General features: G+C 52.2%; 1 non-coding gene and 10 pseudogenes across 1 annotated transcript; all 11 read left to right on the top strand.

The window, feature by feature from the left end:
• Window positions 1-5,842: 5,842 nt before the first annotated feature.
• On the top strand, window positions 5,843-6,022 carry LOC144669709 (U2 spliceosomal RNA; annotated as a pseudogene).
• Window positions 6,023-10,905: 4,883 nt separating this feature from the next.
• LOC144669840 (U2 spliceosomal RNA) lies at window positions 10,906-11,080 on the top strand (annotated as a pseudogene).
• A 5,647-nt stretch (window positions 11,081-16,727) lies between these two features.
• On the top strand, window positions 16,728-16,901 carry LOC144669764 (U2 spliceosomal RNA; annotated as a pseudogene).
• A 5,638-nt stretch (window positions 16,902-22,539) lies between these two features.
• Window positions 22,540-22,715, top strand: LOC144669721 (U2 spliceosomal RNA; annotated as a pseudogene).
• A 5,317-nt stretch (window positions 22,716-28,032) lies between these two features.
• On the top strand, window positions 28,033-28,224 carry LOC144669796 (U2 spliceosomal RNA). The gene has a single exon (XR_013573746.1). It is a non-coding gene; the product is annotated as a U2 spliceosomal RNA (small nuclear RNA).
• Window positions 28,225-37,746: 9,522 nt separating this feature from the next.
• On the top strand, window positions 37,747-37,925 carry LOC144669700 (U2 spliceosomal RNA; annotated as a pseudogene).
• Window positions 37,926-46,965: 9,040 nt separating this feature from the next.
• Window positions 46,966-47,145, top strand: LOC144669711 (U2 spliceosomal RNA; annotated as a pseudogene).
• Window positions 47,146-52,487: 5,342 nt separating this feature from the next.
• On the top strand, window positions 52,488-52,668 carry LOC144669722 (U2 spliceosomal RNA; annotated as a pseudogene).
• Window positions 52,669-58,016: 5,348 nt separating this feature from the next.
• On the top strand, window positions 58,017-58,196 carry LOC144669779 (U2 spliceosomal RNA; annotated as a pseudogene).
• A 5,739-nt stretch (window positions 58,197-63,935) lies between these two features.
• Window positions 63,936-64,105, top strand: LOC144669803 (U2 spliceosomal RNA; annotated as a pseudogene).
• Window positions 64,106-69,452: 5,347 nt separating this feature from the next.
• LOC144669694 (U2 spliceosomal RNA) lies at window positions 69,453-69,630 on the top strand (annotated as a pseudogene).
• Window positions 69,631-70,916: the final 1,286 nt, after the last annotated feature.

Consider the following 70,916-nt stretch of genomic DNA (forward strand, 5'->3'; position numbering starts at 1 on the left):
TCAAAAGAACATAGACAAGTTGGTAGAGTGGGCAGATAGGTGGCAGATGAAGCTCAATGCGGAGAAGCGTGAGGGGATGCACTTTGGTACAAAGAACATGGAGAGACAATATAAAATAAGGGGTACAATTCTTAAGGACGTGGCGGAGCAGAGGGATCGGGGTGTTTATGTGCATAGGTCATTGAAGGTGGCAGGACAGTGGTGCGAGCAGTTAGTAAAGCATGCAGTATCCTGGGCTTTATTAAGAGGAGCATAGAGTACAAGAGTGGAGAGGTTATGCTGAGCTCATATAAGATGCTATTTAGCCCTCAGCTGGAGTATTGTGTCCAGCTCTGGGCACCACACTATAGAACGGATGTGAACACATTGGAGAGAGTGCAGAAGAGGTTTACAAATATGTCTCCGGGGTAAGAAACTTCAGTTACGAAGATAGATTGGAAACGTTGGGACTGTTCTCCTTGGAGAAGAGAAGGCTAAGAGGAGATTTGATAGAGGTGTTCAAAATCATGAGGGGGCTGGATAGAGTAGATAGGAAGAATCTGTTCCCGCTCTGAAAAGGATCGAGACCGAGAGAGCACAGGTTTAAAGTGATTTACAAAAGAAGCAAACGTGATGTGAGAAAAATCTTTTTCACACAGCGAGTGGTTCGAGTATGGAATGCACTGCCTGGAAGTGTGGTGGAGGCAGGTTCAATCGAGGCATTCAAGAGGATTATCACTAGATGATTATTTGAATAGAAACAATGTGCAAGGGTAAGGGGAAAAGGGAGGAGAATGGTGCTAAGTCATAATGCTCATTCGGAGAGCTGGTGTAAATATGATGGGCCAAATGGTCTCCTTCTGAACCCTAACAATTCTGTGATTCTGTGACATTATCTGATTGGTTTTCCTTGTGGGAACTTTTATGTTTTTCATTCTAATGGTTCAGTTTCTGCTGTGTTTCTCAACCAAGAGGCAATCATTTCTATTCCTGCTCGCTACTGGATGGTGCAAAATACTTCAATCAATTAAATATTTTTGAAGTGCTGATATCTGTTGTGATGCTGGAAATGTGTCAGTTAATTTACTCACAGCAAAGTCCCACATACAGAAATGACATCATGACAAATAATGTTTTCAGTAATGTTGGTTGAAGGAGAAATATTGGCCAGGAGACCAGGGAGAATTCGGCCACTCTTTCTTGCATAGTGCCATGGAATATTTTGCATCCAGTTATGATGTTAGCTGGAATATCTGCTCAATTCTCTGGGGTGATACTAGATCTCACACAACCCTCTTCCCACAGAAAAACAGCAGTTTAGAGGTCTACTAATGGAAGTCAAATTACTTTTGGTTATTTTAATGGACTATCTCTTTAAATCTATGAGCAGTGGGCAGCCCAGCTCCACAAGCTTTTCACACACAATCTGGAAACAGGCTTTTTATTGGGATGTGGGGAGCTGTGTAGCTGTTGGGATGAGGCTCTTTGTCAGAACACAGTACTCTCCAAACAAAGGGTCAAAGGGACTCGAAATGTTAGCTGTGTTTCTCTCTCCACAGATGCTGCTGGACCTGCTGAGCTTTTCCAGCATTTTTTGTTCTTGTTTCAGATTTCTATCTGCATCCAGCATCCATCAGCAGTATTTTGCATTTACTCTCTGATCAAATCATGAGTTGTCTGCAATTTTCCGTTTGAATGTCAGACCTGATCTGCAGGGTGTCTTTGTTTTCAATGTGTCTCACTTCTCACTTCCTTGCATGTCTGACCTATCCACATGTTCTTTGTTTTGCTAATGTCTTTAATTTCTTCAATGCTTCTTTCCATTGTTTCCATCTCACTCAACAATGCAGCAGTTTACATCACAGAAACGAGCTGAGATAATTTCACTTTGGGTACAATCGGGAAATTGCACGGGAAGAACACTTGAAATTGTGCAGGTTAGGTTAGGCTTCTGGCCACCAATTCATTTGGAAAATCATGAATGCAAAATCTCCCTGAACCAACGCAACAAGGCAGAATAATAAAAAGTAACTTTATTTTCTCTGTATTCCTTGATGCATTTGAATGGTAGGTGACAGATAATGTTTCAGTGATATATCTGAAACTGGTTTATTGTAATAAAATGAGAATTTGTAATCTGGGTGACCAGTTGTCCCTGAGTAAGCTGATTTAAAATGGCAGAAAAAAAATTATACTGAACCACGTAATTGTTTCATTGGGACACATCAGTAAGTTTCTTATTAAATTAAACAATTCTGATGCGACAAAAACTTTTAAAACATGCCGATGTCCACTACATGCTTTAACCTGGTCTTGCAGGGTATAGCAGAATGGTGCAACTCCCCTGTTTACGATGAGCAGATGTAACAGTCAACAGAACAATGTTTTTACAGCTGCCTGACCATGCTTTACATTTCTTCTGAAACTGCTCCTCATTAAGAGTTGCTTTTCTCACCTTCAATGTGCCATTTACATGTGGGTATTTGCGCTGAAGTTCAGCTCAGGGCCTTGCAATTTTTCTCCTGTGCAGCTAGGCCAGACACTGCCCCCTGTTGGATTTCTGTGCAACTGCAGGCACAACCACACTAAGGCAGTTGTCCACGTTAGAAAATAGGGTGACAGCACCTGTACCCCGCTTCACCCTGTTGGCTGCAGTTTCTTTTGCCTGTGCCAGCCTTCCTATCCTTTGTGCTGTACTCTCCTTCCCTCCACTTTCCTCAGCACAGCCTTAGTGAACCCAAGACCACGGCTCATTCTTCTAAACTCCAGAAAATATTGGCCACTCCATTCAATCTTTACTGAACCATTGTTGCATCCCTACTATGGAAAATATATCCTTCATTTGGTGAGGAGACCAAAACAATGGTACACAATACTCTGGGTATGATCTCGCCAAAGCTCCGTTTGTTGCAGCAAGAATTCATGTAAACACAAATAAGGATCCTCGGCTTTATAAATTGAGGCGTGGAGTCCAAAGGGAAGGAAGTTATGCCAAACCGTTATGATACACTGGTTAGGCTACAGCTGAAGGAACAGGAAGTGACGGAAGGTAAGAAATGCTTTATCTGATTGTGCTGTGCAGCAACACAAAGGTTGACAATTCTTCAGGTGTGAACCCTGGTGAGCACCACTGATCTTTTCCAACTATTAAACCACTGTCCAATAGCACAGAGTGAAATGTGCTCCTGTTACATTTTCCTGAAACTGAAGTCGGTTAAACACAGCAGCCCATGTTGAGCAATGTACATTGAGTTTGGCTGCTGGGTAGTGATGCAGCAATGATGTCATTAGCACAGTGACCTAAGACGCCCCAATGCTCAGGCCCAAGAATCCAGGCCCAAGTGTCACTCCGTGCTGAGATTCTACCTCTTCCCGGTGTTGGGAAGAATGGATATGGCTATGTTACCAGAGAACGCTCCATTCAGTTGGAACCTGCTGTATCACCTATCCCTTGTGGAACAGTTTATGCAGAAAAACCTGTTGACCACAAGTCCATCAGGCAGTGGGCTGCACATATTGTAATGTGGTCCTGCGGGAAAAGGAGATAGTGAATGCTGTCGGGTGGTTTCCTGAGCTGACTGTCAAAGTAATTTGGAAGAATGCCTCATCACCAAAACTTTCAAATTAGCATTAGGATGTAGCTTGGCTGATAGTGACAAAGGCCCTCCCCATCATGTGCATGACGGGTGTGGACACCTGCCTCATCAGCTTGGATCAGGAGAAGGCCTTTGACAGAATACCGCACACCTACATGGTGGAAGTGCTCTCCAAAATGGGGTTTGGGGAGGGAATTCGAAATTGGATCCAACTGCTCTACACTAACATCAGTAGCGCAGTCTCAATCAATGGGTGGGAATCAGATAGCTTTCCGATTAAATCTGGAGTCAGGCAGGGCTGTCCTCTCTCGCCTGTCCTTTTCGTGTGTTGCATAGAACCCTTTGCCGAGTCCATCAGGAAGGATCCGGGCATAAGAGGAGTGACGATCCCAGGCAGTGGAGGCACTCAGGTAAAAGCCTCCCTGTACATGGACGACGTCGCCGTCTTCTGCTCGGATCCGCTGTCGGTGCGCAGACTGATGCACGTCTGCGACCAGTTCGAACTGGCCTCGGGAGCCAAGGTAAATCGTGGGAAGAGCGAGGCCATGTTCTTTGGGAACTGGGCTGACCGATCCTTTGTCCCCTTCACTGTCAGGGCTGACGGCCTGAAGGTGCTGGGGATATGGTTCGGAGGGACCGGGGCATGCGTTAGAAACTGGAAGGAGCGAGTGGCTATGGTGAAAAGGAAACTGGGCATGTGGGAGCGACGCTCCCTCTCCATTGCGGGTAAGAACCTGGTCATCAGGTGTGAGGTACTCTCGCTGTTGCTGTACGTGGCGCAGGTCTGGCCCATTCCAGACTCCTGCGCGACGGCGATCACTCGAGCCATCTTCCGCTTTATCTGGAGGTCGAAAATGGATCGTGTCCGCAGGGACGCGATGTACAAGCCTCTAGATAAAGGGGGAAAAAACGTGCCCAACATCGCCCTCATACTGATGGCCACCTTTGTGTGTGGCTGCATCAAGCGGTGCGTAGACCCTCAGTACGCAAACACCAAGTGTCACTACGTGCTGAGGTTCTACCTGTCCCCGGTGTTGCGAAGGATGGGTCTGGCCACGCTGCCGCGGAACGCTCCAAGTAGTTGGACCGTGCCGTACCACCTGTCCCTGGTGGAAAAATTGATGCAGAAAAACACCTTTGACCACAAGTCCATCAGGCAGTGGTCAGCACGTAACGTCCTAGAGGCCCTGAGGGATAAGGAGAGGGTGGACCCTGTGGGATGGTTCCCCGAGCAGACTGTCAAAGTCATTTGGCAGAATGCCTCATCGCCAGAACTTTCCAACAAGCACCAAGACGTAGCTTGGCTGGTGGTGAGAAAGGCCCTCCCCGTCAGATCCTTCCTACACGCCAGGAGTCTCACCCCCTCTGCACGTTGCCCTCGAGGTGGCTGTGGTGGGGAAGAGACCGTTGTCCACCTCCTTGTGGATTGTGCCTTTGCAAAGAAAGTCTGGAGAGAGATGCAGTGGTTGCTGTCGAGGTTCATCCCGAGCAGTTCTGTGACACAGGACTCTGTGCTCTACGGGCTGTTCCCAGGGACACACACCGAGACAAACATCAACTGCAGCTGGAGGATCATCAACTCGGTGAAAGAGGCGCTTTGGTCTGCCCGAAACTTGTTGGTCTTCCAGCACAAAGAGTTGTCCCCGACCGATTGTTGCGGACTGGCACAATCCAAAGTCCAGGACTACGTGCTGAGGGACGCACTAAAGCTTGGGGCAGCTGCCGCAAAGGCGCAATGGGGAAGGGTCGCTGTCTAAGACCTTTCTACCACAGCGCACCGAGAGACTGGGAACTGTTTAGAGCCCCTCGGGCTGTACAGATCAAAATGAAAGGCTGTAAATGATTGTAATATTGTTTGTACTGATGCACCTGGTGATACATTTTGTAAAAGTTTAACCTGGATTGTACCCTTGTAATGTTGTTTTTGAAATGGTTTTGAATGTGATTGAAGATATTTTATGAATAAAGTATATTTTTACAAAAAAAAAAAAAAATCTGTTCTTATCAGTTTAGGCAGCTGCCGCAAAGGCGCAATGGGGAAGGGTCGCTGTCTAAGACCTTTCTACCACAGCGCACCGAGAGACTGGGAACTGTTTAGAGCCCCTCGGGCTGTACAGATCAAAATGAAAGGCTGTAAATGATTGTAATATTGTTTGTACTGATGCACCTGGTGATACATTTTGTAAAAGTTTAACCTGGATTGTACCCTTGTAATGTTGTTTTTGAAATGGTTTTGAATGTGATTGAAGATATTTTATGAATAAAGTATATTTTTACAAAAAAAAAAAAAAAAATCTGTTCTTATCAGTTTAATATCTGATACGTCCCTTATCTGGGGACCATATATTAAATTGATTTTTGGAGCAGGGAGATGGAATAGGGGCTTGCTCCGTCCACTCCACGCATCGACCCGGTATTGCAGTATCTCTGGGAATGGTGCACCACCCCTTTCCAGGGAATTTTCAATGCTAAAAATAGTTTTCTTACAAACATCTGCTTTCTTTACTTTTCAACATGCACATCTTTCAAAACACAACTTTCTTTCTTTCTCACTCACCCGCACCATCTACACACAAAAAACACGCACGCTCACCCAACGCTCACAGACACCACTCTCATCTCACAAACACTCTACCTCACTCATACAAAAACATCTTTCACTTGCAAATACACCTCTCAAACACTCTCTCAGCTGCACCTTTCGCCTCACAACATTTTCAACCAGCTCTCTGCTGCCGCTCCCGCCCGCTGCTGCTGCTGCTGCTGATACAGCAACAGTCAAAACTCACACCTCAAAGCTCACACACTTTACACAGCTACTCGGAAACGTCTACATCCACGTTCACACAATCCTTACACTGCACAAGGAGCCCATTCCGCCCGTCGTGACTGCACCAGCTCTCCCAATGAACATTTCACTTCGTGCCATTCTCCTGCCTTCTCCACGTAACCCAGCACATGCTTTCTTTTCAAATAATCATCTCATTCCCTCTTCAATTGAACCTGCCTCCGCCACGCTATCAGGCGGTGCATTCTAGACCCTGACCACTCGCTGCTCCTATCACTTTTGCTTCTTCTGCTAGTTACTTTAAACCTGTGCCCGCTCCTTCTCGATCCTTTCATCGGTGCAAGCAGTTTCTCCCTATCTACTCTCTCCAGATACCTCATGATTTTCAATACCTCTATCAAGTCTCCTCTCAGACTTCTTTTCCCCAAGGAATACAGTCCCAACTTCTCCAATCTTACTTCATAACTCAACTTCCTCGCCCCTGGAACCAAACTCGTAAACCTCTTCTGCACTCTCTCCAATGCCTTCACTACCTTCCTAAAATGCAAGTCAAAATGCAATCCATCAGAGTCAGCATGGCTTTATGAAGACTAAATCGTGTTTGACTAAATTGCTAGAGTTCTTTGAATATGTGACAAGCAAAGTGGATAATGGCGATCCTGTAGATGTAGTATGTCTGGACTTCCAGAAGGCATTTGATAAGGTGCCGCACAAAAGATTAATACACAAGATAAGATCACACGCAGCTAAGGGTAATATATTTGCTTGGATAGAGCTTTGGCTAACCAACAGAAAGCAGAGAGTCAGGATAAATGGGTCTTTTGTGGATGGCAAGCTGTAACTAGTGGGGTGCCACAGGGTTCGGTCCTTGGGCCCCAACTATTTACTTGGATTCAGGAGTAGAAGGTACCATAGCTAAATTTGCAGATGACACCAAAATAGGTGGGAAAGTAAGTTGCAGTGAAGAAATGAGAAATTTACAAATGGATATGGACAGGTTAGGTGAATGGGCCAAAATTTGGCAGATGGAGTTTAACGTGGATAAGTGAGGTTAACCAGTTCAGCTCCTACAGGCAATGGTCACGGTGGTGGTCCCACGGGCCATCGATCTGGTCGGGCGGAAACGACTCTCGTTCCTCCGGCCTGGGTATTCTGCTGCGGGGAGGCAACTTCACCGTCTCCGAGGTCAAGGAGGTGGTGGGCGGGCGACTCCTCGTAGCAGACGTAATGTACAAGAACGCTCCACTCCGGTTAATTAACGTGTATGGCCCGTCACAAGGAGCTGAGCGGCTGGAGGTTTTTCAGCAGCTCCCACTGCTGCTGGCGACCTCCAGGCCGGTCATTCTGGGCGGGGACTTCAACTGCATCATCGATGCGGCTGGACGATCCGGCAGGGCCGGAAGCAGATTGGACGCTACGTCCAGATCCCTGATGGAAACAGTTAAGGATGCCAAGCTGCACGACGTCTTCAGCAACCCTGCAGACGGAGCGCAGCGTAGATACACCTGGTCGCGGCCAGACGGGTCCATTCGTTCCAGGATAGACTTCCTCTTTGTGTCCCGTGCATTCACAGTCAGATCCACCGAGGTCAAGCCGGTGTTCTTCTCTGACCACTGCATCCTACTGGCGGACTGCCACTTGGAGAAGGACCTGAGGGTGGGCAGGGGGGCATGGAAGCTATTCGTGCAACTGCTGACCCCAGAGAACATTGAGGAGCTCAAGAGGGCTTATGAAGGTTGGAGAACCATGAAACCCCTCTTTGAGTCCCTGACACACTGGTGGGAAGCGATCAAGGGAAACACCAAGAGGTTTTTCATCCTCAAAAGCATCCAGAAAGCTAGAAAGGAAGAGAGGGAAATGTCCCGACTCCAGAAAAAGATGCACAATCTGCTCCGGCTGCAGTCGGTGGGGGTCGATGTCAAGGAAGAACTCCAAGAGGTGAAGAGCCAGCAAGCCTCGCACTTTGCCTCCAAGAACATCTTCCGTTCCAGAGTCCGCTCCGTGGAGCAGGATGAGACGTGCTCACGTTTCTTCTTCCAAAAGGAACAGAGAGAGAGCTCTGTGTTCAGCAGCCTGAATGAAGAAGACAGATCAGTAAAGTCAGCGCAGTCCGACATTTTGAGGATCAGCAAATCCTTTTATGCCGGATTTTATGACGTGAAGCCGACGGACAGCACGGCCTCCCAGTCCTCCTTGTCCTCTATCACGGAGGTCTTAGGCGACAGTACACGGGAGAGGCTGGACAAACCGCGAACTCCTGACGAACTGACTTAGGCCCTTGAGTCCTTCGAGAAGAGTAAATCTCGCCAGAAGCGACGGCTTGCCGGCGGAGTTGTATTGGGCTCTGTGGGACTGGATGGGCCCAGACCTGCTAGGGGTGTACGAGTGTATGCTCCTGGCCGGCAGTATGTCAGAATCCATGAGGAAAGGCATCATCACCCTCATGTACAAGCACAAGGAAGAAAGGGAGGAAATTAGAAATTGGCGACCCATTTCACTGTTGAATGTGGACTATAAGATTCTGTCCAAGGTCATCGCCAATCAGGTCAAATCCGCTCTGGAATTGGTGATTCACCCTGACCAGACCTGCTCTGTGCCAGGCAGGAAGATCTCTGACAGCCTGGCGCTGCTCAGGGATACGATTGCCTATGTACAGGACAGGGGTGTGGATACCTGCCTCATCAGCTTGGATCAGGAGAAGGCCTTTGACAGAATATCGCACACCTACATGGGGGATGTGCTCTCCAAAATGGGCTTTGGGGAGGGAATTCGAAATTGGATCCAACTGCTCTACACTAACATCAGTAGCGCAGTCTCAATCAATGGGTGGGAAACAGATAGCTTTCCGATCAAATCTGGAGTCAGGCAGGGCTGTCCTCTCTCGCCTGTCCTTTTCGTGTGCTGCATAGAACCCTTTGCCGAGTCCATCAGGAAGGATCCGGGCATAAGAGGAGTGACGATCCCAGGCAGTGGGGGCACTCAGGTAAAAGCCTCCCTGTACATGGACGACGTCGCCGTTTTCTGCTCGGATCCGCTGTCGGTGCGCAGACTGATGCACGTCTGCGACCAGTTCGAACTGGCCTCGGGAGCCAAGGTAAATCGTGGGAAGAGCGAGGCCATGTTCTTTGGGAACTGGGCTGACCGATCCTTTGTCCCCTTCACTGTCAGGGCTGACGGCCTGAAGGTGCTGGGGATATGGTTCGGAGGGACCGGGGCATGCGTTAGAAACTGGAAGGAGCGAGTGGCTATGGTGAAAAGGAAACTGGGTATGTGGGAGCGACGCTCCCTCTCCATTGCGGGTAAGAACCTGGTCATCAGATGTGAGGTACTCTCGCTGTTGCTGTACGTGGCGCAGGTCTGGCCCATTCCACACTCCTGCGCGATGGCGATCACTCGAGCCATCTTCCGCTTTATCTGGAGGTCGAAAATGGATCGTGTCTGCAGGGACGCGATGTACAAGCCTCTAGATAAAGGGGGAAAAAACGTGCCCAACATCGCCCTCATACTGATGGCCACCTTTGTGTGTGGCCGCATCAAGCGGTGCGTAGACCCTCAGTACGCAAACACCAAGTGTCACTACGTGCTGAGGTTCTACCTGTCCCCGGTGTTGCGAAGGATGGGTCTGGCCACGCTGCCGCGGAACGCTCCAAGTAGTTGGACCGTGCCGTACCACCTGTCCCTGGTGGAAAAATTTATGCAGAAAAACACCTTTGACCACAAGTCCATCAGGCAGTGGTCAGCACGTAACGTCCTAGAGGCCCTGAGGGAAAAGGAGAGGGTGGACCCTGTGGGATGGTTCCCCGAGCAGACTGTCAAAGTCATTTGGCAGAATGCCTCATCGCCAGAACTTTCCAACAAGCACCAAGACGTAGCTTGGCTGGTGGTGAGAAAGGCCCTCCCCGTCAGATCCTTCCTACACGCCAGGAGTCTCACCCCCTCTGCACGTTGCCCTCGAGGTGGCTGTGGTGGGGAAGAGACCGTTGTTCACCTCCTTGTGGATTGTGCCTTTGCAAAGAAAGTCTGGAGAGAGATGCAGTGGTTGCTGTCGAGGTTCATCCCGAGCAGTTCTGTGACACAGGACTCTGTGCTCTACGGGCTGTTCCCAGGGACACACACCGAGACAAACATCGACTGCAGCTGGAGGATCATCAACTCGGTGAAAGAGGCGCTTTGGTCTGCCCGAAACTTGTTGGTCTTCCAGCACAAAGAGTTGTCCCCGACCGATTGTTGCGGACTGGCACAATCCAAAGTCCAGGACTACGTGCTGAGGGACGCACTAAAGCTTGGGGCAGCTGCCGCAAAGGCGCAATGGGGAAGGGTCGCTGTCTAAGACCTTTCTACCACAGCGCACCGAGAGACTGGGAACTGTTTAGAGCCCCTCGGGCTGTACAGATCAAAATGAAAGGCTGTAAATGATTGTAATATTGTTTGTACTGATGCACCTGGTGATACATTTTGTAAAAGTTTAACCTGGATTGTACCCTTGTAATGTTGTTTTTGAAATGGTTTTGAATGTGATTGAAGATTTTTTATGAATAAAGTATATTTTTACAAAAAAAAAAAATCTATTCTTATCAGTTTAATATCTGATACGTCCCTTATCTGGGGACCATATATTAAATTGATTTTTGGAGCAGGGAGATGGAATAGGGGCTTGCTCCGTCCACTCCACGCATCGACCCGGTATTGCAGTATCTCTGGGAATGGTGCACCACCCCTTTCCAGGGGATTTTCAATGCTAAAAATAGTTTTCTTACAAACATCTGCTTTCTTTACTTTTCAACATGCACATCTTTCAAAACACAACTTTCTTTCTTTCTCATCGCTTCTCGGCCTTTTGGCTAACATCAAGTGTTGCAGGGGCGACACCATGGTCCTGCCATGGCAAGGTCGGGATGGAAGGGCGATAACCAATCGCAATCCAAATCTATACCGTGGGTTACCTATCACCGTCCGAGTCACGGTGAACCACAGCGAAGGAGGATCGCCTATGGATCGGGGCTTCTTCACCAGGAGGATCCTGTTGAAGGCGTGCGGCTTCCAAGCTACGGAGATCTTCACCCTGCACGACTCCCGCAAAGGTGGTTATTTCGATGTGACGTTCAAGCGAGTGGCAGACTGCGTCCGGCTCCTGAGGGTGTTCGAGGAGAAGAGAGACCTGCCGGAGATGAAGATCCTGACGGCGGAGCCGCACTTTTCTCTGCCGTTGCAACGGGAACGTGAGGTGATGGTGCATGTGTACAACCCCTTCGTCCCTGTCGCCGACGTGGTCACCTTCCTCACCAGGTACTTCGATAAGGTGGGGAGCGGCACCGAGATTCGAGACGACTTGGGGATCTGGACAGGCAAACGCCTGTTTAAGGTCACGCTAAAGACCGATGGTAAGGGAGCCATTTTCCACCCTCCCTCCAGTTTCGCTATCGGGGGAAACCGGGACTACCTGGTCTACGCTGGGCAACCCAAGCATTGTCGCTCATGCGGCAAGGCTGGTCATGTGGCGGCCAACTGCAGCGCCTCCCTCTGCAAGATCTGCAAACAGGAAGGGCACCAGACAAAAGACTGCAAACAGGCCAAGTGCTGCAACCTGTGTGGCGAGGCAAGTCACCTCTACAGGACCTGCCCCAAACGCTGCCGTACTTACGCACAGGCAGCCAAAGCCGACCAGGGGGAAGCAGAAGAAAGGTTCCGTGTCACTCCAACCACCAAGGCCCCCAGGGAGCTCAACGGGACAAAGGAGGACACAGAGAGAGACAAGGTGGAGAAAGAGATTGAGGCAACAGAGAGCCAATCAACAGCACTACCCCCTGTACCTCCCAGTCCTCAGGACAGCGAATCAATGGAGGAGGAGGCAGCAGTGGAAAAGCAGCAGGGGGAGTGGCGGACGGTGAAGAACAAGAAAAGTAAGAGGGAGCGAAGAAGAAGCAAAGGCGTTTCCCAGAGAAGCGGCAAGAGGCGTCTCCCATCCGACACGGATGACAAGGGCAGCAGCTCTTCGGATGATGAAGTGCCAGAGCGGCACCGACAGAAGAGGCGGCAAAGCTCCAGGGCGTTGGAGGACGAGACACCCGAGCTCCAGAAAATTGGAGACAACAAGGAGACCAGCGCACCCCAACTTTGCCTGCAACCTGAGGAGGCCAGTGCACCACAGCCCCTGGAATCTGGGAGCAGTGAGGCAATCATCATCGCACCCCAGCTCCAGGAAGCCGGGAACAGCAACACCCCAGAGGGGGTGAGTTTTGGAGAAGCTTCTCCAGCAAAGGTCATCTCAAAACCCGCTCTCTACGTGAACCTCCAGATGCCACCGGAGCAGAACACGGCCAAGGAGATCTACCTCAGCCCATCCAAAGTGAAGGAATTTGAGCTCACTACGGGTATGAAGGAGCAGACTAAAGGTCTGGGACTCTCAGAGACAGTGGGTTTGGTAGGAGAATAAATGCTTTAAAATGGGTTTAAAGATTGTATCCATAAATGTGCGTAGCATTAAATCTACTACGCGATGTGTTGCGACCTTGGACTACCTAGCCAAGGTCAAAGCTGACCTGTTGTTTCTGCAGGAGTGTGCGATACCGCACCTCAGCTCCTACAGGCAATGGTCACGATGGTGGTCCCACGGGCCATCGATCTGGTCGGGCGGAAACGACTCTCGTTCCTCCGGCCTGGGTATTCTGCTGCGGGGAGGCAACTTCACCGTCTCCGAGGTCAAGGAGGTGGTGGGCGGGCGACTCCTGGTAGCAGACGTAATGTACAAGAACGCTCCACTCCGGTTAATTAACGTGTATGGCCCGGCACAAGGGGCTGAGCGGCTGGAGGTTTTTCAGCAGCTCCCACTGCTGCTGGCGACCTCCAGGCCGGTCATTCTGGGCGGGGACTTCAACTGCATCATCGATGCGGCTGGACGATCCGGCAGGGCCGGAAGCAGATTGGACGCTACGTCCAGATCCCTGATGGAAACAGTTAAGGATGCCAAGCTGCACGACGTCTTCAGCAACCCTGCAGACGGAGCGGAGCGTAGATACACCTGGTCGCGGCCAGACGGGTCCATTCGTTCCAGGATAGACTTCCTGTTTGTGTCCCGTGCATTCACAGTCAGATCCACCGAGGTCAAGCCGGTGTTCTTCTCTGACCACTGCCTCCTACTGGCGGACTGCCACTTGGAGGAAGACCTGAGGGTGGGCAGGGGGGCATGGAAGCTAAATGTGCAACTGCTGACCCCAGAGAACATTGAGGAGCTCAAGAGGGATTACAAAGGTTGGAGAACCGTGAAACCCCTCTTTGAGTCCCTGACACACTGGTGGGAAGTGATCAAGGGAAGCATCAAGAGGTTTTTCATCCGCAAAGGCACCCAGAAAGCTAGAAAGGAACAGAGGGAAATGTCCCGACTCCAGGAAAAGATGCAGAATCTGCTCCGGCTGCAGTCGATGGGGGTGGATGGCAAGGAGGAGCTCCAAGAGGTGAAGGGCCAGCAAGCCTCGCACTTTGCCTCGGAGGCCTCCAAGATCATCTTCCGTTCCAGAGTCCGCTCCGTGGAGCAGGATGAGACGTGCTCACGTTTCTTCTTCCAAAAGGTACACAGAGAGCGCTCTGTGATCAGCAGCCTGAAGGAAGAAGACGGCTCAGTAAAGTCATCACGGTCCGACATTCTGAGGATCAGCAAATCCTTTTATGCCGGACTGTATGACGTGAAGCCCACGGACAGCACGGCCTCCCAGTCCTTCCTGTCCTCTATCACGGAGGTCTTAGACCACAGTACGCGGGAGAGCCTAGACAAACCGCTAACTCCTGACGAACTGACTAAGGCCCTCGAGTCCTTCGAGAAGAGTAAAACCCCCGGAAGCGACGGCCTGCCGGCGGAGTTGTATTCGGCTCTGTGGGACTTGATCGGCCCAGACCTGCTAGAAGTGTACGAGAGTATGCTCCTGGCCGGCAGCATGTCAGAATCCATGAGGAAAGGCATCATCACCCTCATCTACAAGCACAAGGGGGAAAGGGAGGAAATTAGAAATTGGCGACCCATTTCACTGTTGAATGTGGACTATAAGATTCTGTCCAAGGTCATCGCCAACCGGGTCAAATCCGCTCTGGAATTGGTGATTCACCCTGACCAGACCTGCTCTGTGCCAGGCAGGAAGATCTCTGACAGCCTGGCGCTGCTCAGGGATACGATTGCCTATGTACAGGACAGGGGTGTGGATACCTGCCTCATCAGCTTGGATCAGGAGAAGGCCTTTGACAGAATATCGCACACCTACATGGGGGATGTGCTCTCCAAAATGGGCTTTGGGGAGGGAATTCGAAATTGGATCCAACTGCTCTACACTAACATCAGTAGCGCAGTCTCAATCAATGGGTGGGAAACAGATAGCTTTCCGATTAAATCTGGAGTCAGGCAGGGCTGTCCTCTCTCGCCTGTCCTTTTCGTGTGCTGCATAGAACCCTTTGCCGAGTCCATCAGGAAGGATCCGGGCATAAGAGGAGTGACGATCCCAGGCAGTGGAGGCACTCAGGTAAAAGCCTCCCTGTACATGGACGACGTCGCCGTTTTCTGCTCGGATCCGCTGTCGGTGCGCAGACTGATGCACGTCTGCGACCAGTTCGAACTGGCCTCGGGAGCCAAGGTAAATCGTGGGAAGAGCGAGGCCATGTTCTTTGGGAACTGGGCTGACCGATCCTTTGTCCCCTTCACTGTCAGGGCTGACGGCCTGAAGGTGCTGGGGATATGGTTCGGAGGGACCGGGGCATGCGTTAGAAACTGGAAGGAGCGAGTGGCTATGGTGAAAAGGAAACTGGGCATGTGGGAGCGACGCTCCCTCTCCATTGCGGGTAAGAACCTGGTCATCAGGTGTGAGGTACTCTCGCTGTTGCTGTACGTGGCGCAGGTCTGGCCCATTCCAGACTCCTGCGCGATGGCGATCACTCGAGCCATCTTCCGCTTTATCTGGAGGTCGAAAATGGATCGTGTCCGCAGGGACGCGATGTACAAGCCTCTAGATAAAGGGGGAAAAAACGTGCCCAACATCGCCCTCATACTGATGGCCACCTTTGTGTGCGGCTGCATCAAGCGGTGCGTAGACCCTCAGTACGCAAACACCAAGTGTCACTACGTGCTGAGGTTCTACCTGTCCCCGGTGTTGCGAAGGATGGGTCTGGCCACGCTGCCGCGGAACGCTCCAAGTAGTTGGACCGTGCCGTACCACCTGTCCCTGGTGGAAAAATTTATGCAGAAAAACACCTTTGACCACAAGTCCATCAGGCAGTGGTCAGCACGTAACGTCCTAGAGGCCCTGAGGGATAAGGAGAGGGTGGACCCTGTGGGATGGTTCCCCGAGCAGACTGTCAAAGTCATTTGGCAGAATGCCTCATCGCCAGAACTTTCCAACAAGCACCAAGACGTAGCTTGGCTGGTGGTGAGAAAGGCCCTCCCCGTCAGATCCTTCCTACACGCCAGGAAGCTCACCCCCTCTGCACGTTGCCCTCGAGGTGGCTGTGGTGGGGAAGAGACCGTTGTCCACCTCCTTGTGGATTGTGCCTTAGCAAAGAAAGTCTGGAGAGAGATGCAGTGGTTGCTGTCGAGGTTCATCCCGAGCAGTTCTGTGACACAGGACTCTGTGCTCTACGGGCTGTTCCCAGGGACACACACCGAGACAAACATCAACTGCAGCTGGAGGATCATCAACTCGGTGAAAGAGGCGCTTTGGTCTGCCCGAAACTTGTTGGTCTTCCAGCACAAAGAGTTGTCCCCGACCGATTGTTGCGGACTGGCACAATCCAAAGTCCAGGACTACGTGCTGAGGGACGCACTACAGCTTGGGGCAGCTGCCGCAAAGGCGCAATGGGGAAGGGTCGCTGTCTAAGACCTTTCTACCACAGCGCACCGAGAGACTGGGAACTGTTTAGAGCCCCTCGGGCTGTACAGATCAAAATGAAAGGCTGTAAATGATTGTAATATTGTTTGTACTGATGCACCTGGTGATACATTTTGTAAAAGTTTAACCTGCATTGTACCCTTGTAATGTTGTTTTTGAAATGGTTTTGAATGCGATTGAAGATATTTTATGAATAAAGTATATTTTTACTCAAAAAAAAAAAAAAAATCTGTTCTTATCAGTTTAGGCAGCTGCCGCAAAGGCGCAATGGGGAAGGGTCGCTGTCTAAGACCTTTCTACCACAGCGCACCGAGAGACTGGGAACTGTTTGGAGCCCCTCGGGCTGTACAGATCAAAATGAAAGGCTGTAAATGATTGTAATATTGTTTGTACTGATGCACCTGGTGATACATTTTGTAAAAGTTTAACCTGGATTGTACCCTTGTAATGTTGTTTTTGAAATGGTTTGGAATGTGATTGAAGATATTTTATGAATAAAGTATATTTTTACAAAAAAAAAAATCTGTTCTTATCAGTTTAATATCTGATAAGTCCCTTATCTGGGGACCATATATTAAATTGATTTTTGGAGCAGGGAGATGGAATAGGGGCTTGCTCCGTCCACTCCACGCATCGACCCGGTATTGCAGTATCTCTGGGAATGGTGCACCACCCCTTTCCAGGGGATTTTCAATGCTAAAAATAGTTTTCTTACAAACATCTGCTTTCTTTACTTTTCAACATGCACATCTTTCAAAACACAACTTTCTTTCTTTCTCATCGCTTCTCGGCCTTTTGGCTAAGATCAAGTGTAGTGTTGCAGGGGCGACACCATGGTCCTGCCAAGGCAAGGTCGGGATGGAAGGGCGATAACCAATCGCAATCCAAATCCATACCGTGGGCTACCTATCACCGTCCGAGTCACGGTGAACCACAGCGAAGGAGGATCTCCTATGGATCGGGGCTTCTTCACCAGGAGGATCCTGTTGAAGGCGTGCGGCTTCCAAGCTACGGAGATCTTCACCCTGCACGACTCCCGCAAAGGCGGTTATTTTGACGTGACGTTCAAGCGGGTGGCAGACTGCGTCCGGCTCCTGAGGGTGTTCGAGGAGAAGAGAGACCTGCCGGAGATGAAGATCCTGACGGCGGAGCCGCACTTTTCTCTGCCGTTGCAACGGGAACGAGAGGTGATGGTGCATGTGTACAACCCCTTCGTCCCTGTCGCCGACGTGGTCACCTTCCTCACCAGGTACTTCGATAAGGTGGGGAGCGGCACTGAGATTCGAGACGACTTGGGGATCTGGACAGGCAAACGCCTGTTTAAGGTCACGCTAAAGACCGACGGTAAGGGAGCCATTTTCCACCCTCCCTCCAGTTTCGCCATCGGGGGAAACCGGGGCTACCTGGTCTACGCTGGGCAACCCAAGCATTGTCGCTCATGCGGCAAGGCTGGTCATGTGGCGGCCAACTGCAGCGCCTCCCTCTGCAAGATCTGCAAACAGGAAGGGCACCAGACAAAAGACTGCAAACAGGCCAAGTGCTGCAACCTGTGTGGCGAGGCAGGTCACCTCTACAGGACCTGCACCAAACGCTGCCGTACTTACGCACACGCAGCCAAAGCCGACCAGGGGGAAGCAGAAGAAATGTTTTGTGTCACTCCAACCACCAAGGCCCCCAGGGAGCTCAACGGGACAAAGGAGGACACAGAGAGAGACAAGGTGGAGAAAGAGATCGAGGCAACAGAGAGCCAATCAGCAGCACTACCCCCTGTACCTCCCAGTCCTCAGGACAGCGAATCAATGGAGGAGGAGGCAGCAGTGGAAAAGCAGCAGGGGGAGTGGCGGACGGTGAAGAACAAGAACAAGAAAAGTAAGAGGGAGCGAAGAAGAAGCAAAGGCGTTTCCCAGAGAAGCGGCAAGAGGCGTCTCCCATCCGACACGGACGACAAGGGCAGCAGCTCTTCGGATGATGAAGTGCCAGGGCGGCACCGACAGAAGAGGCGGCAAAGCTCCAGGGCGTTGGAGGACGAGACAACCGTGCTCCAGAAAATTGGAGACAACAAGGAGACCAGCGCACCCCAACTTTGCCTGCAACCTGAGGAGGCCAGTGCACCACAGCCCCTGGAATCTGGGAGCAGTGAGGCAATCATCGCACCCCAGCTCCAGGAAGCCGGGAACAGCAACACCCCAGAGGGGGTGAGTTTTGGAGAAGCTTCTTCAGCAAAGGTCATCTCAAAACCCGCTCTCTACGTGAACCTCCAGATGCCACAGGAGCAGAACACGGCCAAGGAGATCTACCTCAGCCCATCCAAAGTGAAGGAATTTGAGCTCACTACGGGTATGAAGGAGCAGACTAAAGGTCTGGGACTCTCAGAGACAGTGGGTTTGGTAGGAGAATAAATGCTTTAAAATGGGTTTAAAGATTGTATCCATAAATGTGCGTAGCATTAAATCTACTACGCGATGTGTTGCGACCTTGGACTACCTAGCCAAGGTCAAAGCTGACCTGTTGTTTCTGCAGGAGTGTGCGATACCGCACCTCAGCTCCTACAGGCAATGGTCACGATGGTGGTCCCACGGGCCATCGATCTGGTCGGGCGGAAACGACTCTCGTTCCTCCGGCCTGGGTATTCTGCTGCGGGGAGGCAACTTCACCGTCTCCGAGGTTAAGGAGGTGGTGGGCGGGCGACTCCTCGTACAAGAACGCTCCACTCCGGTTAATTAACGTGTATGGCCCGGCACAAGGGGCTGAGCGGCTGGAGGTTTTTCAGCAGCTCCCACTGCTGCTGGCGACCTCCAGGCCGGTCATTCTGGGCGGGGACTTCAACTGCATCATCGATACGGCTGGACGATCCTGCAGGGCCGGCAGCAGATTGGACGCTACGTCCAGATCCCTGATGGAAACAGTTAAGGATGCCAAGCTGCACGACGTCTTCAGCAACCCTGCAGACGGAGCGCAGCGTAGATACACCTGGTCGCGGCCAGACGGGTCCCTTCGTTCCAGGATAGACTTCCTCTTTGTGTCCCGTGCATTCACAGTCAGATCCACCGAGGTCAAGCCGGTGTTCTTCTCTGACCACTGCCTCCTACTGGCGGACTGCCACTTGGAGGAAGACCTGAGGGTGGGCAGGGGGGCATGGAAGCTAAATGTGCAACTGCTGACCCCAGAGAACATTGAGGAGCTCAAGAGGGATTACAAAGGTTGGAGAACCGTGAAACCCCTCTTTGAGTCCCTGACACACTGGTGGGAAGTGATCAAGGGAAGCATCAAGAGGTTTTTCATCCGCAAAGGCACCCAGAAAGCTAGAAAGGAACAGAGGGAAATGTCCCGACTCCAGGAAAAGATGCAGAATCTGCTCCGGCTGCAGTCGATGGGGGTCGATGTCAAGGAGGAGCTCCAAGAGGTGAAGGGCCAGCAAGCCTCGCACTTTGCCTCGGAGGCCTCCAAGATCATCTTCCGTTCCAGAGTCCGCTCCGTGGAGCAGGATGAGACGTGCTCACGTTTCTTCTTCCAAAAGGTACACAGAGAGCGCTCTGTGATCAGCAGCCTGAAGGAAGAAGACGGCTCAGTAAAGTCATCACGGTCCGACATTCTGAGGATCAGCAAATCCTTTTATGCCGGACTGTATGACGTGAAGCCCACGGACAGCACGGCCTCCCAGTCCTTCCTGTCCTCTATCACGGAGGTCTTAGACCACAGTACGGGGGAGAGCCTGGACAAACCGCTAACTCCTGAGGAACTGACTAAGGCCCTCGAGTCCTTCGAGAAGAGTAAAACCCCCGGAAGCGACGGCTTGCCGGCGGAGTTGTATTCGGCTCTGTGGGACTTGATCGGCCCAGACCTGCTAGAAGTGTACGAGAGTATGCTCCTGGCCGGCAGCATGTCAGAATCCATGAGGAAAGGCATCATCACCCTCATCTACAAGCACAAGGGGGAAAGGGAGGAAATTAGAAATTGGCGACCCATTTCACTGTTGAATATGGACTATAAGATTCTGTCCAAGGTCATCGCCAACCGGGTCAAATCCGCTCTGGAATTGGTGATTCACCCTGACCAGACCTGCTCTGTGCCAGGCAGGAAGATCTCTGACAGCCTGGCGCTGCTCAGGGATACGATTGCCTATGTACAGGACAGGGGTGTGGATACCTGCCTCATCAGCTTGGATCAGGAGAAGGCCTTTGACAGAATATCGCACACCTACATGGGGGATGTGCTCTCCAAAATGGGCTTTGGGGAGGGAATTCGAAATTGGATCCAACTGCTCTACACTAACATCAGTAGCGCAGTCTCAATCAATGGGTGGGAAACAGATAGCTTCCCGATCAAATCTGGAGTCAGGCAGGGCTGTCCTCTCTCGCCTGTCCTTTTCGTGTGCTGCATAGAACCCTTTGCCGAGTCCATCAGGAAGGATCCGGGCATAAGAGGAGTGACGATCCCAGGCAGTGGAGGCACTCAGGTAAAAGCCTCCCTGTACATGGACGACGTCGCTGTCTTCTGCTCGGATCCGCTGTCGGTGCGCAGACTGATGCACATCTGCGACCAGTTCGAACTGGCCTCGGGAGCCAAGGTAAATCGTGGGAAGAGCGAGGCCATGTTCTTTGGGAACTGGGCTGACCGATCCTTTGTCCCCTTCACTGTCAGGGCTGACGGCCTGAAGGTGCTGGGGATATGGTTCGGAGGGACCGGGGCATGCGTTAGAAACTGGAAGGAGCGAGTGGCTATGGTGAAGAGGAAACTGGGCATGTGGGATCGACGCTCCCTCTCCATTGCGGGTAAGAACCTGGTCATCAGGTGTGAGGTACTCTCGCTGTTGCTGTACGTGGCGCAGGTCTGGCCCATTCCAGACTCCTGCGCGACGGCGATCACTCGAGCCATCTTCCGCTTTATCTGGAGGTCGAAAATGGATCGTGTCCGCAGGGACGCGATGTACAAGCCTCTAGATAAAGGGGGAAAAAACGTGCCCAACATCGCCCTCATACTGATGGCCACCTTTGTGTGCGGCTGCATCAAGCGGTGCGTAGACCCTCAGTACGCAAACACCAAGTGTCACTACGTGCTGAGGTTCTACCTGTCCCCGGTGTTGCGAAGGATGGGTCTGGCCACGCTGCCGCGGAACGCTCCAAGTAGTTGGACCGTGCCGTACCACCTGTCCCTGGTGGAAAAATTTATGCAGAAAAACACCTTTGACCACAAGTCCATCAGGCAGTGGTCAGCACGTAACGTCCTAGAGGCCCTGAGGGAAAAGGAGAGGGTGGACCCTGTGGGATGGTTCCCCGAGCAGACTGTCAAAGTCATTTGGCAGAATGCCTCATCGCCAGAACTTTCCAACAAGCACCAAGACGTAGCTTGGCTGGTGGTGAGAAAGGCCCTCCCCGTCAGATCCTTCCTACACGCCAGGAAGCTCACCCCCTCTGCACGTTGCCCTCGAGGTGGCTGTGGTGGGGAAGAGACCGTTGTCAACCTCCTTGTGGATTGTGCCTTAGCAAAGAAAGTCTGGAGAGAGATGCAGTGGTTGCTGTCGAGGTTCATCCCGAGCAGTTCTGTGACACAGGACTCTGTGCTCTACGGGCTGTTCCCAGGGACACACACCGAGACAAACATCAGCTGCAGCTGGAGGATCATCAACTCGGTGAAAGAGGCGCTTTGGTCTGCCCGAAACTTGTTGGTCTTCCAGCACAAAGAGTTGTCCCCGACCGATTGTTGCGGACTGGCACAATCCAAAGTCCAGGACTACGTGCTGAGGGACGCACTACAGCTTGGGGCAGCTGCCGCAAAGGCGCAATGGGGAAGGGTCGCTGTCTAAGACCTTTCTACCACAGCGCACCGAGAGACTGGGAACTGTTTAGAGCCCCTCGGGCTGTACAGATCAAAATGAAAGGCTGTAAATGATTGTAATATTGTTTGTACTGATGCACCTGGTGATACATTTTGTAAAAGTTTAACCTGCATTGTACCCTTGTAATGTTGTTTTTGAAATGGTTTTGAATGCGATTGAAGATATTTTATGAATAAAGTATATTTTTACAAAAAAAAAAAAAAATCTGTTCTTATCAGTTTAGGCAGCTGCCGCAAAGGCGCAATGGGGAAGGGTCGCTGTCTAAGACCTTTCTACCACAGCGCACCGAGAGACTGGGAACTGTTTAGAGCCCCTGGGGCTGTACAGATCAAAATGAAAGGCTGTAAATGATTGTAATATTGTTTGTACTGATGCACCTGGTGATACATTTTGTAAAAGTTTAACCTGGATTGTACCCTTGTAATGTTGTTTTTGGAATGGTTTGGAATGTGATTGAAGATATTTTATGAATAAAGTATATTTTTACAAAAAAAAAAAAATCTGTTCTTATCAGTTTAATATCTGATACGTCCCTTATCTGGGGACCATATATTAAATTGATTTTTGGAGCAGGGAGATGGAATAGGGGCTTGCTCCGTCCACTCCACGCATCGACCCGGTATTGCAGTATCTCTGGGAATGGTGCACCACCCCTTTCCAGGGGATTTTCAATGCTAAAAATAGTTTTCTTACAAACATCTGCTTTCTTTACTTTTCAACATGCACATCTTTCAAAACACAACTTTCTTTCTTTCTCATCGCTTCTCGGCCTTTTGGCTAAGATCAAGTAATGCAGGGGCGACACCATGGTCCTGCCAAGGCAAGGTCGGGATGGAAGGGCGATAACCAATCGCAATCCAAATCCATACCGTGGGTTACCTATCACCGTCCGAGTCACGGTGAACCACAGCGAAGGAGGATCACCTATGGATCGGGGCTTCTTCACCAGGAGGATCCTGTTGAAGGCGTGCGGCTTCCAAGCTACGGAGATCTTCACCCTGCACGACTCCCGCAAAGGCGGTTATTTTGACGTCACGTTCAAGCGGGTGGCAGACTGCGTCCGGCTCCTGAGGGTGTTCGAGGAGAAGAGAGACCTGCCGGAGATGAAGATCCTGACGGCGGAGCCGCACTTTTCTCTGCCGTTGCAACGGGAACGTGAGGTGATGGTGCATGTGTACAACCCCTTCGTCCCTGTCGCCGACGTGGTCACCTTCCTCACCAGGTACTTCGATAAGGTGGGCAGCGGCACCGAGATTCGAGACGACTTGGGGATCTGGACAGGCAAACGCCTGTTTAAGGTCACGCTAAAGACCGACGGTAAGGGAGCCATTTTCCACCCTCCCTCCAGTTTCGCCATCGGGGGAAACCGGGGCTACCTGGTCTACGCTGGGCAACCCAAGCATTGTCGCTCATGCGGCAAGGCTGGTCATGTGGCGGCCAACTGCAGCGCCTCCCTCTGCAAGATCTGCAAACAGGAAGGGCACCAGACAAAAGACTGCAAACAGGCCAAGTGCTGCAACCTGTGTGGCGAGGCAAGTCACCTCTACAGGACCTGCCCCAAACGCTGCCGTACTTACGCACAGGCAGCCAAAGCCGACCAGGGGGAAGCAGAAGAAATGTTTCGTGTCACTCCAACCACCAAGGCCCCCAGGGAGCTCAACGGGACAAAGGAGGACACAGAGAGAGACAAGGTGGAGAAAGAGATTGAGGCAACAGAGAGCCAATCAACAGCACTACCCCCTGTACCTCCCAGTCCTCAGGACAGCGAATCAATGGAGGAGGAGGCAGCAGTGGAAAAGCAGCAGGGGGAGTGGCGGACGGTGAAGAACAAGAAAAGTAAGAGGGAGCGAAGAAGAAGCAAAGGCGTTTCCCAGAGAAGCGGCAAGAGGCGTCTCCCATCCGACACGGATGACAAGGGCAGCAGCTCATCGGATGATGAAGTGCCAGAGCGGCACCGACAGAAGAGGCGGCAAAGCTCCAGGGCCTTGGAGGACGAGACACCCGAGCTCCAGAAAATTGGAGACAACAAGGAGATCAGCGCACCCCAACTTTGCCTGCAACCTGAGGAGGCCAGTGCACCACAGCCCCTGGAATCTGGGAGCAGTGAGGCAATCATCGCACCCCAGCTCCAGGAAGCCGGGAACAGCAACACCCCAGAGGGGGTGAGTTTTGGAGAAGCTTCTCCAGCAAAGGTCATCTCAAAACCCGCTCTCTACGTGAACCTCCAGATGCCACCGGAGCAGAACACGGCCAAGGAGATCTACCTCAGCCCATCCAAAGTGAAGGAATTTGAGCTCACTACGGGTATGAAGGAGCAGACTAAAGGTCTGGGACTCTCAGAGACAGTGGGTTTGGTAGGAGAATAAATGCTTTAAAATGGGTTTAAAGATTGTATCCATAAATGTGCGTAGCATTAAATCTACTACGCGATGTGTTGCGACCTTGGACTACCTAGCCAAGGTCAAAGCTGACCTTTTGTTTCTGCAGGAGTGTGCGATACCGCACCTCAGCTCCTACAGGCAATGGTCACGATGGTGGTCCCACGGGCCATCGATCTGGTCGGGCGGAAACGACTCTCGTTCCTCCGGCCTGGGTATTCTGCTGCGGGGAGGCAACTTCACCGTCTCCGAGGTCAAGGAGGTGGTGGGCGGGCGACTCCTGGTAGCAGACGTAATGTACAAGAACGCTCCACTCCGGTTAATTAACGTGTATGGCCCGGCACAAGGGGCTGAGCGGCTGGAGGTTTTTCAGCAGCTCCCACTGCTGCTGGCGACCTCCAGGCCGGTCATTCTGGGCGGGGACTTCAACTGCATCATCGATGCGGCTGGACGATCCGGCAGGGCCGGAAGCAGATTGGACGCTACGTCCAGATCCCTGATGGAAACAGTTAAGAATGCCAAGCTGCACGACGTCTTCAGCAACCCTGCAGACGGAGCGCAGCGTAGATACACCTGGTCGCGGCCAGACGGGTCCATTCGTTCCAGGATAGACTTCCTCTTTGTGTCCCGTGCATTCACCGTCAGATCCACCGAGGTCAAGCCGGTGTTCTTCTCTGACCACTGCCTCCTACTGGCGGACTGCCACTTGGAGAAGGACCTGAGGGTGGGCAGGGGGGCATGGAAGCTAAATGTGCAACTGCTGACCCCAGAGAACATTGAGGAGCTCAAGAGGGATTACAAAGGTTGGAGAACCGTGAAACCCCTCTTTGAGTCCCTGACACACTGGTGGGAAGTGATCAAGGGAAGCATCAAGAGGTTTTTCATCCTCAAAGGCACCCAGAAAGCTAGAAAGGAACAGAGGGAAATGTCCCGACTTCAGAAAAAGATGCAGAATCTGCTCCGGCTGCAGTCGATGGGGGTCGATGTCAAGGAGGAGCTCCAAGAGGTAAAGGGCCAGCAAGCCTCGCACTTTGCCTCGGAGGCCTCCAAGATCATCTTCCGTTCCAGAGTCCGCTCCGTGGAGCAGGATGAGACGTGCTCACGTTTCTTCTTCCAAAAGGTACACAGAGAGCACTCTGTGATCAGCAGCCTGAAGGAAGAAGACGGCTCAGTAAAGTCATCCCGGTCCGACATTCTGAGGATCAGCAAATCCTTTTATGCCGGACTGTATGACGTGAAGCCCACGGACAGCACAGCCTCCCAGTCCTTCCTGTCCTCTATCACGGAGGTCTTAGACCACAGTACGCGGGAGAGCCTAGACAAACCGCTAACTCCTGAGGAACTGAATAAGGCCCTCGAGTCCTTTGAGAAGAGTAAAACTCCCGGAAGCGACGGCTTGCCGGCGGAGTTGTATTCGGCTCTGTGGGACTTGATCGGCCCAGACCTGCTAGGGGTGTACGAGAGTATGCTCCTGGCCGGTAGTATGTCAGAATCCATGAGGAAGGGCATCATCACCCTCATCTACAAGCACAAGGGGGAAAGGGAGGAAATTAGAAATTGGCGACCCATTTCACTGTTGAATATGGACTATAAGATTCTGTCCAAGGTCATCGCCAATCGGGTCAAATCCGCTCTGGAATTGGTGATTCACCCTGACCAGACCTGCCAGGCAGGAAGATCTCTGACAGCCTGGCGCTGCTCAGGGATACGATTGCCTATGTACAGGACAGGGGTGTGGATACCTGCCTCATCAGCTTGGATCAGGAGAAGGCCTTTGACAGAATATCGCACACCTACATGGGGGATGTGCTCTCCAAAATGGGCTTTGGGGGGGAATTCGAAATTGGATCCAACTGCTCTACACTAACATCAGTAGCGCAGTCTCAATCAATGGGTGGGAAACAGATAGCTTTCCGATTAAATCTGGAGTCAGGCAGGGCTGTCCGCTCTCGCCTGTCCTTTTCGTGTGCTGCATAGAACCCTTTGCCGAGTCCATCAGGAAGGATCCGGGCATAAGAGGAGTGACGATCCCAGGCAGTGGAGGCACTCAGGTAAAAGCCTCCCTGTACATGGACGACGTCGCAGTCTTCTGCTCGGATCCGCTGTCGGTGCGCAGACTGATGCACATCTGCGACCAGTTCGAACTGGCCTCGGGAGCCAAGGTAAATCGTGGGAAGAGCGAGGCCATGTTCTTTGGAAACTGGGCTGACCGATCCTTTGTCCCCTTCACTGTCAGGGCTGACGGCCTGAAGGTGCTGGGGATATGGTTCGGAGGGACCGGGGCATGCGTTAGAAACTGGAAGGAGCGAGTGGCTATGGTGAAAAGGAAACTGGGCATGTGGGAGCGACGCTCCCTCTCCATTGCGGGTAAGAACCTGGTCATCAGGTGCGAGGTACTCTCGCTGTTGCTGTACGTGGCGCAGGTCTGGCCCATTCCAGACTCCTGCGCGACGGCGATCACTCGAGCCATCTTCCGCTTTATCTGGAGGTCGAAAATGGATCGTGTCCGCAGGGACGCGATGTACAAGCCTCTAGATAAAGGGGGAAAAAACGTGCCCAACATCGCCCTCATACTGATGGCCACCTTTGTGTGCGGCTGCATCAAGCGGTGCGTAGACCCTCAGTACGCAAACACCAAGTGTCACTACGTGCTGAGGTTCTACCTGTCCCCGGTGTTGCGAAGGATGGGTCTGGCCACGCTGCCGCGGAACGCTCCAAGTAGTTGGACCGTGCCGTACCACCTGTCCCTGGTGGAAAAATTTATGCAGAAAAACACCTTTGACCACAAGTCCATCAGGCAGTGGTCAGCACGTAACGTCCTAGAGGCCCTGAGGGATAAGGAGAGGGTGGACCCTGTGGGATGGTTCCCCGAGCAGACTGTCAAAGTCATTTGGCAGAATGCCTCATCGCCAGAACTTTCCAACAAGCACCAAGACGTAGCTTGGCTGGTGGTGAGAAAGGCCCTCCCCGTCAGATCCTTCCTACACGCCAGGAGGCTCACCCCCTCTGCACGTTGCCCTCGAGGTGGCTGTGGTGGGGAAGAGACCGTTGTTCACCTCCTTGTGGATTGTGCCTTTGCAAAGAAAGTCTGGAGAGAGATGCAGTGGTTGCTGTCGAGGTTCATCCCGAGCAGTTCTGTGACACAGGACTCTGTGCTCTACGGGCTGTTCCCAGGGACACACACCGAGACAAACATCAACTGCAGCTGGAGGATCATCAACTCGGTGAAAGAGGCGCTTTGGTCTGCCCGAAACTTGTTGGTCTTCCAGCACAAAGAGTTGTCCCCGACCGATTGTTGCGGACTGGCACAATCCAAAGTCCAGGACTACGTGCTGAGGGACGCACTAAAGCTTGGGGCAGCTGCCGCAAAGGCGCAATGGGGAAGGGTCGCTGTCTAAGACCTTTCTACCACAGCGCACCGAGAGACTGGGAACTGTTTGGAGCCCCTCGGGCTGTACAGATCAAAATGAAAGGCTGTAAATGACTGTAATATTGTTTGTACTGATGCACCTGGTGATACATTTTGTAAAAGTTTAACCTGGATTGTACCCTTGTAATGTTGTTTTTGAAATGGTTTGGAATGTGATTGAAGATATTTTATGAATAAAGTATATTTGTAGAAAAAAAAAAATCTGTTCTTATCAGTTTAATATCTGATACGTCCCTTATCTGGGGACCATATATTAAATTGATTTTTGGAGCAGGGAGATGGAATAGGGGCTTGCTCCGTCCACTCCACGCATCGACCCGGTATTGCAGTATCTCTGGGAATGGTGCACCACCCCTTTCCAGGGGATTTTCAATGCTAAAAATAGTTTTCTTACAAACATCTGCTTTCTTTACTTTTCAACATGCACATCTTTCAAAACACAACTTTCTTTCTTTCTCATCGCTTCTCGGCCTTTTGGCTAACATCAAGTGTTGCAGGGGCGACACCATGGTCCTGCCAAGGCAAGGTCGGGATGGAAGGGCGATAACCAATCGCAATCCAAATCCATACCGTGGGCTACCTATCACCGTCCGAGTCACGGTGAACCACAGCGAAGGAGGATCACCTATGGATCGGGGCTTCTTCACCAGGAGGATCCTGTTGAAGGCGTGCGGCTTCCAAGCTACGGAGATCTTCACCCTGCACGACTCCCGCAAAGGCGGTTATTTTGACGTGACGTTCAAGCGGGTGGCAGACTGCGTCCGGCTCCTGAGGGTGTTCGAGGAGAAGAGAGACCTGCCGGAGATGAAGATCCTGACGGCGGAGCCGCACTTTTCTCTGCCGTTGCAACGGGAACGAGAGGTGATGGTGCATGTGTACAACCCCTTCGTCCCTGTCGCCGACGTGGTCACCTTCCTCACCAGGTACTTCGATAAGGTGGGGAGCGGCACCGAGATTCGAGACGACTTGGGGATCTGGACAGGCAAACGCCTGTTTAAGGTCACGCTAAAGACCGACGGTAAGGGAGCCATTTTCCACCCTCCCTCCAGTTTCGCCATCGGGGGAAACCGGGGCTACCTGGTCTACGCTGGGCAACCCAAGCATTGTCGCTCATGCGGCAAGGCTGGTCATGTGGCGGCCAACTGCAGCGCCTCCCTCTGCAAGATCTGCAAACAGGAAGGGCACCAGACAAAAGACTGCAAACAGGCCAAGTGCTGCAACCTGTGTGGCGAGGCAGGTCACCTCTACAGGACCTGCACCAAACGCTGCCGTACTTACGCACACGCAGCCAAAGCCGACCAGGGGGAAGCAGAAGAAATGTTTCGTGTCACTCCAACCACCAAGGCCCCCAGGGAGCTCAACGGGACAAAGGAGGACACAGAGAGAGACAAGGTGGAGAAAGAGATCGAGGCAACAGAGAGCCAATCAGCAGCACTACCCCCTGTACCTCCCAGTCCTCAGGACAGCGAATCAATGGAGGAGGAGGCAGCAGTGGAAAAGCAGCAGGGGGAGTGGCGGACGGTGAAGAACAAGAACAAGAAAAGTAAGAGGGAGCGAAGAAGAAGCAAAGGCGTTTCCCAGAGAAGCGGCAAGAGGCGTCTCCCATCCGACACGGACGACAAGGGCAGCAGCTCTTCGGATGATGAAGTGCCAGGGCGGCACCGACAGAAGAGGCGGCAAAGCTCCAGGGCGTTGGAGGACGAGACAACCGTGCTCCAGAAAATTGGAGACAACAAGGAGACCAGCGCACCCCAACTTTGCCTGCAACCTGAGGAGGCCAGTGCACCACAGCCCCTGGAATCTGGGAGCAGTGAGGCAATCATCGCACCCCAGCTCCAGGAAGCCGGGAACAGCAACACCCCAGAGGGGGTGAGTTTTGGAGAAGCTTCTTCAGCAAAGGTCATCTCAAAACCCGCTCTCTACGTGAACCTCCAGATGCCACCGGAGCAGAACACGGCCAAGGAGATCTACCTCAGCCCATCCAAAGTGAAGGAATTTGAGCTCACTACGGGTATGAAGGAGCAGACTAAAGGTCTGGGACTCTCAGAGACAGTGGGTTTGGTAGGAGAATAAATGCTTTAAAATGGGTTTAAAGATTGTATCCATAAATGTGCGTAGCATTAAATCTACTACGCGATGTGTTGCGACCTTGGACTACCTAGCCAAGGTCAAAGCTGACCTGTTGTTTCTGCAGGAGTGTGCGATACCGCACCTCAGCTCCTACAGGCAATGGTCACGATGGTGGTCCCACGGGCCATCGATCTGGTCGGGCGGAAACGACTCTCGTTCCTCCGGCCTGGGTATTCTGCTGCGGGGAGGCAACTTCACCGTCTCCGAGGTCAAGGAGGTGGTGGGCGGGCGACTCCTCGTAGCAGACGTAATGTACAAGAACGCTCCACTCCGGTTAATTAACGTGTATGGCCCGGCACAAGGGGCTGAGCGGCTGGAGGTTTTTCAGCAGCTCGCACTGCTGCTGGCGACCTCCAGGCCGGTCATTCTGGGCGGGGACTTCAACTGCATCATCGATGCGGCTGGACGATCCGGCAGGGCCGGAAGCAGATTGGACGCTACGTCCAGATCCCTGATGGAAACAGTTAAGGATGCCAAGCTGCACGACGTCTTCAGCAACCCTGCAGACGGAGCGCAGCGTAGATACACCTGGTCGCGGCCAGACGGGTCCATTCGTTCCAGGATAGACTTCCTGTTTGTGTCCCGTGCATTCACAGTCAGATCCACCGAGGTCAAGCCGGTGTTCTTCTCTGACCACTGCCTCCTACTGGCGGACTGCCACTTGGAGACGGACCTGAGGGTGGGCAGGGGGACATGGAAGCTAAATGTGCAACTGCTGACCCCAGAGAACATTGAGGAGCTCAAGAGGGATTACAAAGGTTGGAGAACCGTGAAACCCCTCTTTGAGTCCCTGACACACTGGTGGGAAGCGATCAAGGGAAGCATCAAGAGGTTTTTCATCCGCAAAGGCACCCAGAAAGCTAGAATGGAACAGAGGGAAATGTCCCGACTCCAGAAAAAGATGCAGAATCTGCTCCGGCTGCAGTCGATGGGGGTCGATGTCAAGGAGGAGCTCCAAGAGGTGAAGGGCCAGCAAGCCTCGCACTTTGCCTCGGAGGCCTCCAAGATCATCTTCCGTTCCAGGGTCCGCTCCGTGGAGCAGGATGAGACGTGCTCACGTTTCTTCTTCCAAAAGGTACACAGAGAGCGCTCTGTGATCAGCAGCCTGAAGGAAGAAGACGGCTCAGTAAAGTCATCACGGTCCGACATTCTGAGGATCAGCAAATCCTTTTATGCCGGACTGTATGACGTGAAGCCCACGGACAGCACGGCCTCCCAGTCCTTCCTGTCCTCTATCACGGAGGTCTTAGACCACAGTACGCGGGAGAGCCTAGACAAACCGCTAACTCCTGATGAACTGACTAAGGCCCTCGAGTCCTTCGAGAAGAGTAAAACCCCCGGAAGCGACGGCTTGCCGGCGGAGTTGTATTCGGCTCTGTGGGACTTGATCGGCCCAGACCTGCTAGAAGTGTACGAGAGTATGCTCCTGGCCGGCAGCATGTCAGAATCCATGAGGAAAGGCATCATCACCCTCATCTACAAGCACAAGGGGGAAAGGGAGGAAATTAGAAATTGGCGACCCATTTCACTGTTGAATGTGGACTATAAGATTCTGTCCAAGGTCATCGCCAATCGGGTCAAATCCGCTCTGGAATTGGTGATTCACCCTGACCAGACCTGCTCTGTGCCGGGCAGGAAGATCTCTGACAGCCTGGCGCTGCTCAGGGATACGATTGCCTATGTACAGGACAGGGGTGTGGATACCTGCCTCATCAGCTTGGATCAGGAGAAGGCCTTTGACAGAATATCGCACACCTACATGGGGGATGTGCTCTCCAAAATGGGCTTTGGGGAGGGAATTCGAAATTGGATCCAACTGCTCTACACTAACATCAGTAGCGCAGTCTCAATCAATGGGTGGGAAACAGATAGCTTTCCGATTAAATCAGGAGTCAGGCAGGGCTGCCCTCTCTCGCCTGTCCTTTTCGTGTGTTGCATAGAACCCTTTGCCGAGTCCATCAGGAAGGATCCGGGCATTAGAGGAGTTACGATCCCAAGCAGTGGAGGCACTCAGATCAAAGCCTCCCTGTACATGGACGATGTCGCCGTCTTCTGTTCTGATCCGCTGTCGGTGTGCAGACTGATCCACATCTGCGACCAGTTCGAACTGGACTCGGGAGCCAAGGTAAATCGTGGGAAGAGCGAGGCCGTCTTCTTTGGGAACTGGGCTGACCGATCCTTTGTCCCCTTCACCGTCAGTGCTGACGGCCTGAAGGTGCTGGGGATATGGTTCAGAGGGACCGGGGTATGCGTTAGAAACTGGAAGGATCCAGTGTCTATGGTGAAAAGGAAACTGGGAATCTGGGAGCGACGCTTCCTCTCCGTTGCGGGTAAGAACCTGGTCATCAGGTGTGAGGCACTCTCGCTGTTGCTGTACATGGCGCAGGTCTGGCCCATTCCAGACTGCTGCGCGACGGCGATCACCCGAGCCATCTTCCGCTTTATCTGGAGGTCGAAAATGGATCGTGTCCGCAGGGACGCGCTGTATAAGCCTCTAGATAAAGGGGGAATAAACGTGCCCAACATCGCCCTCACACTGATGGCCACCTTTGTGTGCGGCTGTATCAAGCTGTGCGTAGACCCTCGGTACGCAAACACCAGGTGTCACTACGTGCTGAGGTTCTACCTGTCCCCGGTTTAGCGAAGGATGGGTGTGGCCACGCTGCCGCGGAACGCTCCAAGTAGTTGGACCGTGCCGTACCACCTGTCCCTGGTGGAAAACTTTATGCAGAAAAACACCTTTGACCCCAAGTCCATCAGGCAGTGGTCGGCACGTAACGTCCTATAGGCCCTGCGGGGAAAGGAGATGGTGGATCCTGTGCGATGTTTCCCCGAGCAGACTGTCAAAGTCGTTTGGCAGAATGCCTCGTCTCCAGAACTTTCCAACAAGCACCAAGACGTAGCTTGGCTGGTGGTGAGAAATGCCCTCCCCGTCAGATCCTTCCTGAAGTCTCACCCTCTCTGCATGTTGACCTCGAGGTGGCTGTCGTGGGGACGAGACCGTTGTTCACCTCTTTGTGGAATGTGCGTTTGCAAAGAAGGTCTGCAGAGAGTTGCCGTGGTTTTTGTCGCGGTTCATCCCAAGCAGTTCTGTGACACAGGTCTCTGTGCTCTACGTGTTGATCCCAGGGACAGGGACGCACATCGAGACAAGCAGGTGGAGGATCATCTACTCGGTGAAAGACGCTCTTTGGTCTGCCCGAAACTTGTTGGTCTTCCAGTGCAATGAGTTGTCCCCAGCAGAGTGTTGCAGACTGGCTGGCACATTCCAAGGCCGAGGACTACGTGCTGAGGGACGCACTAAAGCTTGGGGCAGCCGCCACAAATGCGCAGTGGGGAACGGTCGCTGTCTAAGACCTTTCAGCCATAGTGCACCGAGGGACTGGGAAAGGTATGGACCCCTCGGCCTGAAAGACTCACATTGAATGTATGCAGTGAATATTACATTTATCACAATTGTATTGAAGCACCTCAGAGTGCAACATGATCTATGTAGATAACTTGAATACTATTGCACTGTCTGACTGCCTGTAATGAGCATGTTGAAATGTCTGTAATGTTCATTGATCGTATTGAAGCGTCGCAGGGTGCGACATGATCTATTTGAAAAACTGGAATATGATTGCACTTTTTGCGATGGCCATTTTGAAATGTTTTGTAATGTTCTTTCAGATATTTTATGGATAAGGTATATTTTTCCACAAAAAAACGACAACAGTTACAAAGAAAACCAACAGCAGCAACAACAGCTCTTCTCCACAGTCTGAATTAGAATTTCAGAGTCAGAAAACAGAGCAAAAAAACACGCAGCGTCCTGAAATGACAAACCTGAAATGAAAGTGTACTTAGTGTATCAAGCCTTTAAACTGCATTGCTGAAAACTCCTTCCTGCCTGCTAGTGCAACAAGATGCTGCAAAGTATATTACACAGCGAATCAGGCCTTCAGTCGTCTTGACTTGTGCAGCTCCAGTGACTTCAGGCCTCCAAAAGCAGGCCAGTATTTGAAAGGGCTCCTCTTGACAAGTGTAAGACCCTGATCAAACTAAATATTTTAATTTTCTTAACCAGTGAGATTGAACGAACCGTGATGCATGTCCAAGACAAAATAGAATATAAAGCAATGTAAAGTAAATTAATAACAAATTGAGAAAGTAAATATGGAACACAAAATATTTTAAAACTAGGGCACAGGTTAAAAACATGATCCTAATTTCTGTTGAACTGAATGAGGCGAGTCATTACAGTGCGTGACCGATTTGTTTAAGTGTGCGGGCCCATTAAACTTTTTGCACAGCCGCGCAAATTTAAAGGGGCTTATGTGGCGGTGTGTCTGTGAGGAAACCTCTCCTCATATCTTGTATCCCACTGTGAAACCGTCTTCAGCTCCCAAATTGCACTCAGACAATGTGCTACATTTGCATATTGTGCAGGAGTCGGGGGAGGGGTCATGGGGCTGCCCCTTGTCTCTGTACTTGAAATGGCAGCCAGGCAGCAACTGTAGTGCTTCCTCAAATCCAACCTGAAGAAAAGGCAAGACATGTTGGGTGCTGAGAGGGAGAAGCATTGCCACTTTAGGTTCTACTTGGATTTTACTGAGGTAAAAGGTGATTGAAAAAGTCAAGCCTTTCTCCCCTAGCAGTTACCACTGAGGACAGAAATAATACCGAGCGCTGATCTATCACCGAGCACTGAGGCCGGCCAAGGGGAGGCATCTGAAAGCTGCAGAGAGAGCAAGAAGCCAGGATGGACGACTGAGAATACTGGCTGAGATAGACAGCAAAAACTGTGACACAAGCTCAGGTAAGCGTGGTGTTTTGCAGTTCAAGTTCATCACTTTGTGACAGTATAGGTATTTTTCACTTTCCTAGGATAAGGCTGTTCCCTTTCTAGAAGTTAGAAACAGCCGTGCAGATGTATTTTCTGCGCTCCTTTGCTTGCCTGCTGAATAGGACTGATGGGAGGGGAAAAAGTGATTAAAAGAGAGCCGACATCATTGCAGGCTGGCAGATGGTGTGCTGTGCTGTGCACGCAGGTGGTTTTGTTGTTTGGCTTGTGTGTGACTTCTGGTTGAAGCTGAAAGATTTCTAAAATTTTGAAGGAAATAATCTTCGAGAAGGGGAGAAACATTTTCAACATTTTAACAGGATCTAAGGCTGTTCGCTGTGTCGTACCTGTACTTATCCTTGCTGCCACCTGCCTTCTCACTGCTGATCATCATCTTGTGTTATTATAATGATATAATGCATTGGACTTATTTACTGTGACTTCATAACATGACACATTTCCCTTCTGGTGATGTCATGCTGACATCCCGTAAAGGAAATAGACCAACAGTCAGCCCAAAAGAAGGCCCAATGCCAAGCAAAGGAAGCCCATAAACGAGGATGCTAGACAGCTCGTACAAAAGAAAGCAGGGCATCAGGAAACAACTCAACAGCAACTGACGTAGTACTCTCCAGGTTCAGTGCAGGAGAAGCACTGGAATCAGTAAAAAGTAATGCCCCTACATGTCTGAACATACAACTTAGGAGCAGGAGTAGGCCACTGGGCCCCAAGAGCCTGCTCCACTACTCAGAAGATCATGGCTGATCCGATTGTAACCTCAACCCCACATTCCTGCCTACCAGCGATAACCTTCCAACCCCGCCTTGTTAATCTATCCAGCTCTGTCTTGAAAATATTCAAAGACTCTGTTTCCACCACCTTTCGAGGAAGAGAGTTCCAAGGACTCTCTACACTCTGGGAGAAACGCTGCTGACTTTGCCTTCCCTGTAGATGTGGAAGGACTTTAGCTGCATACCTGGTCAGCTGGCAAGCTCCACAGACCGATCGGCGCTGGCTTGGAGGGCCGAAGGGCCTGTTCCTGTGCTGTACTTTTTTTTCTTCTTTGTTCTTTGACTGCTCAAGCTGAAAGCAAAGACAAAAATACAGCAGGCCTCGATCGAAGAACTCCTCTGCGCTGTGAGCTAGTTGCTCACACGGAAACTCAGCTACAAAGACTCATGGATTGTCTCTCATGCCTGTCACGTGTTCTCCCTTGTGACTGAGTGTTTCTCGAAATTTTCCATTACCTGCCAGTTACACGACACATCTAGCGCAACCGTAGACAGCGACCTTTCTCCATTACGCCTTTGCCCCAAACTTTAGTGCGTCCCTCAGCACGTAGTCCTGGACCTTGGAATGTGCCAACTCTTTGCAATGGAAGACCAACAAGTTTCGGACAGCCAAAGAGTGTCTTTCACCGAGTGGATCCTCCGGCGGTAGTTGATGTTTGTCTCGGCGTGTGTCCCTGGGAACAGCCCCTGGAGCACAGAGTCCATACCTGTGTCACGGAACTGCTCGGGATGCACCTCGACAAGAACCACGGCCACTCTCTTCAGAGTTCTGGTGATGAGGCATTCTGCCAAATGACCCTGACGGTCTGTTCGGCGAACCGTCCGCCGGAATCCACCATCTCCTTTTCCCGCAGGGCCTCTAGGGTGATACGTGCTAACCACTGCCTGATGGACTTGCGGACAAAGGTGTTTCTCTGCATAAGTTTTTCCACACGGGGCAGGTGATACGGCACTTGGAGCGTTCCGCGGCAGGGTGGCCAGACCCATCCTTCGCAACACCAGGGACAGGTAGAACCTCAGCACGTAGTGACGCTTGGTGTTTGGGTCTACACACAGCTTGATACTGCCATACACAAAGGTGGCCATCAGGATGAGGGTGATGTTGGGCATGTTTTTTCCCCCTTCATCCAGAGTTTTTTTACATCATGTCCCTGCAAACAGGATCCACTTTTGACCTCCAGATAAAGCGGAAGATGGCTGGCGTGATCGCCACAGCGCAGGAGTGAGGAATGGGCCAGACCTGCGCCACGTACAGCAACACCTGTCCCTGGTGGAAAAATTTATGCAGAAAAACACCTTTGACCACAAGTCCATCAGGCAGTGGTCAGCACGTAACGTCCTAGAGGCCCTGAGGGAAAAGGAGAGGGTGGACCCTGTGGGATGGTTCCCCGAGCAGACTGTCAAAGTCATTTGGCAGAATGCCTCATCGCCAGAACTTTCCAACAAACACCAAGACGTGGCTTGGCTGGTGGTGAGAAAGGCCCTCCCCGTCAGATCCTTCCTACACGCCAGGAGGCTCACCCCCTCTGCACGTTGCCCTCGAGGTGGCTGTGGTGGGGAAGAGACCGTTGTTCACCTCCTTGTGGATTGTGCCTTTGCAAAGAAAGTCTGGAGAGAGATGCAGTGGTTGCTGTCGAGGTTCATCCCGAGCAGTTCTGTGACACAGGACTCTGTGCTCTACGGGCTGTTCCCAGGGACACACACCGAGACAAACATCGACTGCAGCTGGAGGATCATCAACTCGGTGAAAGAGGCGCTTTGGTCTGCCCGAAACTTGTTGGTCTTCCAGCACAAAGAGTTGTCCCCGACCGATTGTTGCGGACTGGCACAATCCAAAGTCCAGGACTACGTGCTGAGGGACGCACTAAAGCTTGGGGCAGCTGCCGCAAAGGCGCAATGGGGAAGGGTCGCTGTCTAAGACCTTTCTGCCACAGCGCACCGAGAGACTGGGAACTGTTTAGAGCCCCTCGGGCTGTACAGCTCAAAATGAAAGGCTGTAAATGATTGTAATATTGTTTGTACTGATGCACCTGGTGATACATTTTGTAAACGTTTAACCTGGATTGTACCCTTGTAATGTTGTTTTTGAAATGGTTTTGAATGTGATTGAAGATATTTTATGAATAAAGTATATTTTTACAAAAAAAAAAAAAAAATCTGTTCTTATCAGTTTAATATCTGATACGTCCCTTATCTGGGGACCATATATTAAATTGATTTTTGGAGCAGGGAGATGGAATAGGGGCTTGCTCCGTCCACTCCACGCATCGACCCGGTATTGCAGTATCTCTGGGAATGGTGCACCACCCCTTTCCAGGGGATTTTCAATGCTAAAAATAGTTTTCTTACAAACATCTGCTTTCTTTACTTTTCAACATGCACATCTTTCAAAACACAACTTTCTTTCTTTCTCACTCACCCGCACCATCTACACACAAAAAACACGCACGCTCACCCAACGCTCACAGACACCACTCTCATCTCACAAACACTCTACCTCACTCATACAAAAACATCTTTCACTTGCAAATACACCTCTCAAACACTCTCTCAGCTGCACCTTTCGCCTCACAACATTTTCAACCAGCTCTCTGCTGCCGCTCCCGCCCGCTGCTGCTGCTGCTGCTGATACAGCAACAGTCAAAACTCACACCTCAAAGCTCACACACTTTACACAGCTACTCGGAAACGTCTACATCCACGTTCACACAATCCTTACACTGCACAAGGAGCCCATTCCGCCCGTCGTGACTGCACCAGCTCTCCCAATGAACATTTCACTTCGTGCCATTCTCCTGCCTTCTCCACGTAACCCAGCACATGCTTTCTTTTCAAATAATCATCTCATTCCCTCTTCAATTGAACCTGCCTCCGCCACGCTATCAGGCGGTGCATTCCAGACCCTGACCACTCGCTGCTCCTATCACTTTTGCTTCTTCTGCTAGTTACTTTAAACCTGTGCCCGCTCCTTCTCGATCCTTTCATCGGTGCAAGCAGTTTCTCCCTATCTACTCTCTCCAGATACCTCATGATTTTCAATACCTCTATCAAGTCTCCTCTCAGACTTCTTTTCCCCAAGGAATACAGTCCCAACTTCTCCAATCTTACTTCATAACTCAACTTCCTCGCCCCTGGAACCAAACTTGTAAACCTCTTCTGCACTCTCTCCAATGCCTTCACTACCCTCCTAAAATGCAAGTCAAAATGCAATCCATCAGAGTCAGCATGGCTTTATGAAGACTAAATCGTGTTTGACTAAATTGCTAGAGTTCTTTGAAGATGTGACAAGTAAAGTGGATAATGGCGATCCTGTAGATGTAGTATGTCTGGACTTCCAGAAGGCATTTGATAAGGTGCCGCACAAAAGATTAATACACAAGATAAGATCACACGCAGCTAAGGGTAATATATTTGCTTGGATAGAGCTTTGGCTAACCAACAGAAAGCAGAGAGTCAGGATAAATGGGTCTTTTGTGGATGGCAAGCTGTAACTAGTGGGGTGCCACAGGGTTCGGTCCTTGGGCCCCAACTATTTACTTGGATTCAGGAGTAGAAGGTACCATAGCTAAATTTGAAGATGACACCAAAATAGGTGGGAAAGTAAGTTGCAGTGAAGAAATGAGAAATTTACAAATGGATATGGACAGGTTAGGTGAATGGGCCAAAATTTGGCAGATGGAGTTTAACGTGGATAAGTGAGGTTAACCGGTTCAGCTCCTACAGGCAATGGTCACGGTGGTGGTCCCACGGGCCATCGATCTGGTCGGGCGGAAACGACTCTCGTTCCTCCGGCCTGGGTATTCTGCTGCGGGGAGGCAACTTCACCGTCTCCGAGGTCAAGGAGGTGGTGGGCGGGCGACTCCTCGTAGCAGACGTAATGTACAAGAACGCTCCACTCCGGTTAATTAACGTGTATGGCCCGTCACAAGGAGCTGAGCGGCTGGAGGTTTTTCAGCAGCTCCCACTGCTGCTGGCGACCTCCAGGCCGGTCATTCTGGGCGGGGACTTCAACTGCATCATCGATGCGGCTGGACGATCCGGCAGGGCCGGAAGCAGATTGGACGCTACGTCCAGATCCCTGATGGAAACAGTTAAGGATGCCAAGCTGCACGACGTCTTCAGCAACCCTGCAGACGGAGCGCAGCGTAGATACACCTGGTCGCGGCCAGACGGGTCCATTCGTTCCAGGATAGACTTCCTCTTTGTGTCCCGTGCATTCACAGTCAGATCCACCGAGGTCAAGCCGGTGTTCTTCTCTGACCACTGCCTCCTACTGGTGGTCTGCCACTTGGAGAAGGACCTGAGGGTGGGCAGGGGGGCATGGAAGCTATTCGTGCAACTGCTGACCCCAGAGAACATTGAGGAGCTCAAGAGGGCTTATGAAGGTTGGAGAACCATGAAACCCCTCTTTGAGTCCCTGACACACTGGTGGGAAGCGATCAAGGGAAACACCAAGAGGCTTTTCATCCTCAAAAGCATCCAGAAAGCTAGAAAGGAAGAGAGGGAAATGTCCCGACTCCAGAAAAAGATGCAGAATCTGCTCCGGCTGCAGTCGGTGGGGGTCGATGTCAAGGAAGAACTCCAAGAGGTGAAGAGCCAGCAAGCCTAGCCCTTTGCCTCCAAGAACATCTTCCGTTCCAGAGTCCGCTCCGTGGAGCAGGATGAGACGTGCTCACGTTTCTTCTTCCAAAAGGTACAGAGAGAGAGCTCTGTGATCAGCAGCCTGAATGAAGAAGACGGATCAGTAAAGTCAGCGCAGTCCGACATTTTGAGGATCAGCAAATCCTCTTATGCCGGATTTTATGACGTGAAGCCGACGGACAGCACGGCCTCCCAGTCCTCCTTGTCCTCTATCACGGAGGTCTTAGGCGACAGTACACGGGAGAGGCTGGACAAACCGCGAACTCCTGACGAACTGACTTAGGCCCTTGAGTCCTTCGAGAAGAGTAAATCTCCCCAGAAGCGACGGCTTGCCGGCGGAGTTGTATTGGGCTCTGTGGGACTGGATGGGCCCAGACCTGCTAGGGGTGTACGAGAGTATGCTCCTGGCCGGCAGTATGTCAGAATCCATGAGGAAAGGCATCATCACCCTCATGTACAAGCACAAGGAAGAAAGGGAGGAAATTAGAAATTGGCGACCCATTTCACTGTTGAATGTGGACTATAAGATTCTGTCCAAGGTCATCGCCAATCGGGTCAAATCCGCTCTGGAATTGGTGATACACCCTGACCAGACCTGCACTGTGCCGGGCAGGAAGATCTCTGACAGCCTGGCGCTGCTCAGGGATACGATTGCCTATGTGCAGGACAGGGGTGTGGACACCTGCCTCATCAGCCTGGATTAGGAGAAAGCCTTTGACAGAATATCGCACACCTACATGGTGGATGTGCTCTCAAAATGGGGTTTGGGGAGGGAATTCGCAATTGGATCCAGTTGGATCCTACTCTACACTAACATCAGTAGCGCAGTCTCAATCAATGGGTGGGAATCAGATAGCTTTCCAATTAAATCTGGAGTCAGGCAGGGCTGTCCTCTCTCGCCTGTTCTTTGCTGAGTCCATCAGGAAGGATCCGGGCATTAGGAGGAGTTACGATCCCAGGCAGTGGAGGCACTCAGATCAAAGCCTCCCTGTACATGGACGATGTCGCCGTCTTCTGTTCTGATCCGCTGTCGGTGTGCAGACTGATCCACATCTGCGACCAGTTCGAACTGGACTCGGGAGCCAAGGTAAATCGTGGGAAGAGCGAGGCCGTCTTCTTTGGGAACTGGGCTGACCGATCCTTTGTCCCCTTCACCGTCAGTGCTGACGGCCTGAAGGTGCTGGGGATATGGTTCAGAGGGACCGGGGTATGCGTTAGAAACTGGAAGGATCCAGTGTCTATGGTGAAAAGGAAACTGGGAATCTGGGAGCGACGCTTCCTCTCCGTTGCGGGTAAGAACCTGGTCATCAGGTGTGAGGCACTCTCGCTGTTGCTGTACATGGCGCAGGTCTGGCCCATTCCAGACTGCTGCGCGACGGCGATCACCCGAGCCATCTTCCGCTTTATCTGGAGGTCGAAAATGGATCGTGTCCGCAGGGACGCGCTGTATAAGCCTCTAGATAAAGGGGGAATAAACGTGCCCAACATCGCCCTCACACTGATGGCCACCTTTGTGTGCGGCTGTATCAAGCTGTGCGTAGACCCTCGGTACGCAAACACCAGGTGTCACTACGTGCTGAGGTTCTACCTGTCCCCGGTTTAGCGAAGGATGGGTGTGGCCACGCTGCCGCGGAACGCTCCAAGTAGTTGGACCGTGCCGTACCACCTGTCCCTGGTGGAAAACTTTATGCAGAAAAACACCTTTGACCCCAAGTCCATCAGGCAGTGGTCGGCACGTAACGTCCTATAGGCCCTGCGGGGAAAGGAGATGGTGGATCCTGTGCGATGTTTCCCCGAGCAGACTGTCAAAGTCGTTTGGCAGAATGCCTCGTCTCCAGAACTTTCCAACAAGCACCAAGACGTAGCTTGGCTGGTGGTGAGAAATGCCCTCCCCGTCAGATCCTTCCTGAAGTCTCACCCTCTCTGCATGTTGACCTCGAGGTGGCTGTCGTGGGGACGAGACCGTTGTTCACCTCTTTGTGGAATGTGCGTTTGCAAAGAAGGTCTGCAGAGAGTTGCCGTGGTTTTTGTCGCGGTTCATCCCAAGCAGTTCTGTGACACAGGTCTCTGTGCTCTACGTGTTGATCCCAGGGACAGGGACGCACATCGAGACAAGCAGGTGGAGGATCATCTACTCGGTGAAAGACGCTCTTTGGTCTGCCCGAAACTTGTTGGTCTTCCAGTGCAATGAGTTGTCCCCAGCAGAGTGTTGCAGACTGGCTGGCACATTCCAAGGCCGAGGACTACGTGCTGAGGGACGCACTAAAGCTTGGGGCAGCCGCCACAAATGCGCAGTGGGGAACGGTCGCTGTCTAAGACCTTTCAGCCATAGTGCACCGAGGGACTGGGAAAGGTATGGACCCCTCGGCCTGAAAGACTCACATTGAATGTATGCAGTGAATATTACATTTATCACAATTGTATTGAAGCACCTCAGAGTGCAACATGATCTATGTAGATAACTTGAATACTATTGCACTGTCTGACTGCCTGTAATGAGCATGTTGAAATGTCTGTAATGTTCATTGATCGTATTGAAGCGTCGCAGGGTGCGACATGATCTATTTGAAAAACTGGAATATGATTGCACTTTTTGCGATGGCCATTTTGAAATGTTTTGTAATGTTCTTTCAGATATTTTATGGATAAGGTATATTTTTCCACAAAAAAACGACAACAGTTACAAAGAAAACCAACAGCAGCAACAACAGCTCTTCTCCACAGTCTGAATTAGAATTTCAGAGTCAGAAAACAGAGCAAAAAAACACGCAGCGTCCTGAAATGACAAACCTGAAATGAAAGTGTACTTAGTGTATCAAGCCTTTAAACTGCATTGCTGAAAACTCCTTCCTGCCTGCTAGTGCAACAAGATGCTGCAAAGTATATTACACAGCGAATCAGGCCTTCAGTCGTCTTGACTTGTGCAGCTCCAGTGACTTCAGGCCTCCAAAAGCAGGCCAGTATTTGAAAGGGCTCCTCTTGACAAGTGTAAGACCCTGATCAAACTAAATATTTTAATTTTCTTAACCAGTGAGATTGAACGAACCGTGATGCATGTCCAAGACAAAATAGAATATAAAGCAATGTAAAGTAAATTAATAACAAATTGAGAAAGTAAATATGGAACACAAAATATTTTAAAACTAGGGCACAGGTTAAAAACATGATCCTAATTTCTGTTGAACTGAATGAGGCGAGTCATTACAGTGCGTGACCGATTTGTTTAAGTGTGCGGGCCCATTAAACTTTTTGCACAGCCGCGCAAATTTAAAGGGGCTTATGTGGCGGTGTGTCTGTGAGGAAACCTCTCCTCATATCTTGTATCCCACTGTGAAACCGTCTTCAGCTCCCAAATTGCACTCAGACAATGTGCTACATTTGCATATTGTGCAGGAGTCGGGGGAGGGGTCATGGGGCTGCCCCTTGTCTCTGTACTTGAAATGGCAGCCAGGCAGCAACTGTAGTGCTTCCTCAAATCCAACCTGAAGAAAAGGCAAGACATGTTGGGTGCTGAGAGGGAGAAGCATTGCCACTTTAGGTTCTACTTGGATTTTACTGAGGTAAAAGGTGATTGAAAAAGTCAAGCCTTTCTCCCCTAGCAGTTACCACTGAGGACAGAAATAATACCGAGCGCTGATCTATCACCGAGCACTGAGGCCGGCCAAGGGGAGGCATCTGAAAGCTGCAGAGAGAGCAAGAAGCCAGGATGGACGACTGAGAATACTGGCTGAGATAGACAGCAAAAACTGTGACACAAGCTCAGGTAAGCGTGGTGTTTTGCAGTTCAAGTTCATCACTTTGTGACAGTATAGGTATTTTTCACTTTCCTAGGATAAGGCTGTTCCCTTTCTAGAAGTTAGAAACAGCCGTGCAGATGTATTTTCTGCGCTCCTTTGCTTGCCTGCTGAATAGGACTGATGGGAGGGGAAAAGGTGATTAAAAGAGAGCCGACATCATTGCAGGCTGGCAGATGGTGTGCTGTGCTGTGCACGCAGGTGGTTTTGTTGTTTGGCTTGTGTGTGACTTCTGGTTGAAGCTGAAAGATTTCTAAAATTTTGAAGGAAATAATCTTCGAGAAGGGGAGAAACATTTTCAACATTTTAACAGGATCTAAGGCTGTTCGCTGTGTCGTACCTGTACTTATCCTTGCTGCCACCTGCCTTCTCACTGCTGATCATCATCTTGTGTTATTATAATGATATAATGCATTGGACTTATTTACTGTGACTTCATAACATGACACATTTCCCTTCTGGTGATGTCATGCTGACATCCCGTAAAGGAAATAGACCAACAGTCAGCCCAAAAGAAGGCCCAATGCCAAGCAAAGGAAGCCCATAAACGAGGATGCTAGACAGCTCGTACAAAAGAAAGCAGGGCATCAGGAAACAACTCAACAGCAGCTGACGTAGTACTCTCCAGGTTCAGTGCAGGAGAAGCACTGGAATCAGTAAAAAGTAATGCCCCTACATGTCTGAACATACAACTTAGGAGCAGGAGTAGGCCACTGGGCCCCAAGAGCCTGCTCCACTACTCAGAAGATCATGGCTGATCCGATTGTAACCTCAACCCCACATTCCTGCCTACCAGCGATAACCTTCCAACCCCGCCTTGTTAATCTATCCAGCTCTGTCTTGAAAATATTCAAAGACTCTGTTTCCACCACCTTTCGAGGAAGAGAGTTCCAAGGACTCTCTACACTCTGGGAGAAACGCTGCTGACTTTGCCTTCCCTGTAGATGTGGAAGGACTTTAGCTGCATACCTGGTCAGCTGGCAAGCTCCACAGACCGATCGGCGCAGGCTTGGAGGGCCGAAGGGCCTGTTCCTGTGCTGTACTTTTTTTTCTTCTTTGTTCTTTGACTGCTCAAGCTGAAAGCAAAGACAAAAATACAGCAGGCCTCGATCGAAGAACTCCTCTGCGCTGTGAGCTAGTTGCTCACACGGAAACTCAGCTACAAAGACTCATGGATTGTCTCTCATGCCTGTCACGTGTTCTCCCTTGTGACTGAGTGTTTCTCGAAATTTTCCATTACCTGCCAGTTACACGACACATCTAGCGCAACCGTAGACAGCGACCTTTCTCCATTACGCCTTTGCCCCAAACTTTAGTGCGTCCCTCAGCACGTAGTCCTGGACCTTGGAATGTGCCAACTCTTTGCAATGGAAGACCAACAAGTTTCGGACAGCCAAAGAGTGTCTTTCACCGAGTGGATCCTCCGGCGGTAGTTGATGTTTGTCTCGGCGTGTGTCCCTGGGAACAGCCCCTGGAGCACAGAGTCCATACCTGTGTCACGGAACTGCTCGGGATGCACCTCGACAAGAACCACGGCCACTCTCTTCAGAGTTCTGGTGATGAGGCATTCTGCCAAATGACCCTGACGGTCTGTTCGGCGAACCGTCCGCCGGAATCCACCATCTCCTTTTCCCGCAGGGCCTCTAGGGTGATACGTGCTAACCACTGCCTGATGGACTTGCGGACAAAGGTGTTTCTCTGCATAAGTTTTTCCACACGGGGCAGGTGATACGGCACTTGGAGCGTTCCGCGGCAGGGTGGCCAGACCCATCCTTCGCAACACCAGGGACAGGTAGAACCTCAGCACGTAGTGACGCTTGGTGTTTGGGTCTACACACAGCTTGATACTGCCATACACAAAGGTGGCCATCAGGATGAGGGTGATGTTGGGCATGTTTTTTCCCCCTTCATCCAGAGTTTTTTTACATCATGTCCCTGCAAACAGGATCCACTTTTGACCTCCAGATAAAGCGGAAGATGGCTGGCGTGATCGCCACAGCGCAGGAGTGAGGAATGGGCCAGACCTGCGCCACGTACAGCAACACCTGTCCCTGGTGGAAAAATTTATGCAGAAAAACACCTTTGACCACAAGTCCATCAGGCAGTGGTCAGCACGTAACGTCCTAGAGGCCCTGAGGGAAAAGGAGAGGGTGGACCCTGTGGGATGGTTCCCCGAGCAGACTGTCAAAGTCATTTGGCAGAATGCCTCATCGCCAGAACTTTCCAACAAGCACCAAGACGTAGCTTGGCTGGTGGTGAGAAAGGCCCTCCCCGTCAGATCCTTCCTACACGCCAGGAGGCTCACCCCCTCTGCACGTTGCCCTCGAGGCGGCTGTGGTGGGGAAGAGACCGTTGTCCACCTCCTTGTGGATTGTGCCTTTGCAAAGAAAGTCTGGAGAGAGATGCAGTGGTTGCTGTCGAGGTTCATCCCGAGCAGTTCTGTGACACAGGACTCTGTGCTCTACGGGCTGTTCCCAGGGACACACACCGAGACAAACATCGACTGCAGCTGGAGGATCATCAACTCGGTGAAAGACGCGCTTTGGTCTGCCCGAAACTTGTTGGTCTTCCAGCACAAAGAGTTGTCCCCGACCGATTGTTGCGGACTGGCACAATCCAAAGTCCAGGACTACGTGCTGAGGGACGCACTAAAGCTTGGGGCAGCTGCCGCAAAGGCGCAATGGGGAAGGGTCGCTGTCTAAGACCTTTCTACCACAGCGCACCGAGAGACTGGGAACTGTTTAGAGCCCCTCGGGCTGTACAGATCAAAATGAAAGGCTGTAAATGATTGTAATATTGTTTGTACTGATGCACCTGGTGATACATTTTGTAAAAGTTTAACCTGGATTGTACCCTTGTAATGTTGTTTTTGAAATGGTTTTGAATGTGATTGAAGATATTTTATAAATAAAGTATATTTTTACAAAAAAAAAAAAAAAAATCTGTTCTTATCAGTTTAATATCTGATACGTCCCTTATCTGGGGACCATATATTAAATTGATTTTTGGAGCAGGGAGATGGAATAGGGGCTTGCTCCGTCCACTCCACGCATCGACCCGGTATTGCAGTATCTCTGGGAATGGTGCACCACCCCTTTCCAGGGGATTTTCAATGCTAAAAATAGTTTTCTTCCAAACATCTGCTTTCTTTACTTTTCAACATGCACATCTTTCAAAACACAACTTTCTTTCTTTCTCATCGCTTCTCGGCCTTTTGGCTAAGATCAAGTGTTGCAGGGGCGACACCATGGTCCTGCCAAGGCAAGGTCGGGATGGAAGGCCGATAACCAATCGCAATCCAAATCCATACCGTGGGCTACCTATCACCGTCCGAGTCACGGTGAACCACAGCGAAGGAGGATCACCTATGGATCGGGGCTTCTTCACCAGGAGGATCCTGTTGAAGGCGTGCGGCTTCCAAGCTACGGAGATCTTCACCCTGCATGACTCCCGCAAAGGTGGTTATTTTGACGTGTCGTTCAAGCGGGTGGCAGACTGCGTCCGGCTCCTGAGGGTGTTCGAGGAGAAGAGAGACCTGCCGGAGATGAAGATCCTGACGGCGGAGCCGCACTTTTCTCTGCCGTTGCAACGGGAACGTGAGGTGATGGTGCATGTGTACAACCCCTTCGTCCCTGTCGCCGACGTGGTCACCTTCCTCACCAGGTACTTCGATAAGGTGGGGAGCGGCACCGAGATTCGAGACGACTTGGGGATCTGGACAGGCAAACGCCTGTTTAAGGTCACGCTAAAGACCGATGGTAAGGGAGCTATTTTCCACCCTCCCTCCAGTTTCGCTATCGGGGGAAACCGGGGCTACCTGGTCTACGCTGGGCAACCCAAGCATTGTCGCTCATGCGGCAAGGCTGGTCATGTGGCGGCCAACTGCAGCGCCTCCCTCTGCAAGATCTGCAAACAGGAAGGGCACCAGACAAAAGACTGCAAACAGGCCAAGTGCTGCAACCTGTGTGGCGAGGCAAGTCACCTCTACAGGACCTGCCCCAAACGCTGCCGTACTTACGCACAGGCAGCCAAAGCCGACCAGGGGGAAGCAGAAGAAATGTTCCGGGTCACTCCAACCACCAAGGCCCCCAGGGAGCTCAACGGGACAAAGGAGGACACAGAGAGAGACAAGGTGGAGAAAGAGATTGAGGCAACAGAGAGCCAATCAACAGCACTACCCCCTGAACCTCCCAGTCCTCAGGACAGCGAATCAATGGAGGAGGAGGCAGCAGTGGAAAAGCAGCAGGGGGAGTGGCGGACGGTGAAGAACAAGAAAAGTAAGAGGGAGCGAAGAAGAAGCAAAGGCGTTTCCCAGAGAAGCGGCAAGAGGCGTCTCCCATCCGACACGGATGACAAGGGCAGCAGCTCTTCGGATGATGAAGTGCCAGAGCGGCACCGACAGAAGAGGCGGCAAAGCTCCAGGGCGTTGGAGGACGAGACACCCGAGCTCCAGAAAATTGGAGACAACAAGGAGACCAGCGCACCCCAACTTTGCCTGCAACCTGAGGAGGCCAGTGCACCACAGCCCCTGGAATCTGGGAGCAGTGAGGCAATCATCGCACCCCAGCTCCAGGAAGCCGGGAACAGCAACACCCCAGAGGGGGTGAGTTTTGGAGAAGCTTCTCCAGCAAAGGTCATCTCAAAACCCGCTCTCTACGTGAACCTCCAGATGCCACTGGAGCAGAACACGGCCAAGGAGATCTACCTCAGCCCATCCAAAGTGAAGGAATTTGAGCTCACTACGGGTATGAAGGAGCAGACTAAAGGTCTGGGACTCTCAGAGACAGTGGGTTTGGTAGGAGAATAAATGCTTTAAAATGGGTTTAAAGATTGTATCCATAAATGTGCGTAGCATTAAATCTACTACGCGATGTGTTGCGACCTTGGACTACCTAGCCAAGGTCAAAGCTGACCTGTTGTTTCTGCAGGAGTGTGCGATACCGCACCTCAGCTCCTACAGGCAATGGTCACGATGGTGGTCCCACGGGCCATCGATCTGGTCGGGCGGAAACGACTCTCGTTCCTCCGGCCTGGGTATTCTGCTGCGGGGAGGCAACTTCACCGTCTCCGAGGTCAAGGAGGTGGTGGGCGGGCGACTCCTGGTAGCAGACGTAATGTACAAGAACGCTCCACTCCGATTAATTAACGTGTATGGCCCGGCACAAGGGGCTGAGCGGCTGGAGGTTTTTCAGCAGCTCCCACTGCTGCTGGCGACCTCCAGGCCGGTCATTCTGGGCGGGGACTTCAACTGCATCATCGATGCGGCTGGACGATCCGGCAGGGCCGGAAGCAGATTGGACGCTACGTCCAGATCCCTGATGGAAACAGTTAAGGATGCCAAGCTGCACGACGTCTTCAGCAACCCTGCAGACGGAGCGCAGCGTAGATACACCTGGTCGCGGCCAGACGGGTCCATTCGTTCCAGGATAGACTTCCTGTTTGTGTCCCGTGCATTCACAGTCAGATCCACCGAGGTCAAGCCGGTGTTCTTCTCTGACCACTGCCTGCTACTGGCGGATTGCCACTTGGAGGAAGACCTGAGGGTGGGCAGGGGGGCATGGAAGCTAAATGTGCAACTGCTGACCCCAGAGAACATTGAGGAGCTCAAGAGGGATTACAAAGGTTGGAGAACCGTGAAACCCCTCTTTGAGTCCCTGACACACTGGTGGGAAGTGATCAAGGGAAGCATCAAGAGGTTTTTCATCCGCAAAGGCACCCAGAAAGCTAGAAAGGAACAGAGGGAAATGTCCCGACTCCAGGAAAAGATGCAGAATCTGCTCCGGCTGCGGTCGATGGGGGTCGATGTCAAGGAGGAGCTCCAAGAGGTGAAGGGCCAGCAAGCCTCGCACTTTGCCTCGGAGGCCTCCAAGATCATCTTCCGTTCCAGAGTCCGCTCCGTGGAGCAGGATGAGACGTGCTCACGTTTCTTCTTCCAAAAGGTACACAGAGAGCGCTCTGTGATCAGCAGCCTGAAGGAAGAAGACGGCTCAGTAAAGTCATCACGGTCCGACATTCTGAGGATCAGCAAATCCTTTTATGCCGGACTGTATGACGTGAAGCCCACGGACAGCACGGCCTCCCAGTCCTTCCTGTCCTCTATCACGGAGGTCTTAGACCACAGTACGCGGGAGAGCCTAGACAAACCGCTAACTCCTGACGAACTGACTAAGGCCCTCGAGTCCTTCGAGAAGAGTAAAACCCCCGGAAGCGACGGCCTGCCGGCGGAGTTGTATTCGGCTCTGTGGGACTTGATCGGCCCAGACCTGCTAGAAGTGTACGAGAGTATGCTCCTGGCCGGCAGCATGTCAGAATCCATGAGGAAAGGCATCATCACCCTCATCTACAAGCACAAGGGGGAAAGGGAGGAAATTAGAAATTGGCGACCCATTTCACTGTTGAATGTGGACTATAAGATTCTGTCCAAGGTCATCGCCAACCGGGTCAAATCCGCTCTGGAATTGGTGATTCACCCTGACCAGACCTGCTCTGTGCCAGGCAGGAAGATCTCTGACAGCCTGGCGCTGCTCAGGGATACGATTGCCTATGTACAGGACAGGGATGTGGATACCTGCCTCATCAGCTTGGATCAGGAGAAGGCCTTTGACAGAATATCGCACACCTACATGGGGGATGTGCTCTCCAAAATGGGCTTTGGGGAGGGAATTCGAAATTGGATCCAACTGCTCTACACTAACATCAGTAGCGCAGTCTCAATCAATGGGTGGGAAACAGATAGCTTTCCCATTAAATCTGGAGTCAGGCAGGGCTGTCCTCTCTCGCCTGTCCTTTTCGTGTGCTGCATAGAACCCTTTGCCGAGTCCATCAGGAAGGATCCGGGCATAAGAGGAGTGACGATCCCAGGCAGTGGAGGCACTCAGGTAAAAGCCTCCCTGTACATGGACGACGTCGCCGTTTTCTGCTCGGATCCGCTGTCGGTGCGCAGACTGATGCACGTCTGCGACCAGTTCGAACTGGCCTCGGGAGCCAAGGTAAATCGTGGGAAGAGCGAGGCCATGTTCTTTGGGAACTGGGCTGACCAATCCTTTGTCCCCTTCACTGTCAGGGCTGACGGCCTGAAGGTGCTGGGGATATGGTTCGGAGGGACCGGGGCATGCGTTAGAAACTGGAAGGAGCGAGTGGCTATGGTGAAAAGGAAACTGGGCATGTGGGAGCGACGCTCCCTCTCCATTGCGGGTAAGAACCTGGTCATCAGGTGTGAGGTACTCTCGCTGTTGCTGTACGTGGCGCAGGTCTGGCCCATTCCACACTCCTGCGCGATGGCGATCACTCGAGCCATCTTCCGCTTTATCTGGAGGTCGAAAATGGATCGTGTCTGCAGGGACGCGATGTACAAGCCTCTAGATAAAGGGGGAAAAAACGTGCCCAACATCGCCCTCATACTGATGGCCACCTTTGTGTGTGGCTGCATCAAGCGGTGCGTAGACCCTCAGTACGCAAACACCAAGTGTCACTACGTGCTGAGGTTCTACCTGTCCCCGGTGTTGCGAAGGATGGGTCTGGCCACGCTGCCGCGGAACGCTCCAAGTAGTTGGACCGTGCCGTACCACCTGTCCCTGGTGGAAAAATTTATGCAGAAAAACACCTTTGACCACAAGTCCATCAGGCAGTGGTCAGCACGTAACGTCCTAGAGGCCCTGAGGGAAAAGGAGAGGGTGGACCCTGTGGGATGGTTCCCCGAGCAGACTGTCAAAGTCATTTGGCAGAATGCCTCATCGCCAGAACTTTCCAACAAGCACCAAGACGTAGCTTGGCTGGTGGTGAGAAAGGCCCTCCCCGTCAGATCCTTCCTACACGCCAGGAGTCTCACCCCCTCTGCACGTTGCCCTCGAGGTGGCTGTGGTGGGGAAGAGACCGTTGTTCACCTCCTTGTGGATTGTGCCTTTGCAAAGAAAGTCTGGAGAGAGATGCAGTGGTTGCTGTCGAGGTTCATCCCGAGCAGTTCTGTGACACAGGACTCTGTGCTCTACGGGCTGTTCCCAGGGACACACACCGAGACAAACATCGACTGCAGCTGGAGGATCATCAACTCGGTGAAAGAGGCGCTTTGGTCTGCCCGAAACTTGTTGGTCTTCCAGCACAAAGAGTTGTCCCCGACCGATTGTTGCGGACTGGCACAATCCAAAGTCCAGGACTACGTGCTGAGGGACGCACTAAAGCTTGGGGCAGCTGCCGCAAAGGCGCAATGGGGAAGGGTCGCTGTCTAAGACCTTTCTACCACAGCGCACCGAGAGACTGGGAACTGTTTAGAGCCCCTCGGGCTGTACAGATCAAAATGAAAGGCTGTAAATGATTGTAATATTGTTTGTACTGATGCACCTGGTGATACATTTTGTAAAAGTTTAACCTGGATTGTACCCTTGTAATGTTGTTTTTGAAATGGTTTTGAATGTGATTGAAGATTTTTATGAATAAAGTATATTTTTACAAAAAAAAAAAAAAAAAATCTGTTCTTATCAGTTTAATATCTGATACGTCCCTTATCTGGGGACCATATATTAAATTGATTTTTGGAGCAGGGAGATGGAATAGGGGCTTGCTCCGTCCACTCCACGCATCGACCCGGTATTGCAGTATCTCTGGGAATGGTGCACCACCCCTTTCCAGGGGATTTTCAATGCTAAAAATAGTTTTCTTACAAACATCTGCTTTCTTTACTTTTCAACATGCACATCTTTCAAAACACAACTTTCTTTCTTTCTCATCGCTTCTTGGCCTTTTGGCTAACATCAAGTGTAGTGTTGCAGGGGCGACACCATGGTCCTGCCAGGGCAAGGTCGGGATGGAAGGGCGATAACCAATCGCAATCCAAATCTATACCGTGGGTTATCTATCACCGTCCGAGTCACGGTGAACCACAGCGAAGGAGGATCACCTATGGATCGGGGCTTCTTCACCAGGAGGATCCTGTTGAAGGCGTGCGGCTTCCAAGCTACGGAGATCTTCACCCTGCACGACTCCCGCAAAGGGGGTTATTTTGACGTCACGTTCAAGCGGGTGGCAGACTGCGTCCGGCTCCTGAGGGTGTTCGAGGAGAAGAGAGACCTGCCGGAGATGAAGATCCTGACGGCGGAGCCGCACTTTTCTCTGCCGTTGCAACGGGAACGTGAGGTGATGGTGCATGTGTACAACCCCTTCGTCCCTCTCGCCGACGTGGTCACCTTCCTCACCAGGTACTTCGATAAGGTGGGGAGCGGCACCGAGATTCGAGACGACTTGGGGATCTGGACAGGCAAACGCCTGTTTAAGGTCACGCTAAAGACCGATGGTAAAGGAGCCATTTTCCACCCTCCTTCCAGTTTCGCAATCGGGGGAAACCGTGGCTACCTGGTCTACGCTGGGCAACCCAAGCATTGTCGCTCATGCGGCAAGGCTGGCCATGTGGCGGCCAACTGCAGCGCCTCCCTCTGCAAGATCTGCAAACAGGAAGGGCACCAGACAAAAGACTGCAAACAGGCCAAGTGCTGCAACCTGTGTGGCGAGGCAAGTCACCTCTACAGGACCTGCCCCAAACGCTGCCGTACTTACGCACAGGCAGCCAAAGCCGACCAGGGGGAAGCAGAAGAAAGGTTCCGTGTCACTCCAACCACCAAGGCCCCCAGGGAGCTCAACGGGACAAAGGAGGACACAGAGAGAGACAAGGTGGAGAAAGAGATTGAGGCAACAGAGAGCCAATCAACAGCACTACCCCCTGAACCTCCCAGTCCTCAGGACAGCGAATCAATGGAGGAGGAGGCAGCAGTGGAAAAGCAGCAGGGGGAGTGGCGGACGGTGAAGAACAAGAAAAGTAAGAGGGAGCGAAGAAGAAGCAAAGGCGTTTCCCAGAGAAGCGGCAAGAGGCGTCTCCCATCCGACACGGATGACAAGGGCAGCAGCTCTTCGGATGATGAAGTGCCAGAGCGGCACCGACAGAAGAGGCGGCAAAGCTCCAGGGCGTTGGAGGACGAGACACCCGAGCTCCAGAAAATTGGAGACAACAAGGAGACCAGCGCACCCCAACTTTGCCTGCAACCTGAGGAGGCCAGTGCACCACAGCCCCTGGAATCTGGGAGCAGTGAGGCAATCATCGCACCCCAGCTCCAGGAAGCCGGGAACAGCAACACCCCAGAGGGGGTGAGTTTTGGAGAAGCTTCTCCAGCAAAGGTCATCTCAAAACCCGCTCTCTACGTGAACCTCCAGATGCCACTGGAGCAGAACACGGCCAAGGAGATCTACCTCAGCCCATCCAAAGTGAAGGAATTTGAGCTCACTACGGGTATGAAGGAGCAGACTAAAGGTCTGGGACTCTCAGAGACAGTGGGTTTGGTAGGAGAATAAATGCTTTAAAATGGGTTTAAAGATTGTATCCATAAATGTGCGTAGCATTAAATCTACTACGCGATGTGTTGCGACCTTGGACTACCTAGCCAAGGTCAAAGCTGACCTGTTGTTTCTGCAGGAGTGTGCGATACCGCACCTCAGCTCCTACAGGCAATGGTCACGATGGTGGTCCCACGGGCCATCGATCTGGTCGGGCGGAAACGACTCTCGTTCCTCCGGCCTGGGTATTCTGCTGCGGGGAGGCAACTTCACCGTCTCCGAGGTCAAGGAGGTGGTGGGCGGGCGACTCCTGGTAGCAGACGTAATGTACAAGAACGCTCCACTCCGGTTAATTAACGTGTATGGCCCGGCACAAGGGGCTGAGCGGCTGGAGGTTTTTCAGCAGCTCCCACTGCTGCTGGCGACCTCCAGGCCGGTCATTCTGGGCGGGGACTTCAACTGCATCATCGATGCGGCTGGACGATCCGGCAGGGCCGGAAGCAGATTGGACGCTACGTCCAGATCCCTGATGGAAACAGTTAAGGATGCCAAGCTGCACGACGTCTTCAGCAACCCTGCAGACGGAGCGCAGCGTAGATACACCTGGTCGAGGCCAGACGGGTCCATTCGTTCCAGGATAGACTTCCTGTTTGTGTCCCGTGCATTCACAGTCAGATCCACCGAGGTCAAGCCGGTGTTCTTCTCTGACCACTGCCTCCTACTGGCGGACTGCCACTTGGAGGAAGACCTGAGGGTGGGCAGGGGGGCATGGAAGCTAAATGTGCAACTGCTGACCCCAGAGAACATTGAGGAGCTCAAGAGGGATTACAAAGGTTGGAGAACCGTGAAACCCCTCTTTGAGTCCCTGACACACTGGTGGGAAGTGATCAAGGGAAGCATCAAGAGGTTTTTCATCCGCAAAGGCACCCAGAAAGCTAGAAAGGAACAGAGGGAAATGTCCCGACTCCAGGAAAAGATGCAGAATCTGCTCCGGCTGCAGTCGATGGGGGTCGATGTCAAGGAGGAGCTCCAAGAGGTGAAGGGCCAGCAAGCCTCGCACTTTGCCTCGGAGGCCTCCAAGATCATCTTCCGTTCCAGAGTCCGCTCCGTGGAGCAGGATGAGACGTGCTCACGTTTCTTCTTCCAAAAGGTACACAGAGAGCGCTCTGTGATCAGCAGCCTGAAGGAAGAAGACGGCTCAGTAAAGTCATCACGGTCCGACATTCTGAGGATCAGCAAATCCTTTTATGCCGGACTGTATGACGTGAAGCCCACGGACAGCACGGCCTCCCAGTCCTTCCTGTCCTCTATCACGGAGGTCTTAGACCACAGTACGCGGGAGAGCCTAGACAAACCGCTAACTCCTGACGAACTGACTAAGGCCCTCGAGTCCTTCGAGAAGAGTAAAACCCCCGGAAGCGACGGCCTGCCGGCGGAGTTGTATTCGGCTCTGTGGGACTTGATCGGCCCAGACCTGCTAGAAGTGTACGAGAGTATGCTCCTGGCCGGCAGCATGTCAGAATCCATGAGGAAAGGCATCATCACCCTCATCTACAAGCACAAGGGGGAAAGGGAGGAAATTAGAAATTGGCGACCCATTTCACTGTTGAATGTGGACTATAAGATTCTGTCCAAGGTCATCGCCAACCGGGTCAAATCCGCTCTGGAATTGGTGATTCACCCTGACCAGACCTGCTCTGTGCCAGGCAGGAAGATCTCTGACAGCCTGGCGCTGCTCAGGGATACGATTGCCTATGTACAGGACAGGGGTGTGGATACCTGCCTCATCAGCTTGGATCAGGAGAAGGCCTTTGACAGAATATCGCACACCTACATGGGGGATGTGCTCTCCAAAATGGGCTTTGGGGAGGGAATTCGAAATTGGATCCAACTGCTCTACACTAACATCAGTAGCGCAGTCTCAATCAATGGGTGGGAAACAGATAGCTTTCCCATTAAATCTGGAGTCAGGCAGGGCTGTCCTCTCTCGCCTGTCCTTTTCGTGTGCTGCATAGAACCCTTTGCCGAGTCCATCAGGAAGGATCCGGGCATAAGAGGAGTGACGATCCCAGGCAGTGGAGGCACTCAGGTAAAAGCCTCCCTGTACATGGACGACGTCGCCGTTTTCTGCTCGGATCCGCTGTCGGTGCGCAGACTGATGCACGTCTGCGACCAGTTCGAACTGGCCTCGGGAGCCAAGGTAAATCGTGGGAAGAGCGAGGCCATGTTCTTTGGGAACTGGGCTGACCGATCCTTTGTCCCCTTCACTGTCAGGGCTGACGGCCTGAAGGTGCTGGGGATATGGTTCGGAGGGACCGGGGCATGCGTTAGAAACTGGAAGGAGCGAGTGGCTATGGTGAAAAGGAAACTGGGCATGTGGGAGCGACGCTCCCTCTCCATTGCGGGTAAGAACCTGGTCATCAGGTGTGAGGTACTCTCGCTGTTGCTGTACGTGGCGCAGGTCTGGCCCATTCCACACTCCTGCGCGATGGCGATCACTCGAGCCATCTTCCGCTTTATCTGGAGGTCGAAAATGGATCGTGTCTGCAGGGACGCGATGTACAAGCCTCTAGATAAAGGGGGAAAAAACGTGCCCAACATCGCCCTCATACTGATGGCCACCTTTGTGTGTGGCTGCATCAAGCGGTGCGTAGACCCTCAGTACGCAAACACCAAGTGTCACTACGTGCTGAGGTTCTACCTGTCCCCGGTGTTGCGAAGGATGGGTCTGGCCACGCTGCCGCGGAACGCTCCAAGTAGTTGGACCGTGCCGTACCACCTGTCCCTGGTGGAAAAATTTATGCAGAAAAACACCTTTGACCACAAGTCCATCAGGCAGTGGTCAGCACGTAACGTCCTAGAGGCCCTGAGGGAAAAGGAGAGGGTGGACCCTGTGGGATGGTTCCCCGAGCAGACTGTCAAAGTCATTTGGCAGAATGCCTCATCGCCAGAACTTTCCAACAAGCACCAAGACGTAGCTTGGCTGGTGGTGAGAAAGGCCCTCCCCGTCAGATCCTTCCTACACGCCAGGAGTCTCACCCCCTCTGCACGTTGCCCTCGAGGTGGCTGTGGTGGGGAAGAGACCGTTGTTCACCTCCTTGTGGATTGTGCCTTTGCAAAGAAAGTCTGGAGAGAGATGCAGTGGTTGCTGTCGAGGTTCATCCCGAGCAGTTCTGTGACACAGGACTCTGTGCTCTACGGGCTGTTCCCAGGGACACACACCGAGACAAACATCGACTGCAGCTGGAGGATCATCAACTCGGTGAAAGAGGCGCTTTGGTCTGCCCGAAACTTGTTGGTCTTCCAGCACAAAGAGTTGTCCCCGACCGATTGTTGCGGACTGGCACAATCCAAAGTCCAGGACTACGTGCTGAGGGACGCACTAAAGCTTGGGGCAGCTGCCGCAAAGGCGCAATGGGGAAGGGTCGCTGTCTAAGACCTTTCTACCACAGCGCACCGAGAGACTGGGAACTGTTTAGAGCCCCTCGGGCTGTACAGATCAAAATGAAAGGCTGTAAATGATTGTAATATTGTTTGTACTGATGCACCTGGTGATACATTTTGTAAAAGTTTAACCTGGATTGTACCCTTGTAATGTTGTTTTTGAAATGGTTTGGAATGTGATTGAAGATTTTTTATGAATAATGTATATTTTTACAAAAAAAAAAAAAAAAATCTGTTCTTATCAGTTTAATATCTGATACGTCCCTTATCTGGGGACCATATATTAAATTGATTTTTGGAGCAGGGAGATGGAATAGGGGCTTGCTCCGTCCACTCCACGCATCGACCTGGTATTGCAGTATCTCTGGGAATGGTGCACCACCCCTTTCCAGGGGATTTTCAATGCTAAAAATAGTTTTCTTACAAACATCTGCTTTCATTACTTTTCAACATGCACATCTTTCAAAACACAACTTTCTTTCTTTCTCATCGCTTCTCGGCCTTTTGGCTAACATCAAGTGTTGCAGGGGCGACACGATGGTCCTGCCATGGCAAGGTCGGGATGGAAGGGCGATAACCAATCGCAATCCAAATCTATACCGTGGGTTACCTATCACCGTCCGTGTCACGGTGAACCACAGCGAAGGAGGATCACCTATGGATCGGGGCTTCTTCACCAGGAGGATCCTGTTGAAGGCGTGCGGCTTCCAAGCTACGGAGATCTTCACCCTGCACGACTCCCGCAAAGGCGGTTATTTTGACGTCACGTTCAAGCGGGTGGCAGACTGCGTCCGGCTCCTGAGGGTGTTCGAGGAGAAGAGAGACCTGCCGGAGATGAAGATCCTGACGGCGGAGCCGCACTTCTCTCTGCCGTTGCAACGGGAACATGAGGTGATGGTGCATGTGTACAACCCCTTCGTCCCTGTCGCCGACGTGGTCACCTTCCTCACCAGGTACTTCGATAAGGTGGGGAGCGGCACCGAGATTCGAGACGACTTGGGGATCTGGACAGGCAAACGCCTGTTTAAGGTCACGCTAAAGACCGATGGTAAGGGAGCCATTTTCCACCCTCCCTCCAGTTTCGCTATCGGGGGAAACCGGGGCTACCTGGTCTACGCTGGGCAACCCAAGCATTGTCGCTCATGCGGCAAGGCTGGTCATGTGGCGGCCAACTGCAGCGCCTCCCTCTGCAAGATCTGCAAACAGGAAGGGCACCAGACAAAAGACTGCAAACAGGCCAAGTGCTGCAACCTGTGTGGCGAGGCAAGTCACCTCTACAGGACCTGCCCCAAACGCTGCCGTACTTACGCACAGGCAGCCAAAGCCGACCAGGGGGAAGCAGAAGAAAGGTTCCGTGTCACTCCAACCACCAAGGCCCCCAGGGAGCTCAACGGGACAAAGGAGGACACAGAGAGAGACAAGGTGGAGAAAGAGATTGAGGCAACAGAGAGCCAATCAACAGCACTACCCCCTGAACCTCCCAGTCCTCAGGACAGCGAATCAATGGAGGAGGAGGCAGCAGTGGAAAAGCAGCAGGGGGAGTGGCGGACGGTGAAGAACAAGAAAAGTAAGAGGGAGCGAAGAAGAAGCAAAGGCGTTTCCCAGAGAAGCGGCAAGAGGCGTCTCCCATCCGACACGGATGACAAGGGCAGCAGCTCTTCGGATGATGAAGTGCCAGAGCGGCACCGACAGAAGAGGCGGCAAAGCTCCAGGGCGTTGGAGGACGAGACACCCGAGCTCCAGAAAATTGGAGACAACAAGGAGACCAGCGCACCCCAACTTTGCCTGCAACCTGAGGAGGCCAGTGCACCACAGCCCCTGGAATCTGGGAGCAGTGAGGCAATCATCGCACCCCAGCTCCAGGAAGCCGGGAACAGCAACACCCCAGAGGGGGTGAGTTTTGGAGAAGCTTCTCCAGCAAAGGTCATCTCAAAACCCGCTCTCTACGTGAACCTCCAGATGCCACCGGAGCAGAACACGGCCAAGGAGATCTACCTCAGCCCATCCAAAGTGAAGGAATTTGAGCTCACTACGGGTATGAAGGAGCAGACTAAAGGTCTGGGACTCTCAGAGACAGTGGGTTTGGTAGGAGAATAAATGCTTTAAAATGGGTTTAAAGATTGTATCCATAAATGTGCGTAGCATTAAATCTACTACGCGATGTGTTGCGACCTTGGACTACCTAGCCAAGGTCAAAGCTGACCTGTTGTTTCTGCAGGAGTGTGCGATACCGCACCTCAGCTCCTACAGGCAATGGTCACGATGGTGGTCCCACGGGCCATCGATCTGGTCGGGCGGAAACGACTCTCGTTCCTCCGGCCTGGGTATTCTGCTGCGGGGAGGCAACTTCACCGTCTCCGAGGTCAAGGAGGTGGTGGGCGGGCTACTCCTGGTAGCAGACGTAATGTACAAGAACGCTCCACTCTGGTTAATTAACGTGTATGGCCCGGCACAAGGGGCTGAGCGGCTGGAGGTTTTTCAGCAGCTCCCACTGCTGCTGGCGACCTCAAGGCCGGTCATTCTGGGCGGGGACTTCAACTGCATCATCGATGCGGCTGGACGATCCGGCAGGGCCGGAAGCAGATTGGACGCTACGTCCAGATCCCTGATGGAAACAGTTAAGGATGCCAAGCTGCACGACGTCTTCAGCAACCCTGCAGACGGAGCGCAGCGTAGATACACCTGGTCGCGGCCAGACGGGTCCATTCGTTCCAGGATAGACTTCCTGTTTGTGTCCCGTGCATTCACAGTCAGATCCACCGAGGTCAAGCCGGTGTTCTTCTCTGACCACTGCCTCCTACTGGCGGACTGCCACTTGGAGGAAGACCTGAGGGTGGGCAGGGGGGCATGGAAGCTAAATGTGCAACTGCTGACCCCAGAGAACATTGAGGAGCTCAAGAGGGATTACAAAGGTTGGAGAACCGTGAAACCCCTCTTTGAGTCCCTGACACACTGGTGGGAAGTGATCAAGGGAAGCATCAAGAGGTTTTTCATCCGCAAAGGCACCCAGAAAGCTAGAAAGGAACAGAGGGAAATGTCCCGACTCCAGGAAAAGATGCAGAATCTGCTCCGGCTGCAGTCGATGGGGGTCGATGTCAAGGAGGAGCTCCAAGAGGTGAAGGGCCAGCAAGCCTCGCACTTTGCCTCGGAGGCCTCCAAGATCATCTTCCGTTCCAGAGTCCGCTCCGTGGAGCAGGATGAGACGTGCTCACGTTTCTTCTTCCAAAAGGTACACAGAGAGCGCTCTGTGATCAGCAGCCTGAAGGAAGAAGACGGCTCAGTAAAGTCATCACGGTCCGACATTCTGAGGATCAGCAAATCCTTTTATGCCGGACTGTATGACGTGAAGCCCACGGACAGCACGGCCTCCCAGTCCTTCCTGTCCTCTATCACGGAGGTCTTAGACCACAGTACGCGGGAGAGCCTGGACAAACCGCTAACTCCTGACGAACTGACTAAGGCCCTCGAGTCCTTCGAGAAGAGTAAAACCCCCGGAAGCGACGGCCTGCCGGCGGAGTTGTATTCGGCTCTGTGGGACTTGATCGGCCCAGACCTGCTAGAAGTGTACGAGAGTATGCTCCTGGCCGGCAGCATGTCAGAATCCATGAGGAAAGGCATCATCACCCTCATCTACAAGCACAAGGGGGAAAGGGAGGAAATTAGAAATTGGCGACCCATTTCACTGTTGAATGTGGACTATAAGATTCTGTCCAAGGTCATCGCCAACCGGGTCAAATCCGCTCTGGAATTGGTGATTCACCCTGACCAGACCTGCTCTGTGCCAGGCAGGAAGATCTCTGACAGCCTGGCGCTGCTCAGGGATACGATTGCCTATGTACAGGACAGGGGTGTGGATACCTGCCTCATCAGCTTGGATCAGGAGAAGGCCTTTGACAGAATATCGCACACCTACATGGGGGATGTGCTCTCCAAAATGGGCTTTGGGGAGGGAATTCGAAATTGGATCCAACTGCTCTACACTAACATCAGTAGCGCAGTCTCAATCAATGGGTGGGAAACAGATAGCTTTCCGATTAAATCTGGAGTCAGGCAGGGCTGTCCTCTCTCGCCTGTCCTTTTCGTGTGCTGCATAGAACCCTTTGCCGAGTCCATCAGGAAGGATCCGGGCATAAGAGGAGTGACGATCCCAGGCAGTGGAGGCACTCAGGTAAAAGCCTCCCTGTACATGGACGACGTCGCCGTTTTCTGCTCGGATCCGCTGTCGGTGCGCAGACTGATGCACGTCTGCGACCAGTTCGAACTGGCCTCGGGAGCCAAGGTAAATCGTGGGAAGAGCGAGGCCATGTTCTTTGGGAACTGGGCTGACCGATCCTTTGTCCCCTTCACTGTCAGGGCTGACGGCCTGAAGGTGCTGGGGATATGGTTCGGAGGGACCGGGGCATGCGTTAGAAACTGGAAGGAGCGAGTGGCTATGGTGAAAAGGAAACTGGGCATGTGGGAGCGACGCTCCCTCTCCATTGCGGGTAAGAACCTGGTCATCAGGTGTGAGGTACTCTCGCTGTTGCTGTACGTGGCGCAGGTCTGGCCCATTCCACACTCCTGCGCGATGGCGATCACTCGAGCCATCTTCCGCTTTATCTGGAGGTCGAAAATGGATCGTGTCTGCAGGGACGCGATGTACAAGCCTCTAGATAAAGGGGGAAAAAACGTGCCCAACATCGCCCTCATACTGATGGCCACCTTTGTGTGTGGCTGCATCAAGCGGTGCGTAGACCCTCAGTACGCAAACACCAAGTGTCACTACGTGCTGAGGTTCTACCTGTCCCCGGTGTTGCGAAGGATGGGTCTGGCCACGCTGCCGCGGAACGCTCCAAGTAGTTGGACCGTGCCGTACCACCTGTCCCTGGTGGAAAAATTTATGCAGAAAAACACCTTTGACCACAAGTCCATCAGGCAGTGGTCAGCACGTAACGTCCTAGAGGCCCTGAGGGAAAAGGAGAGGGTGGACCCTGTGGGATGGTTCCCCGAGCAGACTGTCAAAGTCATTTGGCAGAATGCCTCATCGCCAGAACTTTCCAACAAGCACCAAGACGTAGCTTGGCTGGTGGTGAGAAAGGCCCTCCCCGTCAGATCCTTCCTACACGCCAGGAGTCTCACCCCCTCTGCACGTTGCCCTCGAGGTGGCTGTGGTGGGGAAGTGACCGTTGTTCACCTCCTTGTGGATTGTGCCTTTGCAAAGAAAGTCTGGAGAGAGATGCAGTGGTTGCTGTCGAGGTTCATCCCGAGCAGTTCTGTGACACAGGACTCTGTGCTCTACGGGCTGTTCCCAGGGACACACACCGAGACAAACATCGACTGCAGCTGGAGGATCATCAACTCGGTGAAAGAGGCGCTTTGGTCTGCCCGAAACTTGTTGGTCTTCCAGCACAAAGATTTGTCCCCGACCGATTGTTGCGGACTGGCACAATCCAAAGTCCAGGACTACGTGCTGAGGGACGCACTAAAGCTTGGGGCAGCTGCCGCAAAGGCGCAATGGGGAAGGGTCGCTGTCTAAGACCTTTCTACCACAGCGCACCGAGAGACTGGGAACTGTTTAGAGCCCCTCGGGCTGTACAGATCAAAATGAAAGGCTGTAAATGATTGTAATATTGTTTGTACTGATGCACCTGGTGATACATTTTGTAAAAGTTTAACCTGGATTGTACCCTTGTAATGTTGTTTTTGAAATGGTTTTGAATGTGATTGAAGATATTTTATGAATAAAGTATATTTTTACAAAAAAAAAAAAAAAATAATCTGTTCTTATTTATGTCTGTGATTGTACTGGAAAGAGTTGCAATCTGTGACTGATAACTCGAAAGAGTTTGATGGTGGCTGTTTAGTGCTGAGGGACGCACTAAAGCTTGGGGCAGCTGCCGCAAAGGCGCAATGGGGAAGGGTCGCTGTCTAAGACCTTTCTACCACAGCGCACCGAGAGACTGGGAACTGTTTAGAGCCCCTCGGGCTGTACAGATCAAAATGAAAGGCTGTAAATGATTGTAATATTGTTTGTACTGATGCACCTGGTGATACATTTTGTAAAAGTTTAACCTGGATTGTACCCTTGTAATGTTGTTTTTGAAATGGTTTGGAATGTGATTGAAGATTTTTTATGAATAAAGTATATTTTTACAAAAAAATCTGTTCTTATCAGTTTAATATCTGATACGTCCCTTATCTGGGGACCATATATTAAATTGATTTTTGGAGCAGGGAGATGGAATAGGGGCTTGCTCCGTCCACTCCACGCATCGACCTGGTATTGCAGTATCTCTGGGAATGGTGCACCACCCCTTTCCAGGGGATTTTCAATGCTAAAAATAGTTTTCTTACAAACATCTGCTTTCTTTACTTTACAACATGCACATCTTTCAAAACACAACTTTCTTTCTTTCTCATCGCTTCTCGGCCTTTTGGCTAACATCAAGTGTTGCAGGGGCGACACCATGGTCCTGCCATGGCAAGGTCGGGATGGAAGGGCGATAACCAATCGCAATCCAAATCTATACCGTGGGTTACCTATCACCGTCCGAGTCACGGTGAACCACAGCGAAGGAGGATCACCTATGGATCGGGGCTTCTTCACCAGGAGGATCCTGTTGAAGGCGTGCGGCTTCCAAGCTACGGAGATCTTCACCCTGCACGACTCCCGCAAAGGCGGTTATTTTGACGTCACGTTCAAGCGGGTGGCAGACTGCGTCCGGCTCCTGAGGGTGTTCGAGGAGAAGAGAGACCTGCCGGAGATGAAGATCCTGACGGCGGAGCCGCACTTCTCTCTGCCGTTGCAACGGGAACGTGAGGTGATGGTGCATGTGTACAACCCCTTCGTCCCTGTCGCCGACGTGGTCACCTTCCTCACCAGGTACTTCGATAAGGTGGGGAGCGGCACCGAGATTCGAGACGACTTGGGGATCTGGACAGGCAAACGCCTGTTTAAGGTCACGCTAAAGACCGACGGTAAGGGAGCCATTTTCCACCCCCCCCCTCCAGTTTCGCTATCGGGGGAAACCGGGGCTACCTAGTCTACGCTGGGCAACCCAAGCATTGTCGCTCATGCGGCAAGGCTGGTCATGTGGCGGCCAACTGCAGCGCCTCCCTCTGCAAGATCTGCAAACAGGAAGGGCACCAGACAAAAGACTGCAAACAGGCCAAGTGCTGCAACCTGTGTGGCGAGGCAAGTCACCTCTACAGGACCTGCCCCAAACGCTGCCGTACTTACGCACAGGCAGCCAAAGCCGACCAGGGGGAAGCAGAAGAAATGTTCCGTGTCACTCCAACCACCAAGGCCCCCAGGGAGCTCAACGGGACAAAGGAGGACACAGAGAGAGACAAGGTGGAGAAAGAGATTGAGGCAACAGAGAGCCAATCAACAGCACTACCCCCTGAACCTCCCAGTCCTCAGGACAGCGAATCAATGGAGGAGGAGGCAGCAGTGGAAAAGCAGCAGGGGGAGTGGCGGACGGTGAAGAACAAGAAAAGTAAGAGGGAGCGAAGAAGAAGCAAAGGCGTTTCCCAGAGAAGCGGCAAGAGGCGTCTCCCATCCGACACGGATGACAAGGGCAGCAGCTCTTCGGATGATGAAGTGCCAGAGCGGCACCGACAGAAGAGGCGGCAAAGCTCCAGGGCGTTGGAGGACGAGACACCCGAGCTCCAGAAAATTGGAGACAACAAGGAGACCAGCGCACCCCAACTTTGCCTGCACCTGAGGAGGCCAGTGCACCACAGCCCCTGGAATCTGGGAGCAGTGAGGCAATCATCATCGCACCCCAGCTCCAGGAAGCCGGGAACAGCAACACCCCAGAGGGGGTGAGTTTTGGAGAAGCTTCTCCAGCAAAGGTCATCTCAAAACCCGCTCTCTACGTGAACCTCCAGATGCCACCGGAGCAGAACACGGCCAAGGAGATCTACCTCAGCCCATCCAAAGTGAAGGAATTTGAGCTCACTACGGGTATGAAGGAGCAGACTAAAGGTCTGGGACTCTCAGAGACAGTGGGTTTGGTAGGAGAATAAATGCTTTAAAATGGGTTTAAAGATTGTATCCATAAATGTGCGTAGCATTAAATCTACTACGTGATGTGTTGCGACCTTGGACTACCTAGCCAAGGTCAAAGCTGACCTGTTGTTTCTGCAGGAGTGTGCGATACCGCACCTCAGCTCCTACAGGCAATGGTCACGGTGGTGGTCCCACGGGCCATCGATCTGGTCGGGCGGAAACGACTCTCGTTCCTCCGGCCTGGGTATTCTGCTGCGGGGAGGCAACTTCACCGTCTCCGAGGTCAAGGAGGTGGTGGGCGGGCGACTCCTCGTAGCAGACGTAATGTACAAGAACGCTCCACTCCGGTTAATTAACGTGTATGGCCCGGCACAAGGGGCTGAGCGGCTGGAGGTTTTTCAGCAGCTCCCACTGCTGCTGGCGACCTCCAGGCCGGTCATTCTGGGCGGTGACTTCAACTGCATCATCGATGCGGCTGGACGATCCGGCAGGGCCGGAAGCAGACTGGACGCTACGTCCAGATCCCTGATGGAAACAGTTAAGGATGCCAAGCTGCACGACGTCTTCAGCAACCCTGCAGACGGAGCGCAGCGTAGATACACCTGGTCGCGGCCAGACGGGTCCATTCGTTCCAGGATAGACTTCCTGTTTGTGTCCCGTGCATTCACAGTCAGATCCACCGAGGTCAAGCCGGTGTTCTTCTCTGACCACTGCCTCCTACTGGCGGACTGCCACTTGGAGGAAGACCTGAGGGTGGGCAGGGGGGCATGGAAGCTAAATGTGCAACTGCTGACCCCAGAGAACATTGAGGAGCTCAAGAGGGATTACAAAGGTTGGAGAACCGTGAAACCCCTTTTTGAGTCCCTGACACACTGGTGGGAAGTGAGCAAGGGAAGCATCAAGAGGTTCTTCATCCTCAAAGGCACCCAGAAAGCTAGAAAGGAACAGAGGGAAATGTCCCGACTCCAGGAAAAGATGCAGAATCTGCTCCGGCTGCAGTCGATGGGGGTCGATGTCAAGGAGGAGCTCCAAGAGGTGAAGGGCCAGCAAGCTTCGCACTTTGCCTCGGAGGCCTCCAAGATCATCTTCCGTTCCAGAGTCCGCTCCGTGGAGCAGGATGAGACGTGCTCACGTTTCTTCTTCCAAAAGGTACACAGAGAGCGCTCTGTGATCAGCAGCCTGAAGGAAGAAGACGGCTCAGTAAAGTCATCACGGTCCGACATTCTGAGGATCAGCAAATCCTTTTATGCCGGACTGTATGACGTGAAGCCCACGGACAGCACGGCCTCCCAGTCCTTCCTGTCCTCTATCACGGAGGTCTTAGACCACAGTACGCGGGAGAGCCTGGACAAACCGCTAACTCCTGACGAACTGACTAAGGCCCTCGAGTCCTTCGAGAAGAGTAAAACCCCCGGAAGCGACGGCCTGCCGGCGGAGTTGTATTCGGCTCTGTGGGACTTGATCGGCCCAGACCTGCTAGAAGTGTACGAGAGTATGCTCCTGGCCGGCAGCATGTCAGAATCCATGAGGAAAGGCATCATCACCCTCATCTACAAGCACAAGGGGGAAAGGGAGGAAATTAGAAATTGGCGACCCATTTCACTGTTGAATGTGGACTATAAGATTCTGTCCAAGGTCATCGCCAACCGGGTCAAATCCGCTCTGGAATTGGTGATTCACCCTGACCAGACCTGCTCTGTGCCAGGCAGGAAGATCTCTGACAGCCTGGCGCTGCTCAGGGATACGATTGCCTATGTACAGGACAGGGGTGTGGATACCTGCCTCATCAGCTTGGATCAGGAGAAGGCCTTTGACAGAATATCGCACACCTACATGGGGGATGTGCTCTCCAAAATGGGCTTTGGGGAGGGAATTCGAAATTGGATCCAACTGCTCTACACTAACATCAGTAGCGCAGTCTCAATCAATGGGTGGGAAACAGATAGCTTCCCGATCAAATCTGGAGTCAGGCAGGGCTGTCCTCTCTCGCCTGTCCTTTTCGTGTGTTGCATAGAACCCTTTGCCGAGTCCATCAGGAAGGATCCGGGCATAAGAGGAGTGACGATCCCAGGCAGTGGAGGCACTCAGGTAAAAGCCTCCCTGTACATGGACGACGTCGCCGTCTTCTGCTCGGGTCCGCTGTCGGTGCGCAGACTGATGCACATCTGCGACCAGTTCGAACTGGCCTCGGGAGCCAAGGTAAATCGTGGGAAGAGCGAGGCCATGTTCTTTGGGAACTGGGCTGACCGATCCTTTGTCCCCTTCACTGTCAGGGCTGACGGCCTGAAGGTGCTGGGGATATGGTTCGGAGGGACCGGGGCATGCGTTAGAAACTGGAAGGAGCGAGTGGCTATGGTGAAGAGGAAACTGGGCATGTGGGAGCGACGCTCCCTCTCCATTGCGGGTAAGAACCTGGTCATCAGGTGCGAGGTACTCTCGCTGTTGCTGTACGTGGCGCAGGTCTGGCCCATTCCAGACTCCTGCGCGACGGCGATCACTCGAGCCATCTTCCGCTTTATCTGGAGGTCGAAAATGGATCGTGTCCGCAGGGACGCGATGTACAAGCCTCTAGATAAAGGGGGAAAAAACGTGCCCAACATCGCCCTCATACTGATGGCCACCTTTGTGTGTGGCTGCATCAAGCGGTGCGTAGACCCTCAGTACGCAAACACCAAGTGTCACTACGTGCTGAGGTTCTACCTGTCCCCGGTGTTGCGAAGGATGGGTCTGGCCACGCTGCCGCGGAACGCTCCAAGTAGTTGGACCGTGCCGTACCACCTGTCCCTGGTGGAAAAATTTATGCAGAAAAACACCTTTGACCACAAGTCCATCAGGCAGTGGTCAGCACGTAACGTCCTAGAGGCCCTGAGGGATAAGGAGAGGGTGGACCCTGTGGGATGGTTCCCCGAGCAGACTGTCAAAGTCATTTGGCAGAATGCCTCATCGCCAGAACTTTCCAACAAGCACCAAGACGTAGCTTGGCTGGTGGTGAGAAAGGCCCTCCCCGTCAGATCCTTCCTACACGCCAGGAAGCTCACCCCCTCTGCACGTTGCCCTCGAGGTGGCTGTGGTGGGGAAGAGACCGTTGTCCACCTCCTTGTGGATTGTGCCTTTGGAAAGAAAGTCTGGAGAGAGATGCAGTGGTTGCTGTCGAGGTTCATCCCGAGCAGTTCTGTGACACAGGACTCTGTGCTCTACGGGCTGTTCCCAGGGACACACACCGAGACAAACATCGACTGCAGCTGGAGGATCATCAACTCGGTGAAAGAGGCGCTTTGGTCTGCCCGAAACTTGTTGGTCTTCCAGCACAAAGAGTTGTCCCCGACCGATTGTTGCGGACTGGCACAATCCAAAGTCCAGGACTAGGTGCTGAGGGACGCACTAAAGCTTGGGGCAGCTGCCGCAAAGGCGCAATGGGGAAGGGTCGCTGTCTAAGACCTTTCTGCCACAGCGCACCGAGAGACTGGGAACTGTTTAGAGCCCCTCGGGCTGTACAGATCAAAATGAAAGGCTGTAAATGATTGTAATATTGTTTGTACTGATGCACCTGGTGATACATTTTGTAAAAGTTTAACCTGGATTGTACCCTTGTAATGTTGTTTTTGAAATGGTTTGGAATGTGATTGAAGATATTTTATGAATAAAGTATATTTTTACAAAAAAAAAAAAAAATCTGTTCTTATCAGTTTAATATCTGATACGTCCCTTATCTGGGGACCATATATTAAATTGATTTTTGGAGCAGGGAGATGGAATAGGGGCTTGCTCCGTCCACTCCACGCATCGACCCGGTATTGCAGTATCTCTGGGAATGGTGCACCACCCCTTTCCAGGGGATTTTCAATGCTAAAAATAGTTTTCTTCCAAACATCTGCTTTCTTTACTTTTCAACATGCACATCTTTCAAAACACAACTTTCTTTCTTTCTCATCGCTTCTCGGCCTTTTGGCTAACATCAAGTGTTGCAGGGGCGACACCATGGTCCTGCCAAGGCAAGGTCGGGATGGAAGGGCGATAACCAATCGCAATCCAAATCCATACCGTGGGCTACCTATCACCGTCCGAGTCACGGTGAACCACAGCGAAGGAGGATCACCTATGGATCGGGGCTTCTTCAACAGGAGGATCCTGTTGAAGGCGTGCGGCTTCAAAGCTACGGAGATCTTCACCCTGCACGACTCCCGTAAAGGTGGTTATTTTGACGTGACGTTCAAGCGGGTGGCAGACTGCGTCCGGCTCCTGAGGGTGTTCGAGGAGAAGAGAGACCTGCCGGAGATGAAGATCCTGACGGCGGAGCCGCACTTTTCTCTGCCGTTGCAACGGGAACGTGAGGTGATGGTGCATGTGTACAACCCCTTCGTCCCTGTCGCCGACGTGGTCACCTTCCTCACCAGGTACTTCGATAAGGTGGGGAGCGGCACCGATATTCGAGACGACTTAGGGATCTGGACAGGCAAACGCCTGTTTAAGGTCACGCTAAAGACCGACGGTAAGGGAGCCATTTTCCACCCTCCCTCCAGTTTCGCTATCGGGGGAAACCGTGGCTACCTGGTCTACGCTGGGCAACCCAAGCATTGTCGCTCATGCGGCAAGGCTGGTCATGTGGCGGCCAACTGCAGCGCCTCCCTCTGCAAGATCTGCAAACAGGAAGGGCACCAGACAAAAGACTGCAAACAGGCCAAGTGCTGCAACCTGTGTGGCGAGGCAAGTCACCTCTACAGGACCTGCCCCAAACGCTGCCGTACTTACGCACAGGCAGCCAAAGCCGACCAGGGGGAAGCAGAAGAAATGTTCCGTGTCACTCCAACCACCAAGGCCCCCAGGGAGCTCAACGGGACAAAGGAGGACACAGAGAGAGACAAGGTGGAGAAAGAGATTGAGGCAACAGAGAGCCAATCAACAGCACTACCCCCTGAACCTCCCAGTCCTCAGGACAGCGAATCAATGGAGGAGGAGGCAGCAGTGGAAAAGCAGCAGGGGGAGTGGCGGACGGTGAAGAACAAGAACAAGAAAAGTAAGAGGGAGCGAAGAAGAAGCAAAGGCGTTTCCCAGAGAAGCGGCAAGAGGCGTCTCCCATCCGACACGGACGACAAGGGCAGCAGCTCTTCGGA

This window comes from Cetorhinus maximus, chromosome 29 (genome assembly GCF_964194155.1).
Source record: "Cetorhinus maximus chromosome 29, sCetMax3.hap1.1, whole genome shotgun sequence".
NCBI lineage: Eukaryota > Metazoa > Chordata > Chondrichthyes > Lamniformes > Cetorhinidae > Cetorhinus > Cetorhinus maximus.